Raw genomic sequence first — 72,089 nt, 5'->3', positions numbered from 1 at the left:
AGCCACATGCAGTGCTAGTAAGAATGACACTTGTAACTTGGTACTCATAACATGTGAAAGTTTAGTAACGATGGTATGTGTGTCATGACAAAAACGCCATCTGCTGCCAAGAAATTGAATACTTGTCAAGAAAATGACAAATTAAAAGACACTTGTCACGTTGCATGAAAGATTGAGTAGTTAATTTCTACAAATAACTACCTCCTTCCTTGCTTTGTGGGATAGTTATGGGCTAGGAATAACAACCAAACACATCAAAGAGAACTTCTTCAAGGCAACATGAATTGGACATAGGGTAGTTCTTTTAGTAGGATTAGTTTAAGAGAAATCTTCTTGTATGCAATTTAGTGATCTTCAACATGTTATATTAAAGGGTTTTCAATTAGCTTTAACAAAGCTTTATCAAGATTGTGTTCTGCGATTTAGTTCAAGTAAATTTAATCAAGCCTTAGTTGTTAGCAATGCTAAGTACAAAAAATAATAAACAAAATATTTTACAATAATTGAGTTGGCAAGTTTTTACGGGTTTTTATTTATTCTTATTATTGACATTACTTTTCTTTTTCTTTTTTTAATTTGTTGTCAACTTTTTGTGCCTAATGACTTTCTTAGATATTAATGGATTTTTTGTATTTTAAAAAATATAAATTGTATATCTTTTCTTTTACTCTTAAGATGGTCTAAAAAAATTGAGTGATACTAAAAATATTACAAATTTTATTGCATAAATCTTATAAATGGATGTGTCATCAAATGGTAATCCCATGCACCTCATACAACATACATATATAGATAGCAAAACAAAACATACATATAGGCTTTTGGCTAAACAAAAGCGGGTGTAACCCCATGCATCCCATACAAAACACTCATAAACAAAAGAAGGGTAATTGGACTATTCAATAACTCGTTTCATTGATCTTTGCTCTTCTATGCAAAAACATCTACACATGTTGCCTCATGGCAAACATGATATAGGAGCATCATTCATGGTTGGCAAAGTAATTCGCAACAATCCACAACAAGGGAAAAGAAACCAACAGAGAAGCTTAATGAGGTTAACAAGGATGTCACTAATTAAATTCTAATATAAATGGCCGAGACCCAAGATTCTAGGCCATATCTAGTCCCAAATAAAAAGGCCAAGATTCTGGGTCATTTCTAGTCCCAAATAAGTTCTGTATACTGTTTCAGTACTCATTCTAATATGACTTTTGGAATGAAATATTTTAGCACCAGACAATTCTGGCGTACCTGTTTTTTTTTTAATATTTATATATATAGATATTTTTTATTAAGTGTTACGCTCATCAAAAAGATATTATTGTTATAATATATTAGTAATCAAATTGTTAATCTAATTCTGGTTCAAAAGAAACTTTTTAAAGTTATTTGTGTAAAGACACAAATCGAACCTCCAATCCACAATCAAAGGGAATGGACTTGAAAGGCCTTTTATAATAAATTTGTAGAAAGTGGGCTTGAAATCTAGATTTTGAGGGTGGTTCAAATAACAAAGAAAGAACGGGTCTCGAGCCCAATGGCACAAACAAGGAGTTAAATATAAGAATGTGAATGAAAGCACTTCCTCGGACACAATCCGAGGATAGTTTGTAGTATTGCTTCTCAAGGGTGATTACAATTATAAATCGTTAGATTATCATATGCTATTCTTTCTTCTTTTTTCAAGAAAAAGCCCTCTCCTCTTCCGAAGGTCTTTCCTCTTATTTATACTTCCTCTTCTTCTCTTTATCATCTTCCGTCTCATGGTTGTAACGCTGGCTTTGGATACTTGTCCCATCAAATTTCTCCGAAGTCCTCTAAGGTCAGGAACCAAGTTCCAAACCTAATACTCAAGTCTCATTTCTCCATCAATGCAGTCAGTATATCAATTGCAGAGTTTTTAATGTGTGGGCGGTGGTAGCAACTTTACCTTAGATATTCCACCACTCTTTCTATTGTCCTCCACGTGTACTGTGTCTTCCCGTAGCCATAGGATTTTTTATAACATAGCCTGGGGATATTAAACCTTTCTTCCTATGACCTCAGCTTTAATATCTGAGAACAAATCTCTTCCTCAGACATAATTGTTCATTCGTTTATCACATTTTTACCTGGCATTTTCTTTATGAGGTACATTCATGTACTCCTAGATCATTTGATGTCCTCGGATTGGGTTTTTAGCCCAAGAGACTTTGTTGGGTCATCCTTTATAAATTACTGGGCCCAATGTCCCTACAATTTGATATATTGGGTATAAAAGAGGATAAAAGTTTTTTTTTTTTAAACTGAAAAAAATAAGTAGGTAATTTTTTTTTGTTTATTTATTTATTTTAACAAACTAGAGTATCCAAATCCATTCAAGTGTTTGACTATGTTCTTAGATGTATGCAACCTCCCATCTTGCAAGCACTAGATTATTATAGAGAAGAATCTCATGTGAGATACCTTAAGACACTGACAAGAAGTTTTGAAGCCAAATATCATTGATATTATGAGACCTTAACAACAATGTAATTTGTTTATAAACCAATAAACCATGAACCTTCCAAAAAAAACTTCCTTTTTACTAATTACCCCCATCCCAAGTGACTACAACTCTTGAAGAAACTTCCTTTTATTTTATTAGTTTATTTCTCAATTCTTGTGATTCATTTTCCTATCTCTCCTTTCATAGACTTCCTCATCTCCTCCTTCTTCGTTGTATTTTCTCTCTCTCACCATTCCCTTTGTAACTCTCGCTTCTAGCCTTTTCCTTCTTTTTTGTTTTTGTTTTTTGTTTTGTTTTGTCTCTTTTCCCTACCGTTAAATACATTGCTTTCCTTCTCTTATTATGGTACTCATTCTTTTCTGCACTAATCCAGACATCAACAGAGTGAGCATTCAATCTGAAAGTTTCAGAGAAAGAAACAAGGTTACAGGTTTAAGGAAAAAGAACACCAAATCTCAAAATATGGCACAACCATCAAATTAAATATTTAAAAAATAGAATAAAATAGAAGAAATATGGTATTTTATTTTATTTCAATATGGTATTTTAGAGCTAATATTTCATGCGCCAGACGCATGAGATTAGCCTCTCATAAGCAGGTGAGCCTCACACATGTGGGGTCCACCTACCTATAAAAGGCAGGTCTCATGCGCCTAGTGCATGAGAGATTTTTCTAGTATTTTAATGTACTTTACTATGCTGCATCGGTTACTGACTAGTTATATCATTACTGAAGGACTGTATGTGTAGGCTAATTTATGAGATCTGTATTCAAAGATTTAACTTATTTCCTTTGTACTCCATATATAATAATAAAATTCTACATCTTGATCTCTGAATTTACTATCAAAAGCCTGAGTCTTGACGTATCAGAAACTGTATGCTTCAACTCTCACAATCAACAAAGCTTAGATATCATTCATGGCTCCTGCTCCATCACCAGTGCTCCATGTAGTGATTTTCCCTTTCATGGCTCAAGGCCACGCCATCCCGGCCCTTACTAGACCTATCAAAAGCCTTCTCAAACCGTGGCCTAAAAGTCACAATTATCACCACCCCCATTAAATGCTCCATTCATCTCTTCCAAAATCAATAAGCACTCAAATATCTCTTTGTCAATGGCCCTATTGTGTCCTTTGGTTGAAGCCACCAAAAAGATGAAACAACCTTTTGAGGATGTTCTTAGAGACATGATTGATGATGGTTGTCCTCCCATTTGTGTTATCTCTGACTTTTTTCTAGGCTGGACACTTGAGTCATGTCATTTATATGGTATTCCACGTGGTGTTAGTCGTGCTCTGGGAGTGTTTCTATGGCTGTTTCTAGATCTCCTTCTTTACGTGTCCCAAGTGTTAAGGATTTGTCACTTTCGGATCCTATAGAGTTTTCGGAGATGAAAATTCCATTCATTTTGAACAAAGGTGACATCCCTGCTATGCTTTTCAATATTGGTGATCCAAATGACCCTTTTGTGCGTCTTATAGAGGAGATTGGAGTAGCCGATAGGAATAGTTGGGGTGTTATTGTTAATAGCTTCGAAGAGATTGAAGGTGAACATGTTGGAGCATTTGAATCCCACTATTTCAACGAGGCCAAAGTGTATTGTGTGGGACCACTTTTCCTCTATGATCAACCCGATCAAGAATTGGATGCTTCATACATCAAGTGGCTAGATAAGTATGTTGAATCTAATCAATCAGACAGTGTGATTTACGTTTCATTTGGTTCACAATTAAATTTGTCAAATGATCAAATGGATGAGATTGCTTTTGGATTAGAGATGGCAGGCCATCCATTCATTTGGGTTGTGAGATCAAAGACTTGGGACCCACCAAATGGATGGAACGAGAGAATGAAGGAAGAAAATTTTGTTGTATATGATTGGGTGGAGCAGTGAAGTATACTAGAACACCCTTCAATAGGTGGGTTTTTGAGTCATAGTGGATGGAACTCAACGTAGGAGAGCTTAGTAAATGGGGTTCCACTTTTGACTTGGCCTATGTTTAGTGGGCAAACCTTGAATGCCAAACTTGTAACAATGGGATTGGAAGTAGGGCTAGTAGTCCCACAAAGTTATGTAGGAGGTGAGAAAATCATCACTGTTGATCGTAGTGTGATTTGTGAGAGTGTGAAGGAGTTGATGGGAGGTGAAAAAGGGAGGAAGGTTAAGGAGGGCACAAGAATTGGGGCAATTGGCAAGGCATGCTGTGGAAAAGGGTGGGTCTCGAAAGAAATTGGACGAGCTGATTGAGCAGCTCACCAGTAAAAATATTTGATCAAAACCTTCTTTACTTTGATAGTGTATCTCTTAATCACATTCCATAGAATAGATGCATAAAATAATTTTAATTTCCTTTGATTTAAATGAGACATTGAATGATAATTCAATGAATCATTTACGCGTGTTTCTAACCCTATGAAATCATATGGCTTATTGAACAATCATAGACGTTAATTGGGTAAATAAATCATTTTATTATTAATGGGTTATGTGGTTATCTTTTGATAATAAATAAATTATGTTCAAGTAGTTTATCTTTTGTAGTGGTACTCTGGTTATATAATCCTTTGAAGGTGTGATCTTCTCCCTCAATTCTTACCATAAATGGGTAATGGATATTTGAATCATGGTTATCTTCGTAAAAAGAAACTAGCTTGTAATTTGTGCTTATGCAAAGAAAATTAAAACAATATTGAAAAAAAGAAGAATAATGCTAGAGATACAAATATTTTTACACAAAATTTACAAACTACTGATGTGGTGATTGGTTATTAGTAAATGAAAAAGTGATGTTAATATTTGGCCTAAATGAAAACTAATAAAAAGTTGGCCACATCAACAATTTGTAAAATTGTTACTCAAAAAAGAATGTTAATTTTTTTTATATTAAATGTTACTACATTGTTTGTGAAGAATGACACGTACAACTACTTATATGATGAATCTCACAATTATTGTGTTAGATTCTACAAATCAGTCCTTGGCCATTCTAAAAACGTAAATCAATATTGGTACTATCATTTATAACTATAAGTCCATGGCTATTATTAGGTAAACGATCAATGATCGAGTTAGGGTGCGGATCACCATGAGTCCAGTTAACAAGTTCTCTTAGGACATTTGTCAATTGACAATTTTAAAAAAGTTTTGATATCATTTTCATGAAAATATAAAAAATTTTAAAAACAAATCAGTTTTTTTTTTTTTTCTCTCATAAAATGTTTCTAAAAATACTTCATAAACTAATACCCTTAGACATCCGTTAACTTTTTCGAGCACGTTTATATGCTTGCCCACTGATCCTGTCACATGTCTATTTATTACTCTCTTATAAAATAACCAAACTCGAAAATGAAGGAAAAAAATAAAAGAATAAACACATGACATATTACAATTAATGGAGTATAAACTAAAAAGTTAAACATTGAAAGTGAGACATAAGATTTTATTCAAATGGGAGAGTACCAAAGAAAAGATTAAGAATTTTGAAAATAATGTAAAATTTGAGGAACTTACACTCCAAATTTTGGCTAAATTAAGTCATTTTATTTGATAAAATTCTAAATTCGGTCAATTATACAAATTCTCTATCCAAACACATTGTGCACAATGACTAGGCTAAATTCAAGGGTTTAGCTTACTTCTAGTACTTTTTCAACTTGACATCTCATTTTGTTTTAAGTATACAATGGTAAGTGGTAGTAGGTTTTAATTTTCACATTTTACTTAGCTAGTGGGTGATGTGACAATTTGATGGGTTAAAATAGATTGAACCCGGTTAATTAATTTAATTATCCAAGTTGACTAATTAGGTCAAATTGCATGCAAATTGAACTTAATCTTGTAGCAGATTTCTTTGCTTTGCACAAATTTCTAATCTGTGACTAACTTCTTTGCATAGATTCTAGTATGTGACTGACTCCAGCAACTTGATTGATCATTGTTGACTGCAAAGTTCTTCATTTCATAAACGATGAAGATCAAGAAGTACTTAGTTACAAAACCCTAAAGTGTACAAACGCAATAACTTCACACATAGTATATGAGTTCTAAGTCTCAATCTCCGTATTTGATAACTTTTAAAATAAGTCTTATATATGACTATAGTTTTAGAGAAAGAAACCTTAATCACTCAAGTCATCATGAGCCGAATTTCAAATTTAAAAATTCTGAAATCGTAATTCTCGATAGATCGAACTTGTGTCAAGCATGTGTTGAGCTTCTTTATTAATCTTTGATAGCAACTAATGTCAAGGTCTTAGGAAACAATTTTTCTTTACTTGTTTCTTGGATCAAACTTCATGTCTTTAATGATTTCACATGATATGTTTGAACAACATATTTCTTGATATATTAAACTTAACTTAGATCTACCTAATTACAAGTAAAATGCGTTTTGTCAAAAGATTAGCCAATTACAAAGAAAATATGACCCTAACACAGTTTTTCATTAAAACAAAAGAAGAATCCAGTTAAAAATGTACTAGATATAAGCCAAACTCAAATTCATTTAAAACTAAGGGTGTGCAGCCAACTCGCCAAAATTGACCCGATCCAACCCAACCCAACCCTCTGAGTTGGGTTGGTTTTCAAGGGTTAGTAGGTTGGATTGGGTTATGGAATTTTTTATTTATAGTAGGCCGAGTTGGGTTTGGTCATAAGATTCACAAATCTACCTAACTCAAACCGACCCACTTATATTTAATAAATATTTTAAATTAAAAATTTTATTTAATATATATTTAAAAATATGTTATGCAACTTAAACTCTAAGTTCTTCTCATATAGTTTGTATTAGTTTGATGTTATGCTCATGATTATTTGATTATAAATTTGTTTTTATTTGTGGTAGTGTTGTTTTAATACTCAATTTAGTAATAATAATAGTAATTAAAAAAAATTGTTCAACCCATGAGTTCAACTCGACACATGCATATGGTGGCTCCAGGAATTTTTTTAAGGGTGGTTATTAAGAAAATTAAATTATACAAAATTTAGTAAAAAAAATAACATCATATATTGAGAACGAAAAAAAAAAAATCACGCAAACACATAACGTCTTATAATTTCCTTTTACGAATTTTCTTATTTTAAAATCATTATATGATATTCTCATTATTCATATTACAAGCTATATTTTTTTCAAAATTTTAGTTAAATAAAATTTTTCTTGGACTTTTTCTTTTTGTATGTAAAGACCTAATATATTGTTAAGGGGATCAAAGTTTAAGGATAGTGTTTGACTACAAACTCAGTTGTAGTTTAAGGTTACAACTCTCATTAAATAAATTAGCATTACTACATATTTTGAAAATCTAATTGTTAAATTGCATGTTTTTTATGTTCTTAAAATACATGTCAAATTTCATGTCAATTGGATATAAATTACTATTCGATCTATAAACTTATTTTTTTTTATGTATAATTTTAGACTACAAAAACTCGAAATTTAAACATTTGGTTGATGACATAGTTATTGATATTTGATTTTCTTGAAATTTTGCAAATATGGATAACAGAAGAAGAAAATGTAATTAAATGCTCGATTTGTTAACATTTACATCCAATAAAAAAAATATTGAATGAAATTATAGTCTTAAACTACAATCAAGTTTGTTGCCAAATTTTGTCCAAAGTTTAATCATGTTGGGCCTCAAATAAATTTAGGAGTCACAAATTGTAAAATTTATACATAATAATAATTTTATTTTCTAGGCCAAGGTGGTTTGGTGACCATCCTAGACTCCATGGGAATTGAAATATCAGTTACTTTAATAAAAGACCTCTTGAGTGATTGGTTAGGAAGTTCATTCATAGGTTTAAATTACACCTGGTATAACTCCATAATATCTACATATTTTTTTTTACCATTGATTTTTATTAGATCTAATGGTCAATAAGACACTAGTTGACATGTCATTAATCTTCTAAAAGTAAGGGATATCAAAGCATTAAAAATCACTAATGCTTCTATATATTAATTATAAAACAAAAGTTATTAACTCTCTCGAGCACTCTCCCAGCCTTTCTTCTGCTTCTTCTTCTTCTTCTCACTCTCATCTGCCTAGGCCACCATAACCTGGGGGACCGCCATAGTTTCTATTGGACTGTGAGGAACCACATCACAACCCAAACTCTTCATTCCCACAAGATCCCAAGTGCATCTTCAACTCAATGAATTAAATAATACTTTCCCGTAGCAATAAACTTATACATTGGATTGTTTACAAATCTCGCTGCTATTCATAAAACAAATAAAACAGCTAGTCACCCATTGTTCTTCAAGATTCGAACTCTCAATTTCTAGGGTTTTTGTGTGTTTTAAAATATCTAAAAGGCCTTAAATTTCTTTGATGCTACAGTGGTCACAGTGAACTTTGCGTAGTTCTCAGCCATGGCGGCCACCCAAATAAGAAAGAGAGAGAAATAAACTCTTCCTCTCTCTCGCTCTTACTCTCCACCATCTTCCAGATCTACTATTCATTTCATTTTTCTTGTTTGGATGGCTTGTTGCTTAGATTTTAAATAAATCAAACTAAGGTAGAAATAGAAAAACTGAAAAACAGAGAAGAATTAGGCCAAGAGAAAGAACAGAGAAGGATAAGAATCTCCGTAACCCAACAACGTTAAGGTTTAGAAATAAATTAATTATGAGAGGGAGAAGAAAAATTAATATTATATTCTTTCAAATTAATTAGGTTAACTTATTTGGCCAGCAACAAATATTTACGATGACATGTACTGTAATGCTATTCTAATTAACCATTACATTTTATAGAAATTCATAGATCAAAAAATGTGTAACTATTATAGAAATTCCTTTTTCTCTCTTATCACTCTTTGCATGTATTTTGTATTTTTTTATTTATTTATAAAAGAAGTGTTACGTTATAATATTTTTATAATATTTTCACAACAAATCATTGATGGTTAGTTGTTATTATTTCTAATTTAAACTTACTACACGCTATGAATCTATTCCTTTTATTCACGATCCCAAATTCCTAACAGCCTTAACTTGATTATTCCCTCTCTTTATAACACGTACACTTTTTTTTTTTTGTTGTAAAGTCTAAACCACCTCTAGCATATCCAGGATCCATGAAAAAGTAGTCTCTAAAACACAATGAGATTATTTATATTTACCATCTTAAATCATATTCAAGCCAACTTGTACTTAAAGGGAAAAAATTCAAAACAATGAAAGAAGATTTGGAGCAAGATTATGTCTTATTTTAAGTAAATTTTTTTTTTTTTTTTCATTCAAAATTATGAGGTCACATGTATTTTCTTCCCTAAACTATAACTTGAAACAGTCAATTGCCTAAATTATTGGTTTAATTGTAATGTGAATGTCTCTTTACCAGGAAAATTTCTTCAATTTTCGTTGTACTTGAACTTATATTTAATGGGCTTATGTATATAATTGTATATTCATATGCTTACTTTTTTTTTTCTTCCTATCAAAATATATATATATATATATATATATATGCTTACTTTTTTTATTATTTAATGGGCTTAGCTTATCTTTAGTACTTTTTTAATTGGACATGTCTTATAATGACAGTTTCTCATTAAAACAAAAGAAGATTTCTTTTTAAAAAATACTAGAAGTAAGTCAAACCCTTATTTAATAATCATACAATAAAGATGTCAAAATTAGGGTTAAATACGGTGGAATTGGAAAGTTTTAACAATGGGAGATATTGCAACTGATTACAGTATAGGGGTTGATTGGTTAAGAGATATATATTACATTATTAATTTCATTTTTTTCTCCTAATATATGTTTGCGTATTTAAATAATTAATAGGGCACATTTTTGTACAATAAATACAAAAATCTGTGAAAGAGAAACTAATCCCATAATTTATTCTAATACAACTTCACGTAAGATATGTAGAAGAATGAATCATTAAAAAATAGGTGAAGTGGCGTGAGATAGAAAGATAGATTTGCTAGAAGTTGACAAAAGTAAAAAAAGAAATTGAAAGAAGGGACAAGAAAGAGAGAAAACCGACTTGAGTAATTGATTGTGACGGTCCTAGTTTAACAAGGATAATACATTATGATATTTCTTTACCTCTAAAAATAATAGTATATGTAATAAATAAAGTATGAAATAGCGTAATTTTGAGATAGTGGATAATTTTTTTTTTTTTTTGTGAGAAGATTGAGATGGTGGATTAGATATTATGAAAATGACATTAACTGTAAATAATGGAATTTTGGTCAATAGTATGCTACTAATAAACTCATTTGTTTCCTTTTTATGAGAGTAACATGGATTGTCATCAACCCTTGAGAACTCAATAATGCCTAGAAATCCCTTCATTTCCCCCCTAAACTATTGAAAGAACTCATTTTTTATTCTTGAACTTTTGAAAAATATAGCATAGCATACGTATGTGGGGTGTAACGAAATAGTTTTAAGGAGATGTCACTGCTAATAAGAAAATAAATGACTAACAAGGTTTTCTTTGAGCTAAAAAGTCACTATCATTCAATTTAACAAATCAAAATCATTCCTACGTCATACCACTTATGGTCAATGTCTTTGCCCATTGATTAGGTTGTGGACGAATCTTCTCTTTAAAACTATATATAACTCATGCCTTAAGGTGGCGGCATGTTTGGAAATTATGATAAGTTCTCTATTTAAAATTATTTATTACTATTCCTTGTTTGGAATAGTCTTCACTCACTTAAACCTTACGCGTGTGTGGTATGACCATCCGAGTTATAATGGGACTTACTACTATCCAAACTCATAACTCTAGGACTAGTAAATATGATCACTTACAAGTACTTTTTACCACTACGCCATACCTCGGAAGGTATCCTCTCTATAAGAACTTGTGTAACTTGTGTTTGTTAAAATTTCAATTAGCCTGAGCTATACTTGGCATTGGCGTTGTAGTCGAGCTGTCAAGTCATACATGTCTTAACAAAAAACTGAACAAAGTCATATATTTAGATATTTTATAAATTTATCTGAAGTCTTAAATAACCCTTATTGATGAGAAGTGATCAATCATAAGTTCAACATGTTCATGCCGGCCTGCCAGAGTCCTATTCTTGCAAGTTATGAGTATGTTTAAGAACAAGATAATTTGCTTTAACTTTACTCTATTACTAAACAAACCTTAAGGTTGGGTTTAAGTTTTGTTGGTTGGTCCCAGAGAACTGGAAGTCTGACAATCACATGCAAAGTGTTTCTCTCGAATTGAGAGCACATAGAGATGAAATGGCCTGAAGACCTAGGACTATTATAGACACTCTTATACCATTTTGCGAAGAGTTATGATTTTAGGATAAATACAACCCTATATAGAATCGTGTAATCGTATCCATCTGCTAGAGAAACTAATTGTGTTGGACGAATTTTTTTTTTTCTTCATCGATAATTAGAAGTAAGAAGACTTCAATTCCAAATATTTTATTTAAAAATATAAAAATATGTCAATTAAGTTACAAAGCATTTGATAAGCGTATAGAATGTTATAATTACTTATCTAGGAGATGATAGAAAATTGAATAATGCAATACTAGAAATATTACAAATTATATTAAGTAAAACTTATTAATTGATATGTTAATAAATATTAGAAAATAATTTTTATATTTATTTATTTATTATTTGATTAAAGTTATGCCAGTCACGTGCATATATATTGAGGCATATATGACTTTTATAAATAAATAAAAAAATAATTGATAATAATGTCTTAAAGAAACCGAGTATATGTGCCATTGACATGATATGATTGTCCTATAATAATAAAAAAATTTGACTTATTTAAAAGCAAATAAAATTTTCATCAACTCGTGACGGAATTGTTTACAATTGTGTAGAGTCCTATCTCCGACGGTACCTTTCATCTGTAGTGACACATGTCTAGTCTAAAACAACTTGCCTCCATTTATCGAAAAACAAAAAAACAAAAACAAAAACAACGTGCCTCCACTTGGCTAGTTGCTTAAATTTAATTGAAAGAAGTCCGTTTTTCTTTTGTTTTTTCTTCTTGTTTTCCAGAACATGGTAAAACAAATCTACTTCCAATTTCATTTTTAATAACAGAAATCTTTTAAATAAAGGTGAAATCTTTTAATTAATTTAATATATTATGTGATTTATTTATATAATTTAATTACTCATATGCTTTAAGATATGCAAATGATAGTGACACATGTCTGGTCTAAAACAACTTGCCTCCGTTCATCGAAAAACAAAAAAAACAAAAACAAAAACAACATGCCTCCACTTGGCTAGTTGCTTAAATTTAATTGAAAGAAGTCCGTTTTTCTTTTGTTTTTTCTTCTTGTTTTCCAGAACATGGTAAAACAAATCTACTTCCAATTTCATTTTTAATAACAGAAATCTTTTAAATAAAGGTGAAATCTTTTAATTAATTTAATATATTATGTGATTTATTTATATAATTTAATTACTCATATGCTTTAAGATATGCAAATGATTTTATGAATCACCACATGTAGGGTGAAAGAAATTCTTTATAAACTATTCTCATAAAATAATACCAAGTTATATAGTTTTTTTTTTTTTTTTTGAGATAACAGATAGAAACTTTATTGATATATAAAAGGTATACAAGCAAAGACCGATGGACCCAGCTGCCCAGTGGTCATCAAATAAACAAATAAGTCTGTAAAATATGCAGTAGTGAAAAGAACACAGTTAAGCTACACGTAGAAAACATGAAGCCAAATTACAACTCCGCTAGACACTACTCTGTGCTGCCATAAAATGCTGATACTCTGCCAGAAAACCAAAAGTTTGAGTGTAAAAATTAAAATTACGAAAAGGATACTATATAATAGAAATGTAGTAAAAGTTTGAGTGTAAAAATTAAATACTCCAAAATTTAATGGTGTTTTTTACATTTTAGCTTCTTTAAAAAAAATAGTATATTTTCAGCCTTCTATATATAGAATATTGCCGTGAATGAATAATTGGATAAACAAGATTAAAATAATTTTTTATTAATAACTATTAAATTATATATTGATTTAAAAAAAAAAAAAGAGAGACGTTGAATTTTTTTTTAATTTTTTATTCGAATGGTATTTTATTGAACTTAATTACCTGTTATATTAATACTAAACGACAGTGTAGGCAAATCTGCTGAGAGCTGCATCCAAAGGTTGATTAAAATCCTAGACTATGTACAATAATGATAATTCTGAATACACTGTTCAAAGCCTGACCCATTATATACCTAGCAAGCATACAAGGAACTATATTCTTCAAGTCTCACAATCCACAAAGCTTAGATTTCAGTCATGCATGGCAACTATAACAATGGGAGATATTGCAACTGATTACAGTGTGGGGGTTGATTGGTTAAGGGATATAAATTACAAATGATCCTATAATGTAGACTGAGAAAGTGCAATCCATCCCTTTTATAAAAAAATCGTTTCATTTTCTTTTTAATATTTTTAATAATATAGTTTTGCGAATTTAAATAATTGATAGATCTACATGTTTACAAAATGAATACAAAAACCTGTGAAAGAGAAACTAATCCGATAATTTATACTAATACAACTATCTAGTAAGATATGCAGAAGAATGAATTTAAAAAAAAAAAGGGTAAGCGACATGAGATGGAAGGATGAATTTGCCATATTTATTCTAGACGTTGACAAAAGTAAAAAAAGAAATTAAAAAAAGGGACAAGAAAGAGAGAAAACCAGCTTAAGTAATTGGTTATGACGGTCTTAATTTAGCAAGGATAATACATTATAATATTTCTTTACCTATAAAAATAATAGTATATGTAATAAATAAAGTACAAAATAGCGTAATTTTGAGATGGTAGATAAGATATAATTGCATATTCACATGCTTACTTTTATTATTATTATTTAATAATAATACAATATACATGTCAAAATTAGGGGTAAATGTGTTGGAATTGGAAAGTCATAACAATGGGAGATATTGCAACTGATTACAGTGTACCAGTTGCTTAGTTAAGAGATATAAATTACAAATAATCCTAAAATGTAGACTGAGAAAGTGCAATCCATCCCTTTTATAAAAAAATCGTTTCATTTTCTTTTTAATTCTTTTTACTAATATATTTTTTCATATTTAAATAATTGATAGATCTACATGTTTACAAAATGAATACAAAAATCTGTGAAAGAGAAACTAATCCCATAATTTATACTAATACAACTATCTAGTAAGATATGCAAAAGAATGAATTAAAAAAAAAAAAAAAAAGGCTAAGTGACACGAGATAGAAAGATAGATTTGCCATATTTATTCTAGGCATTGACAAAAGTTAAAAAAAAAATATATTAATAATAATAATAATAATAATAAAATTAAAAAATAATAATAATAAAATTAAAAATAAAAGAAGAGACAAGAAAGAGAGAAAGCCGGCTTGAGTAATCGATTATGACGGTCTTAATTTAGCAAGGATAATACATTATAATATTTCTTACCTTTAAAAATAAAGTATATGTAATAAATAAAGTACAAAATAGCGTAATTTTGAGAGGGTGGATAAGATATAATTGCATATTCACATGCTTACTTTTATTATTATTGTTATTACTATTTAATAATAATACAATATACATGTCAATATTAGGGTTAAATATGTTGGAATTGGAAAGTCATAACAATGGGAGATATCGCAACTGATTATAGTGTAGCAGTTGATTGCTTAAGGGATATAAATTACAAATAATCCTATAATGTGGACTGAGAAAGTGCAATCCATCCCTTTCATAAAAAAAATCATTTCATTTTCTTTTTAGTTTTTTTTACTAATATATTTTTGCGTATTTAAATAATTAATAGATCTACATGTTTACAATATGAATACAAAAATCTGTGAAAGAGAAACTAATCCGATATACTAATACAACTATCCAGTAAGATATGCAGAAGAATGAATTTAAAAAAAAAAGGCTAAGTGACATGAGATAGAAAGATAGATTTGCCATATTTATTCTAGGCATTGACAAAAGTAAAAAATGAAATTAAAAGAAGAGACAAGAAAGAGAGAAAGGCCGCTTGAGTAATTGATTATGACGGTCTTAATTTAACAAGGATAAGATATTATAATATTTCTTTTCCTTTAAAATAATAGTATATATAATAAATAAAGTACAAAATAGCGTAATTTTGAGATGTTGGATAAGCTATTATGAAAATGACATTAACAGGAAAGAAAAAAAAAAAGAAGAAGAAGAAGAAAAAAAAGAGGAATTTTGGTAAATAGTATGCTACTAACAAATTCATTCGTTTCCCTCTGATGAGGGTAACATCGATTGTTATTGCAAGCAAAGCCAACCCTAGAGAGATGTGCTAAGAAGTATGCGCAAGGATTGGCTATTTGAGCCTTCAAATCTTAAAATTTTCTTTAAGTCAACGGAGTGCTGAGCTCCAATTTTACTATTTGAACCAAAAATGTATCACTCTGACCATAGAAAGAGTGACTATATATTATATTACAGAAAATAATATAATATTATAGAAATCGACCCTTCATGGGCTATGAGGTGATTGGTTTTTTGGTTGGACAAGATTTAAAATCAAAAGTTCCATGTTCAGATGTAAGAGTATCCACAGCAGTGGAGCTAAAAAATGAGCTTTTTAGCTTCACCAAAGGTTACTTTATCTATTTTACCTATACATATCTACACATATGCTGCAGCAGTGGATCTATTTTAGCTTTCAACACAATAAAATAATATAAACATCACAATAAAATAATATATCTCCTACAATAAAATAATATATCCCACAACTCAAAAAACATTCATACAACCAACCACAACCACCTTTACCATCAGCCACAGTCACAACCACCACCACCACCAGTCCACAGCAGCAAAAAAAAAAAAAAAAAAAAAAAAAAACCAACCGAAATCTCCAATCTTTTTCCTCAACCCAGACCAAACAAAATCACCAATTATAAACAAAATAAAAATCATCAATCATAGAGCTGGGCTTCGATGAGGAGGACAGTGTCGGCGTGGGTCTAATCGGCGGAAGAGAAGTGGATTGAGGCGGAGGTCTGATCGGCGGATCGGCGGTGAATCGGTGTTGGGTGAGCATTGAGATGGTGGACTGGACAGAGGCGTGGGTTTGATCGGCGGATTGGTCTGATCGACGAAAGTGAAACAGAGAGGTGGGTCTGAGTTGATCGGCGGTGGGTCTTAGTTGAAAGGGTTGATCGGCGTGGGTCGGCGTGAGTCTGAGCTGAGAAGGCCGGCTGTGGTGAGCTTGAGAGAGTTTTGAGAGAGTTGAGAGGGTTGATTGGCGTGGGCTGAGGCTTGATCGGCGGTGAGCTTGAGAGAGTTGAGAGTTAAGAGCTTCGAGATGCTTGATCAGCGGTGAGCTTTGAGAGGGTTGAGAGAGAAAGAGAGTGAACTGTTAGAGAGAAAGAGACTTGCTTGTTCGGTGACTGTGAGAGAGAAAGAGAGAGGGGAGCGTGAATAAATCTGAATAAAAAAGAGAGCGTGTATTGTTTTTTAATCCCAAACTTGAATAAATTTTTTTTTTATAGCTTTCAGCTACAGTGCTCATGTATTGATACATGAGCACTGTAGCACAAAGCTAAAAATATTTAGCTTTGCCTCCACTGCTGCAGGAGGACTTTTTGAGTTTGAGTGGAGCTAAAATAGGTATATAGTTATTTAGCTCAACTGCTGTGGATGCTCTAAAAAACTTTACCAATTATAAACTCTGAGATTTCTTCAGATGTAAACCAGCTCTTGGAGGCTTGTTTTGAGTGAATTCACTGGTTTCCAAATCCAAAAAAAAAAAACCATGTTCAATTTACTACATATTTCTTTTCTAAATTTAAAAAAATTCTCTTTTCAATCCTTCAGAATTGACTAAACAAGACTTTTTGAAAATAAAAGACATGTCTCTCACTGAAAGCTAGGCCCTACAGATATGGGGTCCACCTGTCAATGAGAGAGATGATTTAAGAGTTGGGCGCATAAAAGATTTTATTCTTAATCTAGTATGAGTAGATGTGCCTTTGACTTGGTATGACAATCCTATAATAATAAAAAATTTGACCTATTTAAAAGTAAATAAATTTTTCATCAACTCCAACAGTACCCTTCATTTATAGTGACACATGCCTAACGTGCCTCCACCTGGCTTGCTGCTTAAATTTAATTGAAAGAAGTTTTCTTTTGTTTTTTCTTCTTGTTTTCCAGAACTTGGTAAAACAAATCTACTTTCAATTTCGTTTTTGATAAAAGAAATCTTTCAAATAAAGGTGAAATCTGGATAAGTCCTTATGCAACCTAATGGATAAAGTTTGAGTTTTCCCAAAATCGCTTTAAAAGAAAATTCTTTTAACTCAATATGTGCAAATTGACTAAATAATTCACTAGGATTTCTAGTCATACTTATATAACTCCCAGCAAATTACAATATGTGAAATCTGAATGAGAACTTATTTGATATGGTATTTTTTTTTAATGTTTTTTGTGTTTTTAAAGAAGAGAAACATACAAATAAAGAAAAATTATATATTTAGTTATGTTTTTAGTAAATGTATGTTACAGAACTCTAACTGAACTAATCACAGATGAGTAAAGTGTTAAATTCAAATCACAGGTGGATCACTTAAATTTTGGCTAAACCACAGGTGAATAAGTTGTAATTTGCCTAATAACTTATTTAATGAATTATGTAATTTATTTATATAACATAATCACTCATATGCTTTAATATATGTGAATGATTTTATGAATCACCACATGTTGGTATGAAAGAAATTCCTAATAAACTATTCTCATAAAATAATGCCAAGTGACATAGTTATAAAGGAGCCAGTGTGACATTAAAATTACGACAAGGCTACTAATACAAATGGAATATAAGTTCTTGGTGTATTAAATACTCCAAAATTTAAGAGTGTTGTTTACATTTAGCCATTTTGTAAATATTCTATAAAAAAAAAAACTTAGAATATTTTCAGCCTTCTATAGAATATTGCCGTAAATGAATAATTGGATAAACAAGATAAAAATAAATTTTTATTAATAACTATTAAATTATATATTTATTAAAAAAATAGAGAGTCGGTGGAATTTTTTATTTTTATTGAGTCGAATGTTATTTTATTGAAGTTAATTACTTGTTATATATATTAATACTAAACGACAGTGTAGGCAAATCTGCTAAGAGCTGCATCCAAAGGTTAATTCAAATCCTAGAGTACGTATAATAATAATATTTCTGAATTCACTGTTCAAAGCCTAACCCATTATATACCCAGCAAGCATAGAAGGAACTATATGCTTCAAACTCACAATCCACAAAGCTTAGATTTCAGTCATGGCCCCTGCTCTATCACCAGTACACCATGTAGTGATTTTTCCTCACATGGCTCATGGCCACACCATCCCCTTACTCGACATATCAAAAGCCCTCTCAAACCGTGGCCTAAAAGTCACAATCATCACCACCCCATCAAATGCTCCATTCATCTCTTCTAGAACCAACAAGCATCCAAATATCACTTTGTCAATAATCCGATTTCCAAAAGTTCCAGACTTGCCACAAGGCTGTGAGAATACAGCTGACCTTCCTTCAATAGCTTTATTTACTACCTTTATAGAACCCACAAAAAAAATGAAACAATCTTTTGAGGATGTTCTTAGAAACATGATTGATGGTGGGTGTCCTTCAATTTGTGTTATCTCTGACTTTTTCCTCGGTTGGACACTTGAGTCAGGTCATTTATTTGATATTCCACGTATTGTCTCTGATGGAATGGGCGTGTTTGCTATGGTTATCTGCAAATCTCCTTCTTTGCATGTCCCTAGTGTTAAGGATTTGTCACTTTTGGATCCTATAGATTTTTCTGTGCTGAAATTTCCATTCACTTTGAACAAAGGTGACATCCCTGAGATACTTTTAAATGGTGATCATGTGCGTCTTATGATGGAGCTCGCAGAAGCAGATGTGAATAGTTGGGGTGTAAGTGTTAACAGCTTTGAAGAGATTGAAGGAGAATATGTTGGAGCACTTGAATCCAACTATTTCAATGAAGCCAAAACTTATTGTGTGGGACCACTTCTCTACTATGATCAACTTGATCAAGAATTGGATGCTTCATACATCAAGTGGCTAGATAAGTATGTTGAATCTAATGAATCAGGCAGTGTGATTTATGTTTCATTTGGTACACAAACGCATTTGTCAAATGATCAGATGGATGAGATTGCTTTTGGGTTGGAGATGGCAGGCCATCCTTTCATTTGGGTTGTGAGATCAAAGACTTGGGCTCCACCAGATGGATGGACTAAGCGAGTGAAAGAAGGGTTGGTTGTATATGATTGGGTGGAGCAACGAAGCATACTAGCACACCCTTCAATAGGTGGGTTTTTGAGTCATTGTGGTTGGAACTCAGTGTTGGAGAGCTTGGCAAATGGGGTTCCACTTTTGACTTGGCCTATGCTTGATATTAGTGAGCAAGCCTTGAATGCTAAACTTGTAACAATGGGATTGGGTGCTGGGTTAGTGATCCCACAAAGAGATGTTGGAGGTGAGAAAATCACGGCCATTGATAGGGATGTGATTTGTGAGAGGGTGAAGGAGTTGATGGGAGGTGCAAAGGGGAGGAAGGTTAAGGAGAGGGCACTAGAATTGAGGCAACTGGCATGGCATTCTGTGGAGAAAGGTGGTTCCCGTAAGCAATTGGACGAGCTGATTGAGCGGCTCACCAATAAAAATATGTGACCAAAACCTCTTTATCTCTTTAATTTGAAAATGTATCTCCTATTTCTGTTTCACAAATGCTTCTATGTGTAATTTTTTTTATGTGTAATTTATTTATGTGTTTCTTTATCCTTGTTAAATAAAAAGTTATTTGGATAAATAGAAGGCTTAATAATTATATGGTTATAAATCGTCTATGTGTTTATTTTTATATAATAAATTAATTATGCGACTATTATCAAGTGGTTCAAATTTTTAAATAATTAGTGTAATATGGTATGCATTTGATGTATTTTGGTATCTTTTTCAAAAGTACCAACTCAAAAATTACACATAAAAATATGAAAACGGTGAAAAAATGATACGGTATAATACGTTTATTTTTAAAAAATACATAACAAAAATACAAAAAATTTTATCATACATATTTTGAGATAAATACAGTAATCTTTGCATCATAATAGTTTAACTTTTGCCAAGTGTGATATAATTATTGGAACATCCTAATATATATAATCATGGTCACAAAACTAACCATGATTATTATTATTTTTTTTTGAGAAGAAAATAACCATGATTATTATGAGTTGTGTAAGTTACTGGTAGATTCTCCTTTGCTTTATTAGGAGAATCAATGCTGAAATCTTCATTCTCCTTATTATTAAATCATTAAAAAATGAGAAAATTTGTGAACATAAAAAAGAGAGAAAATATTTGCACAACATCCTTATTTTAGTTTTTGTGAGTTAATATTATTTTATTTTGACCTATGGTGAGCCGACACCCCAATTATTGTGACATTTTTGTTGTGCTTGTAGCACAACTTTAAAAAAAAAATCAATTATATATATATATATATATAGACACACTGTATTTTTTTGTGTTAGGAAACCATTAGGCATAATTATAGCAAATTTTTTTTTAGGGAGTTTCAACCTATGACATCTTCTCCTGATGACACCAATTAGTTTTTTGTGTAGGCAGAGATTGAACCTCAGATCTCTTATACAACCATTAAAGATTTTACCAGTTGAGCTAATTGAAACCCACAATTACAGCAAAATTGAGTGTTTATGTTTTGTCAGCTTTTGTTTTTATTTGATATGTATTAAAATTAAACTATGGTTCTGTGTTTGACCAACTAGATAGGCTGCATTGAGATTTTTTTGATGCGTCATATCTTTGTTTCAGTGTTTGATGTCAATGCGTTATATCTTCTTTTTCTTCTTTTTTTTTTTTTTCCATAAACCAGAGTATCTAAGTAGCAGTGTTTTTTTTTTTTTTTCTAAAAAAAAAACAAAGCAGTGTTTTACTTTCTTTTTTTTTTATTTTAGAAACCGGTGTTTTACTTATTCTGTAACAAATGTTATCAATAATCATAACATATCATATACTATACTATATAATAAAAGTCAGGCTTAAAAATCGTGGTTATGCCAAATGGTTGAACCAAATTGCAGAAAATTTATTACATTTCTTTTAAAAAATTAAATTTAGTTAGCTGGTAGCATACAACTACTATACCTAAGAAAGACCAATTCAGTTTGAATAGCAAAAACTAAAATTGTTCATCTATATCTTTTCTAATTTAAGTCTCATGGACTCTTTTTTGTTTTTTAACTATTTTTTTTTCCTTCACTTTTTTATACTATATAACAAAAGTTGGGCTTAGAAATGGTGGTTGCACCAAGTGGTTTTACTAAATTGTAGAATTTTGTTTTCTAGATTTTAAGAAAATAGATATAATTTTTCTTCTTATATAATTTCTAAGTTGATAAAAATCCTACTTTGATTACAATCAAAATTCTAACTTAATTTGATTACAATCTAAGTTCTACATCTAATCTTTTATTAAAAAAATCTTAATTAAAAAAAAAAAAGCAATGTACAGCACGTCCAGAAATTTATAGATATAATTTTGTTATTATCAACTTCTCTTCTATGACTTTATCACTTTTTTGGATAAAATTATGTTGAGTTTAATTTCTTCTTCTTTGGATAACTTTAAACTTCTAAACTAATTATAACTTTAAAAAAAAATATGTCTATCCTATTTCCTTATTGCCGTTCACATTTACCTTTATTTTATTATTATTTTTTTTTTACATTACATTCAATGACTAGATGACATTTTTTTCCGTGCATAAACACACATCCTAAGTTAATTCTTCGTCTTTTATAATCTCTAAAACAATTAGAAATCTAACTTCCTCACAATTGAAAATTATCTATATACATTCTAATTTTCGGTGTATTTTTATATATTCTTAGGCACAACTTCTTCTTACCTCTCTCCCATTATCAATAATTCTCATTCTCTTACAATTTCTATGTTGTTTAGAAATCTAACTCTCCTTTGTTTTTTCCCCCTAATTACTAAGACAATTTGATGTTTATGAAATCCATAGTAGAAATCTTCATCAAACCTACCATCCAAACTATTACAGTAATGTATTTTTCTTCTTTGTTTTGGTTTTTTTAAGGGTTTTGTTTATGAGTCATAAATGCAATTTTAAATCTATGAAATCTATTATATAAACCTCTATAAATATTACTTAAGAATTATCAAATTTTGTAGTCTCTCCTACAACAAACAAGGGTTCCATCTATTTCACCCAAAAAAATTAAAAGGGTTCCATCTATTTCACCAAAAAAAATTAAAAGGGTTCCATTTGTATTTGTGTTATGTTTATATATGCATTATTAGATTAAATTAATTTTCTTGAGAAGTAAATTTTTATGTTACTATTTCTTTTTTCTTTTTTCTTTTTTTTTTTTTTTTTGCGTGCAAAAGAAATTGTCTATCATTATGAGCATGTAACTTATACTTGTGGAGTGACCATCGCACACCATTGGTGTGATGATAACTCTACAAGTATAAGTGCTTGTGAGGTGTTGGAGGGCAAGGGCTAGAGTTCAAATCTTTAAGAGAGAGTTTTTTACACATATACACTTACATTAGTCTAGAGTAATATATATATCCCAGCAATATCACATCTAGGATTTACGAGCAGCTAAGTAACCTTAGATGTAAAACCCTAGGTGACTAGTGGTGGTATGAAGATGTCTTTACTACCCGAGTCATGCATAGGAGTGATTGTAACTCTCCATTTTGGAAAGAGAGGTTCATTGATGGATTACCCACACTCTTTGGCCAGAAAGTCAAAGAAACCCTTTGCAGCCCTTTAGGTGTCATAGATTATGATAACCTAACCTATGGAGACATCTCTAACACCATTAGAAGTGAAGGAATGAAAATGTGCAGAGATCTCAAAATCCAAAGCCAAGTCAACAAGAACAAAACGAAGTACGAAATGGGACATTTTTGTAACAATATGGCTTACCATCAGTCAAACCTTCCAAAAGGAAATCTAAGCACAGAGGAAATGAATCCTCTGAGAAATCCCATAGGAAGAAGACTTCAACCAAGTATTATAGAAAACAGAAGTACAAGACTGATGATTTCTATAAGAAAGGAAAATCCAAGGAACCCATTCCACAAGCATCAGGCAAATGCTACAATTGTGGAAAGAAATGTCATTTCAAGAGCGAGTGTAGAGCTAAGGCTAAATCCCTTATCAATACCCTCATTAGTTACCAACCCAGTAAAAATGAGATCTTTAAGTTACTAGAACTTGACCATTCTGATAGTGAGTCAAACAGCAATGCTAGTGATAGTGAACTCAGACAGATATATCGGTCATCCTCTGAAACCTCTAGAACCAATACCTCTAGTGGCCAAGATGAACCCACACCTTGCAAGAATGGTTGCTGTAGGAACAAAACCATCAATATCCTCAATAAGCAAGAAGAGCTTCTTCTAGACCTCATAGAGGCAATAGAAGACCCAGTCATTAAAGCTCAGAAGCTTACCCAATTCCATCAAACCTTAGTAAAGGAAGCCAGTAAACCTGAACTAAGGATCCAGCAACCCAAGGTAGATTTAGAGCAAATCTACAATAGATTCACCCAGTCTAAGAAGGAAGTTACAGTTAACAACCTTTATAAGGAATCCAAGGAGACCAAGTCAGAAGTTAGAACCCTAAAGCAAGAATTAACCATTCTCAGGGTTGATTATGATCTCCTTAATAAAAGAGTCCAACAATTGGAGAATACTTCTCATCAAGGCAATGAGGAAGGTCCCTCATTTAGAACCCTTTTGATGATGAAGCAGATGAAACAGTTAACCCCACAGCTGATCTTATCCAAGAACCTTCCAAAGAATTGTTTTTAGATACCATCAGTAGAATTAACTTCCACAAATGGCATTCCAAAGTCAGGATTGTCATTAACAAAGATTTTGAATTCGAGGTCATAGCCTTAATAGATTCAGGTGCTGATCTTAACTGCATTCAAGAAGGAATCATTCCCTCCAAGTACTTCAAGAAGTCTACGGAGCGATTGACATCCGCAAGTGGCGGAAGAATGCAAATTGAATTCAATCTCCCACAAGCCGAGGTTTGCCAAAACGACATATCCTTCAAGACAAAATTTGTCCTTGTTAAAATCATGACAGATAGGGTCATCCTAGGAAACCCTTTCTTATGTTTGTTATACCCTTTCACCACAGACAGTGAAGGAATCACAGCCTATCCCTTTGGTCAGTCTATGAACTCTCAATACTGTCACCATCCAACCCCTTCCATCTCATAATCAAGCTCAGTACCTTGATTCATTCATCTCAATTAATGATTCTTTTGACCCCAATCGATCCCAGTTATCATCATGCATTCATCATGAAAGTAATTGCATCTCTGCATCCATCAACTTTAAAAACAAAAGGTTTTTTAACAATTATTTGAAAATCTCAAATGATCCAAACCTTTCTTGGCAGGACAGTGAGAGAGCAATATTTAATACCACTAATAAGTGGATAATGACTTCTTCAGTAGATAAGAAGAACAAGGGGAAAGCACCAGCAATGGGCTATCCTTAAGACAAAAGACTACCAGCGGGATAGTCTTTTGTAATGTATGAAGGTGCATCCTCTACCAGCCATAGAGGATCAATATCCCTTCACGAATTTGTCCCACCAACGGTGACATATTCCAGTGGTGATATGGCTATTATTTTACAGGAAGTTTTATCCAGGACTTTACAATTCAATGATGGAGCCTATACAGATTTACCCTACTGATTTTGTCCAACAATTAGCCGATGGCATGGTTAGATTAAGTTTCGACAGATCTAGGCTTAGCACTCATCTAGATTATGAGTGTAGAACACCTCTGGATGAATCCCGGTTTAGATCCCCAATAGATCTACACCAACCCCTTAGGCAATCAACTATCTACCTTAAAGATAGATCTGCATCCCAGTGTAGCTCAACCAGACCTTTAGGATCACCATTCCCAAAGTCTAGAAGAGATCTAGGTGTACAACTCCAGGGAGTTAGACTAAGGCTGGCTGAGGCCATATGCGGAAAATACATATAAAGGCCAACTGAGGCCATGGGGTTACAATTGAGAAAACCGGCTTGGGTATTACAAAAGTAAAGGGGAACCATCTGATTACAATGCTAAGGGTTGTAAAGAGGAGGCAAAGCTGAGAAACTCTAGACTGGGAGAGTGAGGTAATTGCTGCTGGAATTAAGCCTGTGAGGTATTTTGGAGTTCTTTCTAAAATTGGACTTGCTTCAAAATGGAGGCTTGGCTACCTTATATAGGCTGGAGGGAGCCTCGGATGCCATCTGAAGATTGCTAGAATCACAAAAGGTGAAATGCTTTTATTGAGGTGAAAACCTTTTCCACCGAAAGCAAACAGTGATCTCCTATGTTTAGATTTACATCTGATAACTCATAAGACTCTAAATTAATTATTCCTACATCTGTTGGTATCTCTAGGAGGGATGATGGTTAGGAACATTTGCTGCTGGTAGAAGAGTAACTTCTAAACAACCTATTCATTGTTCTGGATTACAAGCTTAAATCAACAACTACAACCTAATCACCTTTATACTCAAACTTCTGGATCTAACCTTTAGATCTGAAATAGGGTATACAACAGTGAGATAGACACCTTATCTGTGCACCTGGTTACCTAGCCCACTTCTTCCAAATGGGGACCACCCTTTAATGCCTTCCCCGGCTACACGGGCTGACCAAACCAAACCAGGAAGATTTTCGGACTTACAGTCAAAGATGACACAGAGCTCGATTAACAAGTCTCAAGAGCATACTTCTGTAACAAAATTTAGGGCTAAACACAAAAACAAGAAGAATTGGAATAACTGGGAAGCAAAGGTTAATCAGAACCAATAATCACAAAATAATAAACAGATAGATTAGAAAGGAGGCTCAGCCTACCACTTACAGATGTAAAAGAAGATGACGAAATAGTAGCAGACGAAAAAATAAATAAATGGGAATGGAAGAGTTATCATGAAATAGATGTAAAACAATATATGAGGTATGGGAGATATATCCATGAAAATAATTCAAAATAATTATAGTGCTCAAAATAGCTTGGATAATTATGGTGGCAGTGCCAACCAACTTGATTGAATGATAAAATGTAACTTACAATTGTGACGATGACTCCCAATGGGATCCTTACGAAGGATATCCATCAGATGCTCCTGATACTGACTAAATTATCCTGACCAGCAACTATTCAGGATAAGATTCTTATCCGGTTACTATTCAAAATCAGTACCAGCCACTGAGATGAACAATACCCGCACCTAGCAGATTCCCCAACAGACTACTATTCATCCAATAGTACCAGCCACTACAGATGAACAGTACTCCAAAAAAGCAAGGGGACAAGTCACTATTCATACACACACACACACACACACACACACACACACACACACACACACACACACACACACACACACACACACACACATATATATATATATATATCACCCACACACATTTAAATAGTATTCATGAATTTTTTTTTTTTTAACGTAGCATGTTATAAATATCAACAACATATTCCTTCACAAGATTGTTTTTAGCAAGTAATATTAAATTTACATCATGAAAAGGAATTCACATCTTAATATGATGAACTAATAATGATCATGCAACTATCTTCTTGACCTAATAATTTTTTCTAAAAATTGTCTATATCCTTTTTATCGCTTATGACTCCTTTAATATTAAATTTCCATGACTCTCTACTCATTTTTAAGGAGATCCTGTTTAGATAAAATATCATGTAGTCTATACTCTTCATGTGCATAATACATTTTAGATGTGCTACAAATATTCTGGCAAATGAAAAACTTCTGGTTAAGTTTCCTTAGGTTTTTAATTATTAAATTCAAGAACTTTTTTCATATAAATATGTTGTGTGATTGTTTAAATCCAAAGAACAATACTTTATATATAATTTATATGATCTAAACTTAAGTGATTATTATTTATTATTTTTCAATAAAATTAATCTAAAAGTTTATACCAAAATTGTGCAACGCACGGGAATAATGCTAGTATATTATAAAAGTTGAATCTCTACAGCTGGTGTATGCACAAAATAGTGACACATGTTTCTTTGATAATGCAAGAGACATTGACACACCTCCAACGCGATGTGTTAGACAACTATTTTTACAGGTGAATATTGTCACATCACATGGTAAAAAACTATTGGCATATGTCAATATTTTTGTCATGTGTTACCAATCTATTAGGGGTGTGCAAAAAACCGACAAACCAAAAAAATCAGCCGAAACCAATTGAACCGATGCCAAAATTTCGGTTCGATTTCGGTTTGATTTTTAAAAAACTGAAATTTTTGGTTTCGGTCTCGGTGTTGGATTTTTTACACCGAAACTGAACCGAACCGACCGAAATATATATATATATATATGTAATTTTAAAACATAACAGATCAGTGGCCTAGTGGTATTTAATTCTTTAAAACCCTAGAGTGTATAATGACAGAAATACCCCCTCTTATTTTCTTCCCTTTTCTTTTCTTCAACCGCCCCCTTCTCCAACTCTATCTCTTAATTTTTTCTGTCTCTTTCTACCTTTCTCTCTCGTTCTCATTTCAATTGACACACACACACACACACAGAGCAAAATGGAAGAAGAAGCTTTCTCAAGCTTTCTTCACTCAAATTCTTCGGTCTCTCTGACTCTCTCTCTCTCTCTCTCTCTCTCTCTCTCTCTCTCTCTCTCTCTCTTCAAGTTTCATCTCTTCACTTCAGATTGATGAAGACGAGATCTCTACTTCCCTTTTCTTTCGAATATCTGAGATTCTCATATAATCGGTGTTTTTTTTTACACTTTAGGCTGTGTTTGATTTGTTTTGTTTATACTGTTATTTATCGATTCTGAGTGTGATTTTATATGCTTTGAACCCTCTCTCTTTTTTTGTATTTTGGGTTTTGTTTAATACTAAATCAATGCTATTTTCTGTGAATCTGTGATTGTGATTTCAAGTTGTTATTTTATTATTGAAAAATCGATAACCTCATGTGATGTTGAGTTGTATTTTTCTTTTTGTGACTATGAATCTGTGATGTTGACTGAAACCAAACACCGACTGAAACCGAAACAAACCGAAATTGACAGTGTTTCAACTATTTCGATCGGTTTCGGTTGACAACTTTGGAAACCGAAAATTTCGGTTTCAATTGGCCAGTTAAAAAAAAATGACCGAAACCAAACCAAAACACCCCTACAATTTATAATAAAGAAACTTAAATCTACACTATAAACTCCAAAATCTACACTATAAACTCCATAATCTATGAGTTCCAACTAACTCAACTGATAAAGTCTCTGATAGTTGTATAAGAGATATGAGGTTCAATCCCCGCCTATACAAAAACTAATTGGTGTCTTGGTCTGATGATAAAGAGTTATCATCAGAAGCAAACGTCATAGGTTGAATCTCTCTCTCTCTCTCTCTCTCTCTCTCTCTCTCTCAAAAAAAAAAAAACCCTCCATAATCTAATTTCATAATAATTATCCACTAAAAGCTCCATAAATTGCTTCATAAATATTTCCATTCTTATTTCTTAGCAACCTAAAAGGTTTTTTTTGAAAAATGGCAAGTTACTAACCTAAAAAGACATGATTTCTAAAAAGGAATATTTAATCACTTGATTTGCTATCAAAAAATGTGGTGAAGAATCTCTTTTGGGGGGGGAGGGGGGAATACGTGGTGAAGAATCTGAAGTGCTAAATGTTAGGTTCTAAGACCTTAAGGACTAATGTATTAGAACTTCAATATGTATTATGTTGGTAAATCATGATCAAAATATTTAGTCTAGGTTTAGACTTGCTCAAAGTTTGGTTTAATGTAAGTTTGGAACCAAGTAATTGCAGGAAATTAATTTTCTATTTCTACAATGCTCGATTGATTGAAAAATAGACTCGATCAATCGAGAATCGTGGATCAGGAAATTTTTGCAGAATTTTAAGTTCGGCCCAATAGTAATTTAAGCCCAAAAAGGATTAGGGTTTCAGATCTACTTTGTCTAGTATATAAAGGAAACCCTAAGCACGTTTTTAAGAGACTTTTAAGAGAGAGAAGAGTGTGCCTCGTTTGTAGATCTAAGGTTTTGTATCCAAAACCTCTCTAGAGTCTTTTTGTTTGTACTATGTGTTGAACCTCTTATGAGATCTAGAGGTGTTTACCTTCATACACACTTAGGGTTATCAAGATCAAGATTTATGTCAAGAACTTGGTGATCGTTTTAGTTGCTGCATAAAGAACATTTAAGAAGATCAAGATTCACGAGTAGGAGAACTTGTGGTTGTTGTAGATTAAAGAAAGAAGTAGTTCATGGATTCGGAGCTATCATGGGGTCGTGGTAGTAAGTTTTCTACTCGAGGTAGCAATAGAATGTTCGTGGTCTAAGTTCTATTGTACAAACTTCAATTCTTTCATAGAGGATTTTTTTTTTTTTTTTTTTACCTTGAGGATAGCTATGTTAAATCCTCCCTAGGTTTTTTACTGGTTTGGTTTTTCTAGGTCATCAGATCTTTGTGTTCTTTATATTTTTCGCTACTTTAAATGATATGATTGTTATTGTTTTAACCTAGATCTGAATAATAAACCTAAGTATTCACTTGGTTAATTAATTAGGTAAAACAATCTAATTTACAGGGATCTAAAACTTAACAAGTGATATCAGAGCGGGTTAGCTCTAGTGTTTAGATCTTTGGATCTAAGAGTTGATCCTTGATTCCTGTTATCATGGATAATTTGAAGTGTATGCATGTTATATACTTGGGACATGAGAAGTCAAGATATGTTGTGGTTACTTCTTTGGATATATCTCATTCTCCCTCTGCATTTATGGTAGGTATTCCAAGCTTTGCCCAAATACCTAGGCTAGGCATGCCACTTTTGTAGAATACATATGTCAACTGACTCAACTTCAGAATAAGACAAGGGAAGAAGTTAATGGATGCATCTGGTATTCTATTTTCAAGACTTATGTAAATAAGTGTTTTTAAAGCAATAGTTAATAAATCATATTAAAAAAAATTTTGATACCATTTTTATGAAAAATATAAAAAAGTTGTATAAAAAAATTGCTATATCATTTTTTCATAAAATATTTTTGAAAATAGCTTCCAAATTATTGCCCTTTGTACATTTGTTAACATATCTCAATATGAAAATATATTAGTTCTATTTCTGAGGTCAGAGTTATGGGTTTTTTTATTCAATATGCTAGCAGATTTTAAGCATAAACCTCCATTGAATTCCATAAATTTTTCAAGATGCATACACGTTAGGGGTGTAATCAGTTCAGTTTGGTCGGTTTGAAGTGCGATTTTTCCACCGAACCAAAATTTCAGTTTTAATAAATTTGGCACCGACATCGAACCGAAAAGGAGGAACACCGACACCGAACTGACTGGATTTCAATCGGTTCGGTCGATTTTCGGTTGCTTCCAATTCTTAGAAAAAAACAGATCAAAGACCACAAAAAAAAAAAAAGAAGCCTATTTCTCTTTACTTTCCCACATTTTCTCAGCACCTGTACACCAAGCAAACAAAAAAAATCAAAATCAAAATCATGTATATAATTAGAAAACATACCAAAATAAGAAAAAAAAAAAAAAAAATATATATATATATATATATATATATATATATATATATTTCCTTTGCTTTCTCATGTTTTCTCACCACCCAAGCACCAAGCACCAAGCAAACACACCAAAAAAAAAAAAAAAAGAGAACGGAGAAGAAGCACTGAAGTAGCGTGAGAGAGAGGCTAGCATAGGGAGGCGGTGGCAGAGGCAGAGACTGTGAGAGAGAGGGACTGAAGAGTGGAGTGTGCTACTGTTTGTGAGAGGAAGTACCGGTCGGCGCAATGGAGGGGGTTCGGGTGATCAGAAATCTTTAGTGCAAATCTTTTATGATGTGTGAGTAATTTCTAGAGAAAGCTGAAGATTAAAGGTAAGTGAGGGAATGACAACATTAAATTAAAGCCCAAAAGATTGCCGAAGGGAACTAAATCCATAGAACTTCCCTTCAACTACACGTTTCCATAAAGCCACTATGCTTCTTCATGCTCATCTCACTCGCTCGATCCCTTCCTGTTGCCATGCCTCTACTTGATTAAGATCACGGTTTATACCGATCCATGTCTATTTTACCTTTTCTTCTACCTGGAAAGCTCAAGGGACCAAAGTTATTAGGGCATTGTGAATCAATGTATGGGCTTAGGGACCAAACTTAGGCAGACCAACAAACTTTGGCGTCAAATAAGCGAGCTTATTTGCTTAGTGAAGTCACTTTTTGTCTCGCTTTTAAACAAATAAGCTGCCCCAAATGCACATACAAATACATTTTGAAGGGTAAAAGCCATGATCCTTCCACTTAACATTTACAAACCATCTGCATATATATAACAAAACCCCGTATTTCAAGCAAGAAGATCAACTTCATCATAGTCCAGAGGAACCACATCTAATCTCATCATACTCCTACACTGATCTGGAATAGGTGCACCTGCATGTATACATTGCCCATTCAGATCTCTAACACGTTGCCAAACATAATTAGGATATATAAGATCATATTTTGTCACTTCTTATTAAATATCTTGTAGATATTCTTGTAGATATTTGCGTTTTCTTGTAGTCTTGTAGATATCAGTGAGTCTTGTAGCTATCTGTCACAGCATATAGATATTAGTTTAGTTTAGTAGTTTTATATTGTAGTTTGTAAATAGAATGTTAAGCTACATGCCACTTGTCATGTTTGTATTGGCTGACTTGGGATTGAATATTCTTAGTCAAATTGGTTACTCTGTTTCTGTTATATATAAAGAAACAGAGTCAGATATTTATAATACACACGAAATCATTTTTCTCAAAGCTCCAGAATGTTCATTCTTTTTATCTGCATGCCTTCACGTCTCTGCATGCTTTCCACCATTGTTGAACCTTCTTCGAGCTTGCATTTTTTATTTCAACATGGTACCAGAGCTTTGAACTAGCTCAGAGAATCGTTCAAGTCTGGTATTCTCTGATTCTTCCTAGTTCAATTTTGTTTTCTTTTGATTTCTTGGTGCTTCTTTCAGATCAATTAGAAATTTTCGTCATTGTGTTTCAGATTGATTCTTACACTAAGTTCATCATCTTCTAGATCTTGATTTCTTTAGCATATTGAAATCTAGATTCCCCTCTTCATAATTGGAAATTAATTTCTTTCAATCTTAGGGTTTCAATTCCCAATTTGTAGTGAGTTCATTAAGATTGTAAATTGAATCTTGATTTGATCTGACATTACATTGTATCACAATGGTCATTACTTGTTCCTTGAAGATTTTTCTCTAAAAGGACAATTCTTGATTTTTTGTTTGCTAAATCCTATTTGGGACTCTAAATCTTCAATCAAGTTTCATCTTTTTCTTGATAAACATTGCATTAAGTATGACTGAAAGTAGTTCCAGTGCTACCGCTCCAACTGTTCAGCCTTGGGAAAATTCCTTTAGCCCCTATTTTCTATCCAGTGGTGATAATATTGGTATTTCATTGGTGGTTCAACCTCTCACTGAAGAGAATTATAGCACCTGGAGTAGGGCAATCCTCATTTCTCTAGATGCCAAGACCAAACTAGGATTCATTGATGGTTCTATTCCCAAACCTCAATCTGTTGATCATCCCTATTACAGAGCTTGGTGTAAATGTAACAGCACAGTCTTGGCTTGGTTGTTTAATTCTGTCATCAAGGATTTACAACCAAGCATATTCTATTTCAAGACTGCCAGAGATGTGTGGATTGACTTACAGTTCAGATTTGGACAAGGCAATGGCCCTAGGATCTTTGAGTTGAGAAAGGAGATCAGTTCTTTGACTCAAGACAATTTAACCATCAATGCATATTACACCAAATTTAAGGGACTTTGGGATGAATTTTCCAATTATAGGACATGTACCTGTGGTCATTAAGTGGAGGAGTGTACTATGTCTTTTCTGATGGGGTTGAATGAGACTTATGCAGCTGTCAGAGGACAGATTCTGATTATGGATCCTGTGCCTCCCTTGAGCAAGATGTTTTCTCTTATACTTTAAGATGAGAAGCAAAGGAAGGTTGGTGCTGCCAAGAAAATGAAGCTTGACATAGCAGCTGCTTTGGCATCAGCATTAGCAGCAAAGAATGTCAAGAACTTCAAGAAAGGTAGGCCACAATGTACTCATTGTGGTGCAATGGGTCATGTGGTTGACAAATGCTATAGTTGCATGGATACCCTCTTAGCTATAAGTTCAAGACTAATAAAGGCCAGGCTGTAGCTACTTTACCACCATTTGCCAACAATGTTATTGCTTCTGAAGATGATGCAAGTGAAGCTGTTAACCTTACTAAGTCAGAATATCAGCAGTTACTTGGTTTGTTGAACTCCAACTGCCATTTTGGTACTCAAGGACCTTCAGAGGGAGCTGCAGATACCCATCAGGTTGCAAATATCATCACTCAGCCTTTAGTTAATCTTCAAGGACATGAGATATCAGGTATATGGTCTTTCCCCTCTCTTGAATACTCAATTTTCTCTTCTTCCGTCAGTACTTCTCATATTCAGTCCACTGATTGGATCCTTGACAATGGAGCCACTGATCATATGGTTCATTCTTTAGCATTTTTCACTTCAATCACTTCTATGGTACAAATTTCTGTTAGGCTTCATAATGGAGACATGGCTAAGGTTACACATATTGGAACTGTGCAACTATCTTCTACCTTAGTTCTTGACAATGTGCTTTGCAATTTTAGTTTTTGCTTTAATCTGATTTCCATTAGTAAACTGACCTAACATCCTTCTTGTTGTTGCATTTTTCTTTCACAATACTGTTTCATTCAGGACTTAAAGCCTTGGAAGATGATTGAGTTGGGTAGAAATCAAGGTGGATTATACACATTGCAAAGCAACTTGCTAGATAGTTTGCCATCATGTGTTTCCAATGCTCTTTCCAAGCTCACCTTCTTTTCCTACTGTAACAGCTCTTAATTCTTGTGATGTGAATTCTGTTGATACTACTAGTCTATGGCATTGTAGATTAGGTCATCCCTCTGCCAAAAGACTTGATTTGTTACAATATGTTGTACCTACCATCATTTCTTGCAATAATAAGAACTTTGATTGTTCTATTTGTCCATTAGCTAAGCAAAAGAGATTGTCTTTTCCTATTTCTACTTCTCATTCATCTGTATATTTTGATTTAATACATGTTGATATCTGGGGCCCTTACTCCACACCTTCCCTAAATGGTTCTAGGTATTTTCTTACCTTAGTGGATGACTATAGTAGGTGCACTTGGGTGTTTCTGATGAAATACAAGTCAAAGGCTTCATCCTTGATTCAATCATTTTATAATCTCATTCTTACTCAATTTAAACTTCCTATAAAGGTCATTAGATCAGATAATGGACCTGAATTTGCTTTGAATTCCTTTTATGATTCTAAAGGAATTATACACCAACTGTCTTGTGTAGAAACACCTCAACAAAATCCAGTTGTTGAGAGGAAACACCGACATCTTCTTACTGTGGCTAGAGCTTTGAGATTTCAAGCTAATTTGCCTCTTAAATTCTGGGGTGATTGTGTTCTCACTTCCACTTATTTGAATAATAGAACACCTAGTCCACTTCTTCAAAATCTCACTCCTTATGAAAAAATGTTAGGGCATTCACCTTCCTATGGTCATTTAAGAATTTTTGGTTGTTTGTGTTTTGTGTCAACCTTATCTAGAGATAGAAAAAAGTTTGATGCCAGGGCTAAGCCTTGTATATTCCTTGGTTATCCTTTTGGTACTAAGGGCTATAAGGTCTATGATTTGGCTACTAAATCCTGTTTTGTCTCTAGAGATGTTGTCTTCAAGGAAACTATTTTTCCTTTTAAACATTGGTTGTCACATCCTAAGTCAGCTTCTTTGCCTTCCTGCCCTTCCATGTTTCTTGCTCAACCTGTTATTCCAGAGTCTAGTCCCTCTTTTCCTACTGCAGAATTCACACCTTCCTCATCTTCAGATCTGGCTGTTCCACCTGATGAGTTTCCTGACCTTGTTCACCCTATTTCTACCTCTTCTAATTCAGCTTGTGATGTTCCTCCTCTTATTCAACCTATTAGGTAGTAATCTGTTAGGCAGTCCACTAGAATCAGGAAAACCCCTAGTTATCTTCAAGACTATCATTGCAACTTGGCTTCTGTACATGTGTCTGCCACAGTTTCTCTTCCTCAATCAAATGATTCCACTGCTTCTGGTGATACAGGTATTCTTTACCCTCTTGCTTCAACTCTTTCCTATGCCAAACTTTCTTCTTCTCATAAATCCTTTGCCCTAGCTTTAACTATTGCTAAGGAACTTGATTCTTATGCTCAAGCTTTGCTTGATCCTAAATGGCTTGAAGCTATGAAAGCTGAGATTGATGCACTTCAGGCTTACCATACTTAGGTTATGTGCAAACTTCCTATTGGTAAGGTGCCAATTGGCTTTAAATGGGTTTATAAAATCAAGTTGAAAGCTGATGGTTCTATAGAGAGGTATAAGGCTAGATTAGTGGCCAAATGTTTTACACAAACTGAGAGTATAGACTTTTATGAGACCTTTTCTCCTGTGGTCAAGTTTGTTACTGTCAAAACCCTTTTGGCTCTTGCTACTGTTCATGGTTGGCATCTCACTCAATTAGATGTCAACAATGCATTCCTACATGGGGACTTAGATGAGGAGGTTTACATGCTTCCTCCACTTGGTTTTGGCAGCAAGTGGGATGTTTGTAGACTTACAAAGTCTCTTTATGGACTTACATAAGCAAGCAAACAATGGTTTGCAAAGTTATCTTCTATAATTGTGGATCAAGGTTTTGTTCAATCCAAGGCAGATTACTCCATTTTTACTAGGATTAAGGGAGGTTCTATGATCATCATATTTGTTTATGTTGATGATATTCTTATTGCCAGTAATGATGTGGAAGCTGTGAATGTGTTTAACCAATTTCTAGACAGTAAGTTTAAGCTCAAAGATTTGGGAACCTTGAAGTATTTCCTAGGTCTTGAGGTAGCAAGAACTTCAAATGGAATTTCCTTATGTCAAAGAAAATACACTTTTGAGTTGCTGTGTAATGCTGGTATGTTAGCTTGTAAGCCTTCCAACACTCCTATGGACCAATCAGCCAAGTTCAGCAGTTTAGTTGGTCAGGCAGTCCCTGATGCTTCATTGCATAGAAGGTTAATAGGGAGACTTCTCTATTTGACACTAACTAGACCTGACATTTCCTATTCAGTCCACAAATTGAGTCAATTTATGAGCTCACCCAAAGTACCTCATCTTCAAGTTACTTATAGAATACTCACGTATTTGAAGAAAACACCAGGTCAAGGGCTGTTCCTGTCTGCAAGATCAGAATTGCAGTTGAAGTCCTACTGTGATGCTGACTGGGCAACTTGCCCTGACACCAGAAGTTCAATCACAGGGTTTTGTGTGTTTTTAGGAGATTCACTGATTTCTTGGAAGAGTAAAAAGCAGCAAGTAGTGTCAAGATCATCTGCTGAATCAGAGTATAGGTCAATGGCAACAGTCACTAGTGAGGTGGTTTGGCTCATTGCATTGATCAAAACATTTGGTTTAAATCACACTCAACCTGCCTTTCTCTATTGTGACAGTAAAGCAGCCTTCTATATTGCTGCCAATCCTGTGTATCATGAACGAACGAAGCATATTGAAATAGATTGCCGTTTCATTCGAGAAAAGATTGAAGATGGAGTTATTAAAACCTTTCATGTTCCTACACGGCACCAGGTTGCAGATTTCTTTACTAAAGCTTTAGGTCAGAAACAGTTCTCTCACTTGCTTTCCAAGATGAACCTAATTAACATATACGGTTCATCTTGAGGGGGAGTATTAAATATCTTATAGATATTCTTGTAGATATTTGAGTCTTCTTGTAGTCTTGTAGATATCTGTGAGTCTTGTAGCTATCTGTCATAGCATATAGATATTAGTTTAGTTTAGTAGTTTTATATTGTAGTTTGTAAATAGAATGTTAAGCTACATGCCACTTGTCATATTTGAATTGGCTGACTTGGGATTGAATATTCTTAGTCAAATTGGTTACTCTGTTTCTGTTATATATAAAGAAACAGAGTCAAATATTTATAATACACATGAAATCATTTTTCTCAAAGCTCCAGAATGTTCATTCTTTCTATTTGCATGCCTTCACGTCTCTGCATGCTTTCTGCCATTGCTAAACCTTCTTCGAGCTTGCATTTTTTATTTCAACACTTCTTGCCATGCATGCGAACGATTACGAGAACAGTGCTTTGGTGCCATGCATGAACAAGTCAGCACATTGTACTTCTCCATCTCAAATTCTTCCCTTCGTCATCATTCGACTGATCCAGAGGATTTACAAGGATTCTACTAAATTGAATTTTTCTTCATTTCCTCAATGTTGGTCCCAAAATTGGAATCTAGTACAGGATCAACATTATTCTCAGAAGATAAGTTTCTCACTGGCCCTTTTTTGTTTGACACTAATTCGAAATCTACAATCCCTCCTTCAATACTGTGTACAGGTTTCTTCTCCTTTTAGGGTACTTTTCAAGGTCAAGACCAGCTTGTATTCAGAGCTCTACAAGCGTAGGGATTCGCAGTACACTATACTTGTCAACATGCTCAAACCTTGGTTTACCAACACGATCACAAAGGTGAAAGCATTTGGGGAAAAATATCAACAATTTCCTATCTTAAATTGATTCGTTCACCTGGAAATGAACTAGTAAATATGTTAGTCAAACTTTAGCAAGAAACCAACTTCTTTTTTTTTTTCAAAATTTTAACTAGTCATCTTTTAAGAGATGTGACAAATTTTTAAATTTATGTATTATATAAGTTTATAATTTTAGATTTTTTTTTTCAAATATAAGTATAATGTTTATATTATTGAAACTTGAATTTTAAGGTCATATTTTGAATATTTATCATTTTTATTACTTTTTAGAGTCATATCTCTAATTTCTAATGTCTATTTTGTTTGTATTTATTGACCAAAAACTAATTTTTTTTGCCTAAATATAGAATAAAATATCATAATTTTTAACCCAAAAAGTTTTAATTTTTGAGCCCAAAACTGAAAAGACAATCTATAAAAAGAACCAATTTAATGCTCAATTAGTCCAAAATAGATAAAATTGGATTAAAGTGGATCAAATTGGACCAAAATAGACTAACTGGGACCTAATGGACTATATTGAATCGAATGGACAGAAATAGACTGAATAGATGGAAGTGGACTAATGTAGACTGAATGGACCGATTAGACCAAAATAGACAGAAGTTGACCGACATGGACAGGTCGACCGAATGGACCAAAGTGGATCGAATGAGACCTAAGTAGAAAGAATGGGACCTAATAAACCGAATAGACCAAAATGGACTAAATAGACCGAAATAGACCGAGTTGACCAAAATATATCAAAATGGACCAAAATGCTACATTGATATGGGTCAAAAAGAGCATAACAATAATAAATACTACAATTTAGTTTTTAGATATTATACAATATAGATTTGTAAGACTTATATGTAATAAATAAAAAAATTACTAGCGAAAGTATAATTAAAAAAAAAAAAAGGAATTTTTTTATTATGTAGGTGATGTGAAACTAACCAATCATGTCACTTTGTAAACTTTTTACTAAGTAAAAGATATCATTAAATTTCTTTTTATTATTCAAAATTTAAATAAAAACTTTCATAAGATGCATTATTTAAAAGATCTTATTGTTTGATTAATATTAATTTTTTTAAAAAATGCTTAAGTACTTCATGTATTAATAGATTTGAAAAAAAAAATTAAATTAACTAATTTAGTAATTTATTAATAAATCTTACAATTGATCTGGACTGGATGGATCAAAATGCTACAGTGATGCGGTTCAAAAACATGTGTAGTAACAATAAATACTACATGCAATTGAGCTTTTAGATATTATATATTATATAGATAGATTTTATAATTATTTTTATTATTATTGTTTTAAATATGCTATATCTTTATTGCTATTTTATCCTCAGGTTATGTTTATTACTATAAAAATAATTTCATGACAAAAATATGATTGTTAACTTATTCTATAAATATTTGTTTCCATAAAGCCACATGCAGTGCTAATAAGAATGACACTTGTAACTTGGTACTCATAACATGTGAAAGTTTAGTAACCATGGTATGTGTGTCATGACGAAAACATCATCTGCTGTCAAAAAATTGAACACTTTGTCAAGAAAATGACAAACTAAAAGACACTTGTCACATTGCATGAAAGATTGAGTAGTTAATTTCTACAAAACTACCCCCTTCCTTGCTTTGTGGGATAGTTATGGGCTGGGGATAACAACCAAGCACATCAAAGCGAACTTCTTCAAGGCAACATGCATAGGCATCGGGTTGTTCTTTTAGTAGGATTAGTTTAAGAGAAATCTTCTTGTATGCCATTTAGTGATCTTCAACATTTAATATATCACAGTGATTTCGATTAGTTTTAATTAAGCTTTATCAAGATTGTGTTCTTTGATTTAGTTCACGTAAATTTAATCAAGCCTTAGTTGTTAGCAATGCTACATACAGAAAGCAATACACAAACCATTTCACAACAATTGAATTAATAAGTTTTTATGAGTTGTCATTTAACCTCATTATTGACATCATTTTTTTTTTGGTCAACTTTTTGTGCCTATTGAATTTCTTGGATATTAACTGATTTTTTGTATTTTGAAAAATTATAAATTGTATATCTTTTCTTTTACTCTTAAAATGGTCTAAAAAAATTAAGTGATACTAAAAATATTACAAATTTTACTGCATAGATCTTACAAATTGATGTGTAACCAAATAGTAATCTCATGCATCTCATACAACATACATATATAAATAGTAAAACTAAACATACATATAGGCTTTTGGCTAAACAAAAGTGTAGGGGTGTCAATTCAAGTTAGTATGTCGGGTTTGTGTCGTGTCGAGGTAGGGGTATTCGACTAAATGACTCAACCCTAACTCGACCCACTTAATAATCGTGTCATAATCCTTCAACCCTAACCTGACCTGTTAATAAGGCGGATTGACCTGACCCAATCCATTTGACACGCTTAATAAACGAGTCGTGTTGGATTGACACGAATGTAACACAACTCATTTCAACCTGCATAATATTAAATATAACATCTATCTAGAAGAAAAAAAAAATTTACATCCCAAAAAGCAGTGCATACACTTCAAGTCTTCAACCCACATTCAAAATAATATAATTCAACAAAAATGTAACATTCATCTAGAAATAAGTTCTTTACACTCCAAAAGAACTGCATACACTTCAACCCAAATTCAAAATAACAAAGTTTAACAAAAATAAAATAACATAGTTCAACAAAAATATAATATCTTTGGAACTCGCCAAATGCTAAGTATCAATATTGAAAGAATTTGAGCAAACAGTAGACTAATCGTGACTATGACCACGATTATCATCCATAGATTCTTTGTTGATGTCCAAATTCATAACATCTTCCATAAGCTCATCCAATTTTATTTGTGCAAGTTCTATGCCAAAAAAAAAAAAATGTATAAGTAGTTCTAGGGTATGAAAGTTTCAATTTCCAATTATATCCTTTGTAAATTTTTGTAACTGCCCACTTTTCTTTTTAAATTTAAAATATTTGTTGGATATAAAAATTATTTGACAAATCTAAAATAAAATAAATATTTATTTATATTACGAGTTAAACGAGTTGTGTTAAGTGGGTCATTTCAAGTTGACAAAAATGAATTGGCATGTCAAACGTGTTTATTGCGGGTTACGTGAGTTGACCCGCTTATGACACGTTTCTTATCGTGTCGCTTTTGGGTCGACCCGTTTATAACCCAAACCTATTAAGGTCCAACCCTAACCCGAAAAAACCTGTGTCGAGTTCGTGTTGTATTCGCGGGTTGAGTCGAACATTGACACCCCTACAAAAGCATCCCGTACAAAACACTCATAAACAAAAGAAGGGTAATTGGACTATTCAATAACTCGTTTCATTTGATATTTGCTCTTCTGTGCAAAAATATCTACACATGTTGCCTCATGGCAAACGTGATATGGGAGCATTATTCATGGTTGGCAAAGTAATTCGCGACTCTCATAAAAAAAAAAAAAAAAAAGTAATTCGCGACAATCCACAACAAGGGAAAATAAAACAACAGAGAAGCTTAATGAGGTTAGCAAGGGTGTCAGTAATTAAATTCTAATATAAATGGTCTCGAGACCAAAGATTCTAGGCCATATCTTGCCCCAAATAAAAAGGCCAAGATTCTGGGTCATATCTAGTCCCAAATAAGTTCTAAAAACTGTTTCAGTACTCATTTTAATTTGACTTTTCGGAATGGAATATTTTAGCACCAGCCAATTCTGGTGTACCTACACGCACACACACGCACACATATATATATATATATATATATACATATTTATTTATTTATTTATTAGGTGTTACGCTCATCAAAAAGATATTAGTAATAATAATAGTAATTAAATTGTTAATCTAATTCTGGTTCAAAAGAAACTTTTTAAAGTTATTTGATTGGGTATAACTATAAAAGAGGATAAAAGTCTTTTTTTTTTAATTAAAAAAATAAGTAGGTAATTTTTTTGTTGATTTATTTATTTTTTTGACAAATGAGAGTCAAGAATTCTTCGAGTCTATACTATTTTTTTGGATGTATGCAATTAATCTCCCGTCCTACAAGCATTGACAAGAATCTCATGTGAGTTACCTTAGGATATTGACAAGAAGCTTCAAAGCCAGCTCTCATCAATATAATGAGACCTTAACAACGATGTAATACGTTTATAAACCATGAACCTTCCAAAAAACTTTCTTTTCACTAATTACCACCATCCCAAGTGACTACAACTCTTGAAGAAACTTCCTTTTATTTTATTAGTTTTATTTCTCAATTCTTGTGATTCTTTTTTTTATCTCTCCTCTCATGGACCTCCTTATCTCCTCCTTCTTCTTTGTATTTTCTCTCTCTCACCACTCCCTTTGTAACTCTCTCTTCTCGCCTTTTCCTTGTTTTTGTTTTTGTTTGTTTTTGTTTTTTTTTTGGTCTATTTTCCCTACCGCCGTTAAAGACATTGATTTCCTTCTCTTATTATGGTACTCATTCTTTTCTGCACTAATCCAGACATCAACACAGTTAGCATTTAATCTGAAAGTTTCAGAGAAGGAAACAAGGTTACAGGTTTAAGGAAAAGGAACAAATATTTATAACTCTCAAAATATGGCATAACTATCAAATTACATATTTATAAAAAAAATAAAATAAAATAGAAGAAAGATGGTATTTTATTTTATTCCAATATGGTATTTTAGAGTCAGTATTTCATGCGCCTAGCGCATGAGATCAGCCTCACACAAGCAAGTGGCTCCCACGCGTGTGGAGCTCACTTGCCTCACGCATGGGAGATTTTCTGGTATTTACTGAAGGACTATACGTGTAGGTTAATTTGATGAGATATATACTATCAAAATAATTTTATGACAAAAATATGATTGTTACCGGATACTATAAATATTCGTTTCCATAAAGCCACATGCAATGCTAGAAAGAATGCCAATTGTAACTTGGTAGTCATAACATGTGAAAGTTTGGTAAACATGGTATGTGTGTCATGACAAAAACGTCATTTGCTGTCAAGAATTTGGACAAGTGTCAAGAAAGTGACAGATTAAAAGACACTTGTCACATTGCATTAAAGATTGAATATTTATTACTACAAGTAACCACCTCCATCCTTCCTTTGTGGGATAGTTGTGGGCTAGGAATAACAACCAAGCACATCAAAGACAACTTGTTCAAGGCAACATGCATTAGATATAGGGTAGTTCTTTTAGTAGGACTAGTTTAAGAGAAATCTTCTTGTATGCAATTTAGTGATCTTGTGATTTGATTTAGTTCAATTTAATTGTTAGCAGCACAACTTAGGCCATGTCCTAAGGCCCCTACTGAAGAAATATCCCCAAATATGGGATAATAAGAGCAACGCAACGTACAAAAAGCAATACATAAAACATTTCACAACAATTGACTTGACAAGTTTTTACGAATTTTTATCTAGGCTTATTCATAATAAAAAAATTGTCGATTTTTTTGGCTATTGACTTTCTTGGGTATTAAGTGATTTTTTTTGTATTTTAAAAATAAATTGTTATCTTTTCTTTTACTTTTAAGAATGCTTATAAAAAAATTGAGTGATACTAAAAATATTACAAATTTTACTACAAAGATCTTACAAATTGATGTGTCAGCAATCACCAGACATAATCCAAATATCTATTTATTATCTTGTTGAAGTGTCGTCAATCACTTTCATTGCCGTCAATCACTTTCATTGCCAACAACCAACAATCACATTCATTATCACATCAATTTGTAAATTTTTTGTAGTAAAATTTGTAATAGTTTTAGCAATCTTTTCTGGTTACGTTTTCTCAAATTGGTTTTTTGGTTATGTTTTCTCACTCTGTTTCTTGCTTCTCAAATTGGTAGAATATGCACTTCATCAACTTCTTTACTTTGCTCCACCGCCATTGCCTTCTGGTATATATTTTTGGTCATTAATGACTCTCTCCCTAAAACTGTGTCAACAACAACATATAGGGACCTTGTGGAAGCACATGCTCCAAGTGTTCTCTATTGGTTGGTCACCCACTCTGCTACCTTATTTTTACCATAAGACATTTTAGATACAATGTACAACGTGATAATACAAAGAAAACTGTTCGAAGGTTTTGAGAGTAAAAAGTAAAAACGCTAGTGAATTACCTTGGCAAGTCAGTACAAACTCAAGGAGAGATTGGTGCAGACTGCAGAGGAAATCATGAAAAGAGCATTTAACTAATGTGCATATTCGGTTTAGATCTTATCTATATGATGGATTGGGTCAGAGCAACTTTATTGGGTGGGACGGATCATTGGATTTTTTACTATGTGATGCGTATCAAAATTTTACAATATACCTAATGATCATTATGATTTAGAATGACTTCATATAGCTCTTAAAATCCTATTAATTGATTTTGAAAAGGATACTATCACATCATCAACAAGTTAATTAAAATACCATAAAATGATCTTAGGTAAATATTTACATTTTGACGAGTCATAAATCCAATGATGTGTCCTACAAAATAAAGTTGCTCAGGCCTTCTCCAATATATTCTTTCTGTTTTCGTTTCTTTAATTATCATTTTAAACTTTAGAGACGTGAAATCTTCATAAAGAGACTGCTGAGCTACTGAAAAAGAGTAAGGTAAATCCCTTTCACCAAAAATATTGTACTACTTTATTTAGGCTATTAATTTAATTATTTGTTCTCCAAAATGTAAAAACTTTTGAAGAGTACTAGGATTACTTAAGCATTTCCATCATTCCATGACTTTTTATTTTCAAATTGGATGGAAAGCATACATCATAGACAGTTTTAGTCCCAAATTTTTTGGGGGTAAGCTACTGACTCTTAGTAAAATTAGTTAAAGCTAGTTACATTTACATGTATCTTAGGAAACGCCCAATGAATATTTGTATTGGATTTTGGATCCCATCATAATAAAATGACTATATTTTATGTTGACAGTCAACCAACCACAATGCTCCTCCTTTTCTTGGGCTTGGGACCAACGGTGAACAAAATATATGACACTAAGAACAAAGGCATAATTAAATTGGGTAAAAAACATAAAGTGGAAAAATGGTGAGCCCCATAAAAACATTTTCCCGATTTTTCTCCAATTTTTCTTCGCTGCTCTTTTTCATTCTCTAAAAAGGAAAATATGTCACTCTAAATAACTATGCCACTTTAGATGTTAAAATATTAATAATAATAATTAATTGAGTTTTTAAATTTATTTTAGTTTTCAAACAAGAATTGAAACCAAGGCCCCAAGCTAATCTCTGGAGCATCTTTTAATTGTTTCTTGACATTAGCAGTAATCGAGGTTTAGTGAAGAAGCTCGAAACAAGCTCGATCTACCAAGACTTATGATTTCAAAAATCTTAGATCTGAAATTCAGCCTATGATGACTTGGATTATTAGGATTTCTTTCTCCACAACCCTAGACCATATAAAAAGTTTATTTTAAAGTCATCAAAGACACAAAGACTCAATTAGAGAACTCATACACTCTGTGAGAAGCTACTGCGTTTGTGGGCCTTAAGATTTTGTAACCAAGTGTTTCATAATCTTCAACGTGTTTTGAAGTGAAGAACTCTACAACCAACAAAAATTAATCAGTTGCTTGGAGTTAGTCACGTAGTGGGATCCGTGTATGCGAAGAAGTCTTCCACTAAATCAAGTCCTATTGGGGATTGGAGTAAAGGTTCAACTATACGTTGATATTTTTGGATAGTCTAAGGTAGTGGTAAGATTCCTTATACTTGTAACCACTTATTCTTGATTAGTGGATTCTTAGGAGTGGTAATTTGAAATTCACCCAGTGGGGTTTTTGCCTTGCAAGAGGTTTTCCCCATTCATCAACAAATCACCATGTCAATTTAATTTCCGCTGCACTTAGTTTATTTGGTAATTTTTTTGTACCTCCACGATTTGCATGTAATTTGACCTAATTAATTAACTTAGGTAATTGAATTAATTAACTGGGGTCAATCTATAACCCAAAACTTAGAGACATGATTGATGATTGGTGAGGTTTAACTGTTTTGTAATTTTTTGTATTCAAAATTTTGTAATAAAAGGTTGTTTGGTGTCCTCCAATTTTTGCTATCTCTGACCTTTTCCTAGTTTGGCCGCTTGAATAATGTCATTTATTTGGTATTCTACGTGTTGTATCTCATGGGATGGGAGTGTTTTCTATGGCCATTTCTAAATCTCCCTCTTTGAATGTTCCAAGTGTTACGGATTTGTCACCTTTGGATCCTATAGAGTTTTTGGAGCTAAATATTCCGTTCACTTTGAACATAGGTGACATCCCTGATATGCTTTTAAATGGTGATCCATATTCTAACGGTGCTTACAGAAAGGGAAGTGAATAGTTTGGGTATTATAATTAACTAGATGGATCATTATTCTTGAGACCAAGCAAAGCAATATCAATTTGGTGAAGATTGTCGGTCTTCTTCATAATGGAAGCTTGTAGGCTGCGTGGTACTTGTCCACATTGGGACAATTTGAAAGATTTTTTGCCAAGTTTGAAAGCTTCAATGCTACTTCTACTTTGCCATTATCAAACTTCTCTTCGGCTATACCAAGCGGAGTGATTTCCTATCATGGTTTAACTTCAAAGTAAGAAGAAATCAAAGTTGGAATTAAGAACATATGTTTATTGTGGGTTATATTGGAATTAAGAGCGCATTTCCATCACATTGAATCTTCATTCTTATTTTTATTTGAAATATCTTTTCGACGGAATCTTATGGGTATTGCTTAAAAACACAATCATAATCATGAAGTATATTGTCATATTAGTTTTTTTTTTTAATAATTCAAAATAAGATTTTCTGTCAATAATCAAAGATAAATCAGCCATCAATTGGAAGTTTAGGGTGATCATTAATTTTTATCTTATGTTGAGTGTTATTGTTATGTTGTTTATGCTAATGTGTTTGGTTATTGGTATCACGTTCCCCCCCCCCCCCCCCCCAAAAAAAAACACTCATAGGTGACATATATCATTAAAAACAACAAACCTAACAAAAAGAAAAATCCTTATCTCAATGAAAGATAATTAATGGCTGGCTAGAGTTCGTCCAAGTATAAGTAGAAGAAAAGAATTCAATTTAATTCATTGAAAGGTAATAAAAATAAAATATAAATAAAAATTGCAAGCGTGGGAGTTTATGTAGGGTGCCATCTATGGAGACGCATCAACCTCATTTATATTACTAATTGGATGGCCCCCAAGAGAAATTAGCCTTCTCTTGGCAGACTTCATATTGAAGAAGTCGCAAAAGGTGAAGTAGACAGATGCCAAGGTGTTTCATCATTTCCTATTCATTTTGGCAATTCTTGCGAAGATTTTGTCTTTGAAAATAAAACATCATTTAAAGTAGTCACAATTGCAGCCTCCATAATTTGTTTAGGCTTTACTCATTCATGATAGTAGCCTCACATACATTGGGGCGCTATTCCAAATAACTCCAGTTTACATATTTTCTAGAGCTCATGTAGGCGAAATTTAGTTCGTCCCATTACATTAAAAGATATTCTATTGATAAAAGTTTTTTTTTTTTTTATTCTCTATTATAAATCCTGAGAATGAAATATTTTCTTTATCTTTTTAAATAATTTTGCGATTTACTAAAGAGTCTCTTGAAAATCATCATGTTTTTCAGCAACCATCAAATTTAGAAAATTGTCTCAAAACTCAATTGCTTTAAAACTTCCTTTTTAATTGTACATGGTCTATTATTTATCAAATACAAATGCAACCGGAATTGAAGTCAACCAATCCATTCAATTTGCCACTGCCAAACACATTGGTCAGGACCATTTCAAGTCCAAATTATTAAAGCTAAAAATGCATGAAGAAAGAATAATTAATTCTCTATATTTCGATGCACATCCTTGTCAATTTATAATTATTGGTAAAAAATAAATAATGAAGGCTTAAGGTTAAGGGTATTTCTTTAAAACCAAAATCACAATCAAGAAGTATTGTCATCATCATTATTACCATAATTATTATTTTAAATATTATGTTGAAGTTTATTTTTATTTTGTTTATGATTATGTGTATTGCTATTAATAGTAAGTACTCATAAACATGCGCAATGCACAGGAAAGTTTAATACAAAGTTGGTAAAACAAATTTTGTAGTACCAAAATTAAAACAAAATAAAAATACAATATTTCTCAAGAATGTGAAGGTAAGTTAAGAAAAAAATTCATTTCTTGATAATAACTATTTATAACATTTTGTACATCATTAAAAAGCATGTTAGAAATTGAAAATTATTGTTTTAGATTTAAACTAACTTTCTCAAACCCATATTATTTTGCTTCCTACAATCCAAATCTCTCAATACATATCTCAAAAAAATAATAAAACACAACAAAACTATAATTCAAAACCAAAATACAAAAAGATTTACTTTTTTTCATGATCCAAAAAGATTTACTTCAACACCACTTATATAACATTAATCGAAGTTGGAATTAGTGATGAGAGGAAGGAATTATGGGAAAAAAAATTTAGTTTATTACAGGATCCTTGTCCTTTTTCTCATTAAGAATATATCATTTGGAAATACAATTTATGTTGTGTGCAAAATTGTGGGAATGCATAATTAAATTCAAAATTTCTAATAAGGCTTTGAATGTAAATTAAAGTTATATACATGCTAGCTACTAGAATACATATAATCAATAGATCCACAAGGTTTAAGGATGTACCTTCAGATACTTTGGGCAAACCTGAATAGATTATGAATAGCAATAGTCATGCACGTGCACACTCGGCACATAGCCTAGGCAACTTTTCCTCGCCATGTTCCTCCTTACAAGACAGCTTTCGATGGAGCAAGCCACCCTGATCTCTAAAAGATGAGATCTAGGGTTTTGTCTAATGTTAGGAGTGGAGAGGGGACCTAGCCTTATGTTATATACAGTAAATATCTACCCATTATAGATCAGGCTTAAAACCCAACACTTTACCTCACATCAAACTATGGCATAAGCCCAAAAAACAAGGCATAACCAAGGCCTAATACTGAATTCGACCACATATTAACAGGCCCTCCAAGTTTACTAACTAAGTCACATCCAACCCGTTTTATGAATCCAAAAGTCCAATTAATAAAAGCGTAATTCTAACATTCTCCCACTTGGGCAACATTAATTGGTGTTTGTAATTTTGAGAAATAATTTTGAAAATGACACTCGGGTTGAACAACAATTGCTTTGGTGGCCACCCTAATTATCAACTTAGTTAAAACACCTCCAACATGATCCGGTCCAACAAAACAATTAACATGGACCAAGGTTGGCATTATGCAATTACTCGCATAAATTCATCCATGATCACTGTGTTAGTAATTCTGTTGACATGATTACTATCAGATGTGATGCGTGTAATATGGACTTGATAGCACTCCTTTATGTGGTCAATTATGCCAAGTCCATATTGGTCCTCTGAATTCGTTTCTCATGAAACCCCTATACTATCAATTTGGAATGTGTAAACACTTCCTGAACAAAGATAAAGAACATGTCTTCCGATCTCACAGTAGTATGAACAACGACATATCACTTGTCAAAAGCAAAATAAGTATGCTTTCCAATGGTCACAAAGCCATCATATGTTTCATTTGGTGTTATACAATAACATCTGTTACTTAAGGGCAACTCATCCATTAGTACATCTCCAAATCTTTTAATGACATAAATCTAATATAATTGACAAAACAGTCATGTTGAAGATGGATGTCCTGCATTTAAGACCTTTTATCAACCATGTCATCATTTATTAACAATGTGCACAAGAATTGAAGACATAACTTTAATCAACATCTAATTAACAAAATTATCTGTAACATTAAATGAATTCCCAAACAGCTCATACAAATAAATGTATTTTGGATGCACTGTCTCTCGTGAGACAATAAAACTGTATCCAAAATTCTTGAAGCAATTAAGAAACTCAATAATATTTAATACAATCAAGATATAACTAACATTATAAAGAGATTCATTGTTCCTGATCCTGCTTCACCTTAATTGTTATCTAAACAAGTAAAAGTTATGTCTTGGTCCAAGTGGGTATAGCATTTCTCTTCTACACATCCATGGAGTTTTGAAAAATCCAAACATCTCAAAGATAGATAGAGAGGTAGGAATTTATCGAACAAACCGCACTCCTTTGTATACTTCAGGAGTCCATTGATATGAAGGGGCTGGGGTATTAACAGTGCCCATCAACAAGGTTCAACTTCTCAAACCAACATTATTGCCTTTCATAAGACCAATCCATCACATACTATGTGCCATAATTAAGCAAAAGACTCCCACCAATCACACATGTCAAATATAAAATTCACAACATGTAAAATTATTAGTCTCATTGGTGAAAAATTATTATCACTTAAATATTAATTGTATGCCCACCATGTATATATGTCTGACCAATTATTTTGAAATGCATACCTTAAAAACAAAGAATTGACATCATTCTTAAGAAACATCAGCAGCATCATATAGCCTTAAAAACTTGAAACAAAGATTTTCCTTTTGATGTCCAACATTAAACTTTTAAGGCTCAAGATATATTCTAAGACATTCAATATGTGAAAGAAACTACTCTTCCACTTATACATCGTCTTATACTAGACATTAATCATTCTCAAGTCTAATTATCAAGGTAGATAAAAACCTTAACATTGTACTTTTTCAATTAGATTTCATTTTAGATAACCATGCAAGAAATGCACAATTGAAAAACCAAAGTTCACCATTAACTATTGACAAATTCCAATATAATTTAGATCAACTGTGACTAGCCCCCACTGATTTTAAAGTTTCAACCAAAAAAGAGGTCCTAAAAATAATGCTTCTCAGTATCATGTGTTATCTTGTCTACCATTGAACACCTTAAATAATAATAAAAAGGTAGATAAGTAACACAACTGAAGACCAAATTGATGAGACACACTTGAACTTGATGTTGGGATTTCAAAGAAACTTTAAATAATAAATTTATTGTAATTCATAATGGAAACTCCCACTATAAAGAAAAGACATCAGTTTATACAAACTGAGTTTATCTTTTCCCTTTTATTTAAAATAAATAAATAAAATAATAAAATAAAGAAAAGAGGACCAGAGTTGTTCAACGAATGCAGAAATTACAGAAACTTCCCACATCAAAGTCAGAATTGGCAAGCCATAATAGTAGTTGACACAAAAAAAAAATGCTCAAGCGAAGCTCAATGAAATGGAGGTGTCTTTGTGATTAAAAATCGCTTGGGTCAGTCAATTCATAAAGGTTGTTATTCATGGCACTCTTGCAATGATGAGACAACCATCCACAATCAGAGAGAGAAGCACTCTATGAGGCATGGAAATAAGGTTTCAGAGAGATAATCCTTTTTCTAAAATCAAATTAAGGGGTGAACCAAATTCAGACTCATTGCCATACTAATTTGGAGAATGTTCCCATTATAAAATATGGTTAAGCACATTCATATTGAGGTCGCACCTCAATAGGTATTCCAAGAAGTTCAGGGACTAGCAAACATGGTGACAAGAAGTTTTATAAGGCTCTCCTGGATGTGATTATTTGGTGGTAACAAAACAAAAAAAATTATGGGATTTTTATGATGTGAAGGAGAATACAGATGTCCACTTAATAATAAGATAAGGGAAAAGTTAACTGATGCAAAGGTAGTATTATCATCTTGTGTTCTATTCTTAATAAAATATCAAAATATATTAGTTTTGTTTCTGTGGTCAGAGTTATGGGTTTTTGATTCAATATACTAGTAGATTTTAAGCACAAACCTCCATTGAATTCCATAAATTTCTCAAGATACAGGCTGACGTACATGACCTGAGAAGTCAAGATATTTCATTGTTAATTCTTTGGTAGCTAGGTTCCAAGCTTTGCTTCAATACCTAGCTACCAAATATAAGTATTAGGCCTCTATTATTGAAACTTTACTATTAAGATGATCTTTTGAAAATTCTGTCGTTTATCCTCAAAAAAAGATAATCTTTTGAATATTTATCATTTTTATTTCTTTCTTAGGGCTCATCTGTAATTTCAAATGCCTATTTTATTTGTATTTTTAACCCAAAATTAAAAAGTTTGACCCAAATAATATAAAATTTCATACTTTTCAAACAAAAAAATGACGAAAAAAAATTTAAGCCCAAAACTGAAAAGACAATCTACAAAAAGAATCAATTTAAGGCTCAGTTAGTCAAAATTGAACCAAAGTGGACCAAAATAAACCGAAGGGAGCAAATTGGACTCAAATGGACGGAAGTGGACATTTTTCTTTTTAGGGCCGAAGTGGACCTAACTGGACTAAAGTGGGCCTAATTGGACTGAAATAAACCAAAATATTATGCTAATGTTGCTTAAAATGAGCATTACAATAATAAATGCTATGTTTTAACTTTAAATATTATATAAATATAGATTTGAAAGACTTATATGTACTAACTACAATATAACCAAAAAATCATTAGAAATTTATTTATTATATTGTTTAAATGAAATTAATCAATCATGTCACATTGTAAATTTTTAGTAAATGGTGTTGTTTAAATGTTCTTTTTACTATCAAAATTTTAAATGAAAACATTCTATGAAGCATTATTTAGAAGATTTTACTGTTTGAATAATATTAATTTAAAAAATGCTTAACTTACTTCATGTACTAATAAATTTTGACAAAATAATTAAATTAACTCATTATTAATAGATCTTACAATTAAAATGGGCCAACGTGTACTAAATGGACCAAAATGTTACGTTGATGCGACTCAATAGGAACATAGCAATAATAAATACTATGCTTCAAATTTTAGATATTATATAGATGCTTAATCAATATTTGTTTTTATTTTTATTATTGTATTAAATATTCTATATCATTATTTATCTTTTATTATCAGGTTATGTTTATCTATAAAAATAAATTTATGACAAAAATATGATTGTTAACTTATACTATAAATATTTGTTGGCATAAAGCCACGTGCAATGCTAGTAGGATTAGTTATGGGGTAGTTATGGGTTGGAATTAAAAACCAAGTATATCAAAAAGAACAAAGAGAACTTCTTCAAGGCAACATGCATTCTTAGACATAGGGTAGTTCTTCTAGTAGGATTAGTTTAAGAGAAATCTTTTTGTATGCAATTTAATGACCTTCAACATTTGTATTCAAGTGATTTTCAATTAGTTCTAACTAAGCTTTTTTAAAGATTGTGTTCTTTGATTCAGTTTAAGAAGATTTAATCAAGCCTTGGTAATTAGCTGCGCAACTTAGGCCATGGCCTAAGGGCTCCTAAAGAAAAAGGCCTCCAAATGTAGGGATAATAAGAAGCAATTCAACGTACACAATATTTTACAACAGTTATGTTGGCAAGTTTTTACTAATCTTTATTTAAGCCCACTACTAATTTCCCTTTTTTAAATTTGTCATTTTTTTTGTCAATTTTTTCGTTCCTATAGACTTTCTCAGATAATAAGTGATTTTTATTTATTTAAAAAAGTTGTATATTTTTTTTTATTTCACTCTTAAAAATGCCCAAAAATTTTGAGTAATACTAGAAATAATAAAAATTTTATTATATAGATCTTACAAATTGATATATCACCAATCACAAAAAACAATCTAAATGTCCATTATTATCTTGTTGAAGTGCCACCAATTACACTCATTGTCAAGAGCCAACAATCACATTCATTATCATATTAATTTATAAATTTTTTGTAGTAAATTTTGAAGTAGCTTTAGCAATCTTTTTTGGTTATGTTTTCTCAATTTGTCTCTCATCTCCGTTTCTTGATCTCAAATTGGTAGAATATGCACTCTTCATCAACACAAGTATGTTGAGTTTACTTAATCATAGAAGATGCATAATAAAATATAGTATATTGTGTTCTTTATAAATGCATGCTTTATTTTGCAACTTATAACTCAGATTCTTTTACGCACTACACTTTAGGAGAATAGGTATATTTTTATAAAATACTAGTTTCATAGCATTTCAACTTTTTAATTCCTAAATATTTCTTGCGAGCTTTATCTAGGAGCCTGAATAGTGAATATCCATTCATTTTTCATGCCTCTTTCATTTGTAGTACCCTTTCTTATATTTATTGGATTTATAAGCTCCATAATTATCTTCTTCACAATTAACTAAGTCAATAAATATTAATCAGGCCTTTCGGAGAGATGGGCAAGTACAGAAGCACTTGACTTTGATGCCTGGGGCCACAATGTATACTTGTGTTGTGTGGGCTGTAAATTGCCTAATTGCAATCCCCATCAACTACTTTACTCGGCTCCGGCACCATTGCCTTCTGGTATATATATTTGGTCATTAATGACTCTCCCTAAAACTGTGTCAAAAACAGCATATAGGGACCTTGTGGAAGCATGTGCTCCAAGTGTTCTCTATTGGTTTGTCACCCTTTCGGTTCTCATTTGCACTCTGCTACCTTGTTTTTACTAGACACAATTTAAGCCAACGTAGATGAGATAATACCAAAAAAAACAGTTCGAACTTCGAAGATTTTGAGACGAAAAAGTAAAAACTCTGCTGAATTACCTTAGCAATTCAAGTATAAACTACATCTCAAGGAGAGATTGATGCAGAGGAAATCATGAAAAGAGAATTTAATTAATACGCATCTTCGATTCAAATCTCATCTATAAGTTGGGGCAGGCCTGAGCAACTTTATTTGGTGGGATGCATCATAGGATTTGTGAGTATGTGACACATCAAAATTTGACATTTGCCAAAGGATCATTAGGATTTAGAGTTACTTCATCATATAGCTCTTAAAATCCAATTGATCAATTTTGAAAGCATGTAACAAAGACAAAGTTTTCCTAAATTTTTTGTGGTTAGCTATTGACTCTTAGCAAAATTGGTTAGAGACAACTACATGTACTCTAGGAAACACTGCCAACATGTATTTGTATTAGATCCATTCATAATAAAGTAGCCGAATTTTACGTTGACCATCAACCAAACACAACACTTCTCCTTTTCTTGGGCTGAAGACTAACTATGAACAAAATATATGATACTAAGTGTCCGTTTGAGAACAACTTATTTAGCTGAAACTGAAAACTTTTGGCTGAAAGTACTGTAGATAAAAGTAAACTAAATACTACAGTAAAACCCATGAATAGTATAGTAACACCCATAAATAGTAACAAAAATAAGCTAAAATTGCAAATAAATTGAAATTTTCAACTTGTTCCAAATGCAAGATAAACACAGACACAAGCAAAATTAAATTGGATGAAAAGCACAAAGTGGAAAAATGGTGAGCCCCTGAAAATACTTTCTCAATTTCTCTCCAATCTTTCCTTCTCTCCTCTTTTTCATTCTCAAAAAAAGGAAAAGATATCACTCTAGAATAATGATGCCACTCTAGAATAATGATGCCACATTAGATATTAAAATAATAATAAGTAGTTGAGATGTGAGATTTTTTAGTTTTTTAATTTATTTTAGTTTCCATTTTTCAAACAATAAATGAAACCAAGGCCCCGAGAATATCTCTAGAGCATCTTTTAATTGTTTCTTAATGAAAGAAATCTATCAAATAAAGGTGAAATCATAACATGAAAATAATAATATAAGGTGAAATCTGATCTGCATAAGAACGTGAGTTAATTCCATGCTTCAAGCCTCACAATTCACATAGCTTAGGTTTCTAAACTGTTATCAAAAAAACAGGATTCCAGTTCCAGTCATGGTCACAGCTGCATCACGAGTAATCCATGTAGTGATTTTTCCTCTCATGGCTCAAGGCCACACCATCCCCTTACTAGACATATCACCTTCTCAAGCCGTGGCCTAAAAGTCACATTTATCACCACCCCATCAAATGCACCATTCATTTCTTCCAAAACCAATAAGCATCCAAACATCTCTTTGTCAATAATCCCATTTCTAAAGGTTCAAGACTTGCCACAAGGTTGTGAGAACACTGCTGACCTTCCTTCAATGGCCCTATTGGTTCTTTTTATAGAAGCCACCAAAAAAATGAAACAACCTTTTGAGGATGTTCTTAGAGATATGATTGATGATGGGTGTCCTCCAATTTGCGTTATCTCTGACTTTTCCCTAGGTTGGACACTTGAGTCATGTCGTTTATTTGGCATTCCACGCATTGTTTCTCATGGGATGGGAGTGTTTTCTATGGCTGTTTCTAAATCTACTTCTTTGAATGTTCCAAGAATTAAGAAAGTGTCACCTTTGGATCCTATAGAATTGTTGGAGCTGAAAATTCCATTCACTTTGAACATAGGTGACATCCCTGATGTGCTTTAAAATGGTGACCCAAATGAGCCTTCTGTGCGCCTTCTAATGGAGCTTGAAGAAGCAGATGTGAATAGTTAGGGTGTTATTGTTAATAGCTTAGAAGAGATTGAAGGTGACCATGTTGGAGCATTTGAATCCAACTATTGCAATGAGGCCAAAGCTTATTGTGTGGGACCACTTCTCCTCTATGATGAACTGGATGCTGCATACATCAAGTGGCTAGATAAGTATGTTGAATCTAATCAATCAGGCAGTGTGATTTATGTCTCATATGGTACACAAACACATTTGTCAAATGATGAAATGGATGAGATTGCTTTTGGGTTGGAGATGGCATGCCATCCTTTCATTTGGGTTGTGAGATCAAAGACTTGGGCTCCACCAGATGGATGGAATGAGAGAGTGAAGGAAGAAGGGATGGTTGTATATGATTGGGTGGAGCAGCAAAGCACACTAGCACACCCTTCAATAGGTGGGTTTTTCAGTCATTGTGGTTGGAACTCAGTCTTGGAGAACTTAGTGAATGGGGTTCCACTTTTGACTTGACCTGTGCTTGGTACTGAGCAAGCATTGAATGCTAAACTTGTAACAATGGGATTGGGTGCAGGGCTAGTGGTTCCACAAAGAGATATTGGAGGAGAGAAAATCATGACCATTGATCGTGGTGTGATTTGTGAGAGAGTGAAGGAGTTGATGGGAGGTGAAAAGGAGAGGAAGGTTAAGGAGAGGGCACAAGAATTGGGGCAATTGGCAAGGCATGCTGTGGAAAAAGGTAGGAAATTGGACGAGCTGATTGCTCAACTCACCAATAATATGTGATCAAAACCCTCTTAATTTGATAGAGCATCTCCTGAGCCTATTATGGGGGAAGGCAAATTTCACCATGACAAGTTCATGACCAGAGGAGCATGGTGCCATAGGAACTTTAAAATTCAGTTACATTTGAGGACCAAATAAAATGCTGGACGCCTGAATTTCTATAAAAAGTCGGTTATGTGCAAGCATGATACCATACCATAAGTATGCAAATTCAAATTAAGCATATGGATTGGAAATTAAATTTTTCTTCTTATTACTGACTTCTCTTAAATAAGTGTATTTAGGCCCGAGTTTATATACACTTCTCATATATATACGTTCAAATTATCCCATGAACTGTATTTTGTATGTTATGTCCTGCAATACTCTAACATATGTTTTTTTGAGTTTGTTTATTCAAATCTGATCTGTGTGGTATTGTTTAGGATTATATAGAGCATCTATAGGGATTGTGATTTGTGGAGAAAATATCTTATGTATCAAATATATATCTTTCATCTTATCAAAAAAACAAAGAGAGGATATTAACAGGCGCCCTTAGGATATTTGTTAATGAACCATTTTAAGAGTGATAACACTTTAATGGGAAATATAAAAAACTGTCAAAAAATCAATTTTTTTTTCCTTTTCCCATAAAAATTTTCTAAAAATATTTTTCCTAAACCAATGCCCTTAGAACATCCATTAGTTTTTTCCTTTTTTACAATATGAATGAGAAAACATATATCCAATTCATGAGATAATTATTATGATGCAATGATAGTATTATCATCTCAAGTTCTGTTCTTCATAAAATATTATAATATATCGGTTCTGTTTCTGTGGTCAGAGTGATGAAAATGAAAATAGAAGATCCCACACTTTTCTGTGGTCAGAGTGATGAACATGAAAATAGAAGATCCCACACTTTTGTTTCTGTACATCTTTTAATATTTTCTTAAGACATATTTCAAAATTAAGATGGACTAACATAAATATTCTCAAACATCTACTACATATGAACTTTGATTTCCAGATAGAGGGAGTGTAAAAACTGAAAGATTTCAATTATATAATATAAAGCAGTCGGATCAATGGAACGTACCTTGGTGGGAAAAAGAAAAAACCAAAGCTTTTCTCTGATGCTCAAGTAATTAATGGAGACCAATTGATTTCAAATTCTGAAGGAATAAGTGAATGTCACCTTCAATTTGAACCGAACAGTGCATGTTCTGAAAATCCTCTTCTCAAGAACATTGTTATGAAATCATTGGTGTTCAGTTCTTCCTTGCCAAATTATTTCCCCAATGCAACAATAGTTCTTCTAGGGGCACTCCAAATTTCCCTTGTAATATTCTGATATGAACAAAAAAATTGACACTCCATTAGGTGGTGCTAGAACATCCAAAGTAGCAGTTGCCTAAAACTGAAGCTATCCTCAAAAAGGTATTGGTAGAAGATGAAACTAACATTCATAGCATACAGATTCACTTTTTGTCACGCCTTTAAGCAAATAAGCTGGCCAGATGCACATACAGATACATTTTGAAGGGTAAAGTCATGAGCCTTGAATTTCCACTTAACACTTTCAAACCATCTGCATAACAAAACTTCATATTTCAAGCAACAAGATCAACTTCATCACGGTCAGGAGGAACCACATCTAATCTCATCATACTCCTATACTGATCTGGAACAGGTGCACCTGCTTGCACACATAGCTCTACCACAGCTGGAGCTTTACCATAATACCTCTTCAGGTTGTTATTTAAAGCAGGCCCTCTCAGATCTCTAACATGCCAAACATAATTAGGACCTACAAGATCATCTATTGTCGCTTCTTGCCATGCATGTAAACCATTACGAGATTGGTGCTTTGATGCCTTGCACATCCTCACCTTGTGCCCCTTAGGACCCACTTGAACCTCAGGGCAGTATCCACAAGTCAGCACATTGTACTTCTCCATCATCTTCTTTGCTCCTGACATCATCTCAAACCATGAGTTCATTGTTCTGATGCTTAAATCCCTCAAATTCTTCCCTTCGTTGTCATTTGATTGATCCAGAAGATTACAAGGATTCTCAAAAAATGAATTTTTCGTCATTTCCTCAATGTTGGTCCCAAAATTGGAATCTACTACAGGATCAACATTCCGAGAATACAAATTTCCCTCCAGCCCATCCTTGTTTGTCACTAACTCAAAATCTACAATTCTTCCTTCAATGCTGTATACAGGTTTTGTTCTTCTCCTTGTAGGGTACTTTTCAAGGTCAAGACCAGCTTGTACACAAAGCTCTACAAGTGCAGGGATTCGTGGTACACTATACCTCTCGTCATGCCCAACCCTTGGTTTCCCAACACGATCATAAAGATGAAAGCATTTGGGGAAAAATATCACATCCTGAACTCCACCCTTTCTCCAAACATGAGTAGCACTCCGGAAACCACTCTTTGGACCAGTGCAAGTTCTTATTTCATGACCAACATGGCCAACGTGAACCTCAAAGCAGCACCTGTATAAAACCAAAATATATAAAACTCATAAAAAAGTTTAGAGAAAAACTCAACTGGCATGAAAATATGAAGAGATCAGATGTTTAGTTGAGAAATCCAACAAAAACATACATTCATAAATACATACATAAGTAATGCAAAGAAAGTGGAATGTTATTGATGAATAATAACTAATGATGTTTCAGTAAATCCCCCTTGTTTCTAATACATTCCAATTCTCTTCCAAAAATAGCTCCCCATTTCACCCCACCATCCTGCCTTATATTCATAGGTACTACATCATAGAGGCACAAAGTAGTAACAATCAGGTAAAGTTTTAACAACAAACTATCTTTGTTTCCTTGCTAAGACAATATGGAGTATCATCTTTGGCTTAGCAGCAAGGAAAAGCTTACTGTTATACTTGTACACAAAAATTACAAAATATATCTTGGTACTTATTCTAAACCCCCACCCCCATTAAAAATAAGTTATTATTATTAGTTTTCATCAGATTCAGACACACTTCTTCCAATAGGAAACTGTGCATAAATATTTGATAATTGTAAGTAGAAGTCACAAAGACTAACAGTTTACTCAAAGCAGCTCATATTATAAACAGGAGATCAAAAACAAAAACAAAAACAAAAACAAATTGAAAAGGAGTATATAGAAGGAAATGGAACCTGCAGCGTTGAACAGGAACGGCTCGGACAAGCTTATAAAGACCAGAGAGGAGAGACTGACGGGACCAGTAGACTTGGTGGGCCACATGGACAAGCTCAGGAACCAATATGCCATTGTCAGGTGGATCTTGGAGCAATCTACAAGGTTCGGCCTTTCTGGCTTCTCTATCCTTCTTTGCCCTTTGAATCAAAAGCTTCATTGGTGTTGGATATGGCTTCCTCTCTGACTTTGTTCGAGGGAGCCTTGGTACATCCAAGTATAGTGGATCATCCCCTTCATCTCCAAGGACTGGGATTCTCTCCAAACCAAAATACAGATTTTGATTATATCGGCAATGCAGTCTCTTCAATAGACAAATTTCTGATGCTATCCTCCTTTGCATTTCTTCTTTGGTTGCTCATAAAATAAGGAACATCTTCATTCTACTTTTTGAGTCTATTTGGGACAGCTGTCTATATACACGTTCTGAAAAATCAGCAATTTCAAAATGCAGTAAATGAAAATGCGATTTTTAAGTAAGCATTAGGTAAAATCTATGAAAGAAGTGTTTTTTCCTGTTAATTGAGAGTTTGGCTAACATTATTATAAAAGTTCTGTTTCAGGTTCAATTTGCAAAATGATGACTCTGCTTTTAAGGCTCTTTTGTCATTTTTTTAATGATGATGATAGCAATGAATTCTTTTTCTTTTATCTTTCCTCTAAACTCTCCTCACTTTGTTTACGACTTGTTATGTGAAATAAAGCCTAGTTTAGCAATAACAAAAAAAATCATTCTTTAACATTATTTAAGCATCCAATAAAGAAGCAAACATTATCTAAGTAATGAACATATGAAACAAATAACATATAAAACTTGAAAAATAAATAAAATATCAAATTTTAATTTTATTAAACAATTTTAGTATTAGAATATATGGAAGCCAGGAATTTTCTCAGCACTTTCACAGTGGAATGAATATTATAACTTAATGGTCAACAATGGGGATTAAAAACCATTGCATATTCAAAATTTCCCACAGCCAAGCCAATGACCAATAGCTCAACTGGCACTTCCTCCTCCCATAATAATAGGATGTAGAGTGGCATCGCGAGTTCAAGACTCACTGGGTGCATGTGAAACTTACTAATAAAAAAAATTCCCACAACCAAAAGAAAAAAGACAATATTCAATATGCCCTTGGTATCCAATATTGATTGCACTCCTTGTATTTTCATGTAACTTGCTTCGCTTTCAGCCCATTGATCTCGCTCATCCCTGTTTAAACCCCAAAGCATAATTACTGCTCAACATAACAACCTAATAACATCCACCCAAAAAGAATGATGCCCAGATATGCTCTTTTATATACTAAAAACAACCATATATTAAATCCCAAATCTTTTTTCCCCCATTAAGAGGGAAAGAATTTCAGTTATTCAAAATTATCATCGCTTTACTTCGCAAATACTCAAAAAAAAATCAAAGTTTTGACTAGAGCTCCATGGATTTCCTGCATTACACCTTAGTCTAGTGCAAAACTGGGAAGAACATTTCCTTATCCACACTTAAGGCCCCAAAACATAATTACTGCATCTAGATGATTCCTAGTACAAATACATTCAAATGATTTTCAAGTCTTTCCACTTGAGTTTTAACCCATGAGCAATTTTAGTCCCTGAAATTTAAAGTGATCGCTTTTAGTCCCTTACATAATGTGATCAAACTAAAAATTGGCACATCATCACTGTATAGGGACGAAAAGCGATCACTTTAAACTTCAAATTTCAAGGACTAAAATTGCTTAATGGGTTAAAATTTTAGGTACAAACAATGAATTTTTTGCCAAATTTTAAATCTTTATTTTCTAAACACCAGTAAATATCAATTACAAATGCACACACATATGAAAAGAATTCCAAATAAATACAAACAGTTTTAGCTTCGATTAAGTTAAAATGTAAAAATGGTATTTTTTTTTTTTGGGTAATAAAACAACAATTAAAGATGCCATTAACTGTGTGAACAAACTATGAGGATAAGATGAAAAATGAATTAAAAGGGCACCTTTCAGACTTTGGAGCAACCTCAATCGGCGACCAAGGAGCACACACAACCACCTAGGCAAAAAAAACCTTGTGGTTTGCTATGCTTGTCTTTGCTCTCGCGTGAGAGAGAGAGAGAGACCTGGGTGAGCTACAGTGGCTCTCTTGGTGAGAACTGAGAAGATGGTGAAGCCTTCGGAAATTTTGTTTAGCCACAAATTTGGGTTGGGCCGATTATATTTTGGACTAAAAACAAACCCAGCACAACTTTGGGTTGGAATAATTCTTTTAGGTTTATTTTTTATAATTCAATAATTATAAATTACGTCATGAATAAAGAATTTAAATTTGGATGTCTCGGTTAAAAATTTTAAAAAAAGTACCAACTAAACTAGCTAAAAAACTTTTGGCAGATTATAATTTATTTTAATTTTATAAAAATAACTATCTCCAACCATAAACTGAAGAGATCTCAAACCATCTCTTGAACTTTCTTTCCAATTTTGGCAAAACCTTAGTAATTAGTATGGTTCCAATTAAATTCATCCATTTGATTGCATTAATGTATGAAACATGTGAAATTTTTTTGAAAAAAATAATAATATTGGTCAATACGACTATAATTATGTAGATTTCAATTCGAAAACCTTAAGTACAATATATGAAGAGCTATACTTAATCTACTAATTCATTAAAAAAAATTCACGAATTAACAAAACTAGTCACAATGTATGGGAATAAATAATTTTTTTTATTATAATATAATGTATAATCTCTTTTTCTAAAAATTTTTGACAATAATTTTTCTCCCTAAAAATTAAACAATTTCTATTCGGTTTAATTAGGTCTACTTCAATCTCATTCATTCCACTCGGTCCAATGCGATCCACTTGGTCAATTTTTGGTCCCCTTCAATTTGCTTTAGACTAATGGGTCCTTAAATTGATTCTTTTTGTAGGTTTTCTTTTCAAATTTAGCTCAAAAATTCTTTTTTTTTTTCTTAAATTTTGGGTTGAAAATTATGAAATTTATTATATTTGGGCTAAACTCTTTCAAATCTAAATTGATTTGTTTGTTTTAAACTTTTAACCACTAGCGTGGGTTTAACTTGGAGGGTAAAATCAACACTTCATACTAATGTTCAAATAAAATATAATGGGTCTAAACACGTAATATGAAAAAAATAAATAAATAAATAAAATTGCATTAGATTTTTGATTTAGACGAAAGTTAATACTGGTAAGGTACAACTTGCTTACTACCAATCAATCATGGAAAACATTGACAAAACTAGGGTATAAATCAATGTAGAAGCCTTAACATGATTAGAAGTTCAATTTTGGTTGGCCACCAATATGTCTTTTCTGTGCAGAGAGAGAGAGAGAGAGAGAGAGAGGGAAGTAAAGTAGTTGTTACTCTCTTCTATGTTTTTTTTTTCTTGGAGGAGTAGGGGGAATCTCCTCTATGCTATTTGCTTCAATTGTTTCACTTTCTGAAAATCAGGGGCATGGAAATTTTTTTCCACCTCCCAAGCTGCTTGTGACATGCAATTAAATGTTGACTTTGCACCTTTCTCATCCGTCACTTCTCTTGGAAAAGGTATGCGGACCTCAAATACACCTTTCTGAGGAGAGAAGAGACGCATATCAAAGCCTAACCGATCAACCCATATCAGCTTTGCCTCTGATACCTGCACAATTAAAATGTACTTTGAGAAAGAAGGATAATCTAAGGCAAACTCTAGTTTGGTCACACTGTATCACACCATTAACTAAGTGACATTTATTTATTTATCGTTAGATAACTTCGTGGTACATATGAACTCAGGATCCTCCACTTTGTTCTTATAAGGGGAGAAAGCGACATTTGAGCTGGAGCTCATTGGCAATACTTATGGCATAAAATTATCATGGCCCTGTCATGCAAAACTCAAGAAGAGAATTGAAGATCAACAAAAGACAGTCCACTTTAAACCATAGAAAGCCTGGGAGTTCACCAGTTACTATACCATAGTAATCCAGAGACTTTCTGTGTCTGAGAGAAGTGTGGAACCTGATGGGAAAATCAGGCACATAAGTAATTTTGTAATTTTCTGGAAAAGGGTATGTGTGTTCTACTCTGGGTCAAGTAGTGCTTTGTTTAATGGTTGAGTAATGGGTCTTGGTCAAATTCAATCTTCACGGGCTCAAGCCTTGTCTTGCTTGGCAAGTAGGCCACCAAATCTGCTTCTTTTCCAAGCATAGGTAGTTGTAAACTACAAATAGAGGGAATGGATCAGAATGAAGAGCTGAAGTGTTTTCTGCCATTTGTGATGTACAGTGTACTTTGAATCTTTGAGGCCCACGCTCTAGGCATTGCATGATGCTTCTTTTTTTCCATTTTTTTGTGAGGCATGATGCATTATCTCTTAGATGTAATGCCTAAGACCCCTAGGTATCATATCCAAGAGAGCATTCTTTATCTTTTTCTTATCATCTTTAAATACTGCATTTTTCAGTTGCAGAATTCCTTTTCCTTCTCCCCACCAATAAGCCTTTAACACCCAAACATTTACAAAGGTGCTATCAGAAATGCTTGCAACATTTCTTAATTTCCAGAAAATTTCAGGCACTAAATTGAGCAGATTTTGGTCTTTGTTCTACAACTCTTAAGTTTGGTTGGATATGCTTTAAGTCAGAATCTAGATATAGATTCTTGCATTATCTGATACATCAAAGCTCTAAAACATCCTGCATAACTTTGTTTTATCAATGAAATGTGCATGCATGAAAACAACTAACATCGCAATCCAAAATGTGAAGTGCCAAAATGCAACATAGGGAGGACTGAGGAGTGACGACCGTCTACTCAAATCATTACTCAAGCATCGAAGTGTTGTAATGACCCATTTGATTTGGGAGATTCATTTCATCAAAACAGCAGGAGACTCATAAAACAATAGTTAAATCTTAGGTCATTCTTTCTCAACTACTTTGTACAAAGTAAAACCTTACATTTCCTATTTCATAAGCAATGTTTATTCTCTCAAAAAAATTATGTAACATTTGGATTTGAGTTTCTGACAAACTTAAGGTAAAAGTAAAGGCAAAAAACATATAGTTGGGTGCAAACCTGGAAGTCCAAATCGACATATATGTTGCAAAAGCGATTAATATCTTCCATGTTGTTGGTGTTTATCTCATTCACTAGCTTTTCTGCAAAGTCGCGAAGAGGATCAGGGTAGGCGTTTTTATAATCTAATGAAGTGATCCATACGCCATCCTGGAATAGTTTCAGACATCAAAATCACATTTTAATTAACACATTCAGTATGTTTCAAATGATGGTAATTTTCAGATACACTGATAAAGTTAGCAGGCTACAGAAGAAAGATGAGTACAAACGATATTATGAGTCAAAACAGGACAACATATAACACCAACTCACTTCCTTGAAGTCTTCTAACTGAAGTACCCGCTCCACAGCAACAACATATATGAGGTCTTCATCAACTTCTTCTCCAAATCTCTTTTTCCAAAATGAATGCAGTTGCTGAAAAGAGGGGGGAAAAGACAGCGAACCTCCAAATCAAAAACTTTTTTCCAGGAACCAGTTAAAGAAGCACATCTTCAGATAGCTTTTTATGAGTTTTGTATGGATCAATAAGACATTGGAACCTAGTACTAGATTATATTTTGTAAATAAGCCAGGGTATGCTTATGTTTTGTATCATATCTAAGGAGTCCCTAGGTTCAGGCCAAAGAAGCAATATCACTCGATCAGGATCAAACTGACTACAATCTTTTTCTGTCTGTGAGATCCCACCAGGGCGCCTTCAATCTTAACCTGACCACATGACACAGGAACAGAAAATCCTGTGACCTCACATTGCATTAGAGGTTTGTGTCTCTACAATTCAAGATGGGCAAGGAACAGCCAATAAAGTGAAAGCCTTAAAAAGCCCTTCTGCCAAGCCATCATTCTACAGTGGTATGTAAACAATAACATCTTATCCTTAAATTCCATGCCATGATTACGCGATACAGGGCTTGTTATACAAGCCACTGGTTGCAATGACTTAAAAATCAAGAAAATGAACATTGAAATAAACTTAAACAGAAGAATAAGATAATAAGCATGTGGTGCAGGATGGACTACACAAAAGACTCCTGGTTGCAGGCTTAGGAAAATGATCAATGAAATCAACTTACACAGAAGAAAGTTACACAAATACTAAAACAAGAAAAGGACACAATCAAATCAACCAAATCACCATCTCTCCCTTAACATTAACAACCAAACCCTTAGGAATATTTTACTAACCCTAAAAAAAAACACAATGTAGTGATGTACTAACAAGAAAAAGTCAACCAAAGTTTCTATAGTAAACAGACTTGGCATCATGCAAAACCCACACAATCCGTCAATCCCTTCAAAAGCTCATTTGTTCTTAACCTGCCATAAGGTCCACATTAAACAATGTAGAGCAGCTTTCCAAGCTAATCTTCTTCTTTTATTGCCAATTCTGATGCCAACATCCTAACACCTCTTAAATTGATTAGAGCAGCACCCAATACATTCAAAATAAGACAACAATTAGAGACCAAATTCCTCTAATGACTGAAAAATGCAAAAAAGAAAAAAGAAGAAAAAAAAAAAGGATGATCCTCTGAACCTAAAGCCCTTGTACATATAAAACCAGCTAACAATGATCTTTCCCTTTTAATAAAATTATATATAGTGTAATTCTAAAGAGCGACTGTTGAAATGAGAAGAGTGACCTAAGTAGGAAGTATAGCGCAGCAGATCTCCTTCCATTAGGAAAAAAATTCACAATCCAAGAAACCAAGAAACTAAAAATTACTCCTCTTTAGAGAAGTTCTGTCCAAAAGATAATAATTGTACTTGTATAATAACAAACACTAAGGTTTTCAATAATTTCCCAATTAATTATGGATATTGTGAACAAAAATTGCAATAAAACTTTCTTGATGTTCTTCTTTTGTAGACTCCCAATTAAGAATCTCCAACTGACTAAATTGTAACAAGCAAAAAAATCCCCAGGTCCTGAAGCATCCAACCACATGTTTACTCTGATTTGGAACAAGACAACACACAAACAAAAATTCTTCATAAAACTAGACATCCATACAAATAAACACACACACACACATATATATATATATGAACAAATCAGAATATAAGGAAGAATATGAACAACTAAGAATCTCTAAGGAGAAAACACGTTGAATACCCTAAGATTTCTAGTAAATTACATAACCAGAGCTTATAAGGCTAGCTGAAATAGTACAAGATATAAAAATGCTAAACTCCTGCCAAAACACCACACACATCCTCCCAAAACCTAATTCTTTTGCCATCCCCTAGACCAAAGCCCACAAATCTAGCATACGAATCTCATCCTGCTCTGACGGCCTTCCAAAGACCACAACCCTAAGAAAAGACAAACTGGCTGCAAAATCCAATCGCCATACCTCCCCAGAGAAAACCACGTTGAAGCTTCTTCAATCTATTTGTTGCATTAGCAGGCATAGTGAATAGAGACATAATATACATGGAAAAACTAAGCAAGATATAATCTTTTCCATCCTACCAATCTTCTCTCCATTCTCTCAATGATACCATTCCACAGAAACCTTGCCTTTAGCTCCGAATGGAAGGCCCAAATAAGTCAAAGGTAGCAAACCAACCTTACCACCCAACATCAACGGCAATCCCTCCACAACAGCCACCGATCCCACTAGCACAATCTCACTCTTCCTTAGATTTACTTTAAGACCCATGACACCTCAAAATATTAGTTCATATACTAGACCCAACTCTTTGTAAAAGCACCATTCTGTGGATCAATTATGTGAAAGGAAATAGAATATTTACATAACCGAAGCATCAACCAAATTTCCCTAGAATTATGTCATAGGGTCATAGCAGAACTAGAAGCAAGAGTTCATTCCTTATTTTGAGCAAAAAGAAATTCAGAATCTAATCGCATTTTAGCAAATGACAAAGAACCAATAAGGCACTTCACTTTGAATGTCAGTCCCTAAACTGTCCTATGAAGTAGATATAGCCACCACAAAGATTCCACAAAACCCTTCTAATAAATCCAGATTAATCACAAACTCGCATATATTATGTGTCACAGCTTTGTCAAAAATTTACTCACTCATTTACTTTGAAAAACACTAAGTTACAACAATCATATTATCAAGCTCCTAAAGTGGTGGACAATGCGATCATCATTACATCAAAAGTTAGAAATTGATGAAAAATTTTATCTTAAGTACTAATATAAAAATAATTATGCTACAACTATTTCCAAATTGAGGCAAGATTATACCTTCAAAACCATCCTGTCTTCTGGTTTGTCAAGGTTGCCTTGAATTGTACACTGAGGAGTCCTCAATCCACATTGCTCCAACTGATTCAAAGAAATTAACAACAACAACAACAACCTATTGAGTTTAGTTTACATACACATACATAAACTGGCATTCCATTCAAATAAATTACCAATTGTTCTTTATGAGACGGTGAATTTAATCATTTAACCACCATGTATAGGCCTACACGGCTACACTCCCCATTAATCGCTGGGCACAACATCTGACACCACAATAAATTACCGATTGTTCCAAAAGCTTAATAGAATGAAAAAGTACCTGAACATGGAGACTAGACCTCCTATCAAAAGAGAACTGTCTATTGGAGGCATTCAAGCACAAAACTGGAGTCCCTTCTGGGTCAACAGCGAAGCGAACCCCAATACCCAAAGGCCAACCTTCTTGGTTCAGGGTGGAAAGTGTGCCCAAAGAGGCCAACTCCATGATTGTCCTTGAAACTTCAGCTGGGAATGGCTTATTGGGGCTGAGTTCCAAATGGGTCGGCTCTGATACCAGTGAAAGAGAGCATTTTGGAGTGCGGGAAGGAGATTGGCGAAATGGGAATTGAATTGGAGGAGTGAATTGGGTTTTGGATATGGGTTTTGAGGGAGGGAGTGATGGAGCAAAGCGGGTAGCTAGAGATTGAGTTTGGAGAAGCATTTCAAATCAAAATGGGAATGGTTTGATTGGGAGAGCCAAAGACTGTCAGAGTGACTAACAGTTTGGACAAGGTGAGATTGGAGAAGACGATGACGTTGAGTTGTTGATGATAACTCTAGTTGGACTTGCACAGGAGGAGAGTGTTGAGTTGGGGTTGTTTTTTGTTGTCGTTGGGTTTTTTGTTTTTTTTTTTTTCGTTAGCATTATATATTTTGTTCACACAAGTCCACTTGAGACGAGATTAAAATTTAGTCACTCTTTAATTAATGGATCCAAAGGAGATATTCATCGGAACCTACCTTGAACACAGTGTATACATGTGACCGGCTTTAACTAATATATTAAGAATTTATAGCTAACTTCAAAATTTTGGAATTAAAACTTCATTTTTCTTTTCTTTTTTTAGCATTTGATGGTTACAAGGGTAGAGAGAAGTTTTTCTTTCTTTATGCCATTAATTTGAAATTATGGGTCAACTTTGGTTAATTTTAAATAAATTCTATTATCATTTTAAAGGGTCAAGTTCATACGTTAAAATGATAAAATTGATTATATTCTCAATTTTGTAAGTCAAGTTTATACTGAACATTTGTATTCTCAATTTAGTATTATTGGTCATTAACTTTTGCAATGAGCAAAAATTTTACAATAATGTAATAATACATATAAATTATAATTAAGTAACATTTCTTCATTATCCAAAAGATTAGAAATCTAAAAAATGTCATGAGTGAATACAAAAGAGATCTATGATTACAAGATAAAAATCCATTTAAAACATGAAACCCAATTTGTTCTAGACCAAATTCAAAGTGGACAAAAGATGAGCCCAATTGGACAGACTTGGACAGAAATGAACAGAATAGATCAAAGTGGACTGAAATGGGCCAACGTGGACTGAATGAATCAAAAAGATTTAAATGGACTGAATAGGACGAATCTGGATCTAAATAGACTAAACTGGACCGAACTGGATTGAATGTACCAAAATGGACCTAAGTGGACCACATGGACCTACCTAGACCAAAATGGACCAAATCAAATCAAAATAAACCGTAGTGTGCCGAATGGAACCGAAATACTACATTGGTACACGTAGTTCCATAAAACAAACTTCGACACCTCATTAATTTTATGGACTGTTATTCATTCTACAAATATAGCACCTTATAGCTAGAAAGGTTGAGCAAATATATCCACGGGAAAATCCAATAGCTCTTGTTGCAATTGTTGTAGCACGTTTCTTCTTTGTCTTTTGCTTTATTCAAATCTATTAAAAATACCTAGAAGTAAAAAATTGTAATCATAAAATTTATCCTTAACATCATATATAAGCATGCTGTTTCCCCAAAAAAAAAAAAAATGATGGAAAAAAAAAATCAAAGTATGACTCGAGGAAGGAGTGACATATGAACTCAATATGCATGAACTTAAGTTCAAAGTATTTTAATCTCCGTCTACACCAAAAAATTAATTGGTATTTTAGTCTGATAATAAATAGTAATTATCGGGAGTGGATGTCACAGGTAGAAATTCTCTCTCACAAAGTTCAAAGTAACCTTATTGTAACCTTATATATGTAAAAAAAAAAAATCACATACATTTATTGTAACCTTATATATGACCATATCTTTTGTACACTAATGGTTATCAAAAATCTTTTGTACACTAATTATTGTTGCATACAGCTATTTACACATAGTTATACACACAACTTGTAAAATTGAGTTTTCACACAATTTCAGTGTATCCCATACACATAGTGTGTAACAATCACCACTTTTTTTTAAGTATAGTCGAATGCTTATTATTTTTATGATGTTGCAATGTGAAATTTAGAAATTCTTTGCTTGATTGTTTGTATGTAATTAACAATTTAGAAATTTTTGCTAAGATACAAATGCACTCAAATGGGTCTTAAACTCAATGGCACTAATTATAATATTAATATTATTTTGATGTTTATAATTCATAATGTATCTTTCTTACATAAATTATAAAAGTACACCTGGAAATTATTTAAATTTCTTTAGATTTTTTTTTAACCTCTTGGGTAAAAAGGAAACAAAAATGGGTAATTATAATAATTATCCTCTGCATCTCAGAATGGAACCCACATAGTTTCTACTGCAGATAATTGGTCTACAAAAGGATTGGAAAAACTCAAGACTGTAGAGGATCCCTCCCTACATCACTGATATATAACGGTCTCCAACTGAATTTTTAACCATAAGGCACTCTCATTCCCTCTACTCCTTGTTGTTGGTAGTTCCTCTCTCTCTCTCTCTCTCTCTCTCTCGCTCTCTC

The 72,089-nt window shown here is 32.9% G+C and overlaps 4 protein-coding genes and 2 pseudogenes across 7 annotated transcripts in view; 4 read left to right on the top strand and 2 right to left on the bottom strand.

Annotated features, from left to right (window-relative positions):
* The first annotated feature begins 3,412 nt into the window (after positions 1-3,412).
* LOC142634379 (putative UDP-glucosyl transferase 73B6) lies at positions 3,413-4,767 on the top strand (annotated as a pseudogene).
* Positions 4,768-18,826: 14,059 nt separating this feature from the next.
* LOC142633621 (UDP-glycosyltransferase 90A1-like) lies at positions 18,827-20,335 on the top strand. Its single transcript, XM_075807863.1, has one exon. The coding sequence runs from the start codon at positions 18,847-18,849 to the stop codon at positions 20,251-20,253; it is 1,407 nt and encodes a 468-aa protein (XP_075663978.1). The 5' UTR covers positions 18,827-18,846; the 3' UTR covers positions 20,254-20,335.
* Positions 20,336-55,886: 35,551 nt separating this feature from the next.
* Positions 55,887-62,896, bottom strand: LOC142637489 (APO protein 3, mitochondrial). 4 transcript variants are annotated; one of them, XR_012844657.1, is made up of 4 exons: positions 62,762-62,896; positions 60,717-61,169; positions 58,642-60,050; positions 55,887-56,940 (listed from the first exon to the last, which is right to left on the bottom strand). XR_012844657.1 is itself a non-coding variant. In XM_075811764.1 (3 exons), exons 2-3 carry the CDS (start codon positions 61,097-61,099, stop codon positions 59,156-59,158), a joined length of 1,278 nt encoding a protein of 425 aa, XP_075667879.1. In that variant the 5' UTR covers positions 61,100-61,182; positions 62,762-62,896; the 3' UTR covers positions 58,427-59,155. The 4 variants fall into 4 exon arrangements, 2 of the variants coding, with proteins under 2 accessions (XP_075667879.1, XP_075667878.1); XR_012844658.1 differs by lacking the exon at positions 55,887-56,940 and having other exon boundaries at positions 58,427-58,892; positions 59,007-60,050; XM_075811764.1 differs by lacking the exon at positions 55,887-56,940 and having other exon boundaries at positions 58,427-60,050; positions 60,717-61,182.
* Positions 56,167-57,557, top strand: LOC142637488 (UDP-glycosyltransferase 90A1-like; annotated as a pseudogene).
* A 1,021-nt stretch (positions 62,897-63,917) lies between the features above and the next one.
* On the bottom strand, positions 63,918-70,010 carry LOC142633369 (glutamyl-tRNA reductase-binding protein, chloroplastic). The gene is made up of 5 exons (XM_075807595.1): positions 69,402-70,010; positions 69,080-69,160; positions 66,166-66,270; positions 65,851-66,000; positions 63,918-64,429 (listed from the first exon to the last, which is right to left on the bottom strand). Exons 1-5 carry the CDS (start codon positions 69,780-69,782, stop codon positions 64,202-64,204), a joined length of 945 nt encoding a protein of 314 aa, XP_075663710.1. The 5' UTR covers positions 69,783-70,010; the 3' UTR covers positions 63,918-64,201.
* A 2,017-nt stretch (positions 70,011-72,027) lies between these two features.
* LOC142636869 ((R)-mandelonitrile lyase-like) overlaps positions 72,028-72,089 on the top strand; it is a 2,700-nt gene continuing 2,638 nt past the window's right edge. The window contains exon 1 of the mRNA XM_075811158.1: positions 72,028-72,089. This exon is cut by the window's right edge and continues 150 nt beyond it. The gene's annotated coding sequence lies outside the window, so the exon portion shown is untranslated.

The sequence above is a fragment of the Castanea sativa genome, chromosome 5 (genome assembly GCF_040712315.1).
Source record: "Castanea sativa cultivar Marrone di Chiusa Pesio chromosome 5, ASM4071231v1".
Taxonomy (NCBI): Eukaryota; Viridiplantae; Streptophyta; class Magnoliopsida; order Fagales; family Fagaceae; genus Castanea; species Castanea sativa.
This window is presented reverse-complemented; position numbering and strand designations above follow the sequence as displayed.

Excerpts from the sequence above, each read along its gene's own strand:
- LOC142633621 (XM_075807863.1), top strand. The coding sequence starts at position 18,847 with ATGGCCCCTGCTCTATCACCAGTACACCATGTAGTGATTTTTCCTCAC.
- LOC142637489 (XM_075811764.1), bottom strand. The coding sequence starts at position 61,099 with ATGCAAAGGAGGATAGCATCAGAAATTTGTCTATTGAAGAGACTGCAT. Across the intron at positions 60,051-60,716 it reads GTTCCTGTTCAACGCTGCAG|GTGCTGCTTTGAGGTTCACG; the intron begins GTTCCATTTCCT and ends GGTTTTATACAG.
- LOC142633369 (XM_075807595.1), bottom strand. The coding sequence starts at position 69,782 with ATGCTTCTCCAAACTCAATCTCTAGCTACCCGCTTTGCTCCATCACTC. Across the intron at positions 66,001-66,165 it reads AGTTAGAAGACTTCAAGGAA|GATGGCGTATGGATCACTTC; the intron begins GTGAGTTGGTGT and ends AAACTATTCCAG. Across the intron at positions 64,430-65,850 it reads ATGTCGATTTGGACTTCCAG|GTATCAGAGGCAAAGCTGAT; the intron begins GTTTGCACCCAA and ends TTAATTGTGCAG.